This window comes from Helianthus annuus, chromosome 2 (genome assembly GCF_002127325.2).
Source record: "Helianthus annuus cultivar XRQ/B chromosome 2, HanXRQr2.0-SUNRISE, whole genome shotgun sequence".
In the NCBI taxonomy this organism is placed as follows: Eukaryota; Viridiplantae; Streptophyta; class Magnoliopsida; order Asterales; family Asteraceae; genus Helianthus; species Helianthus annuus.
Window position 1 is genome coordinate 2,469,640 of NC_035434.2, and position 64,452 is coordinate 2,534,091.

Here is a 64,452-nt window from a genome sequence, read left to right on the forward strand (position 1 = left end):
GGCAAAGTATATACCTATACGAAAATACTATTCATAACACTACGCATCGAAAAGTTAGGGGGGTCGCCCCTAAGGGCGTTATGGGGCGATTAATAGATTTTAGTTATCGTTAAAGCTCTTTCTTTTAAGACCGCCCGCAATGGGCGCGTTTAAAAAAAAATCAAAAAAACGCCACAAAACGCCGGGGCACCGCCCCTGAGGGCGTTATGGGGCGATTTCAGGCACAAATTGATCACCGGCGTTTTTTAAAAAACGCCTAAATTTGCATTGGGGGTCGAGTTGAACGTTGGGCAACGGTTAGTTTGTTTATTTTTTTTAATCCAATATAAAGCACTATAAAATACCCACTACTTCATCTTTTTATTAAGAGTTAACTGCCATTTTCGTCCCTGTGGTTTGGTCACTTTGGCCATTTCAGTCCATTTTTTAAAAATGCGCCATTTTCCTCCCCGACGTTCTGGAAAGGTGCCATTTCAGTCCAAAAATCATAACCCAGTTAAGTCGGTTTGTTAATAAGGACTGATTGTGTAAATTTGTAACATAAAGGACCATTTAAGTAAAATGTATAAATATTAATACAGTTATAAAATATATAATATATATAATGTATACATATATATATACAGATCAGACGAGAGAGGGAGAGGGTGAACCAGAGCCGGAACCGGAGCTCCGGTGGTCACCACCGCCGCCGCCGGAACCACCACCATCAACGTCATCATCGTCATCATCTGTTATCGTTGTCATCATCTTCTTCACCGTTCAACGCCGTACATCATCTTCATCTCCAGTCATCATCTCTATTTTTCTCCGTCATCATCCTCACCGTTCAACCTCGTCGTTCTTCGTCTCGGTCTGTATCTCCATCATTCATCGTCTCACCACTGAGTCCTCTGATCACGTCCGACCACCGTATCACCGGCGAACCATCATCTGTTATCATTGTCATCATCTTCTTCACCGTTCTCTGCCAATCATAATCATCTCCGACGACCTTCAAAAATTAAACGAACAGTCGGAACAGACCTGATGTTATGTTCTGACTTCTGAAAGTCTGAATTCTGGAACTTCTAAAATCGGAAATTCAATCAGATTAATTTATCAGAATCAAAGTTTCACAATAATGCAATATGATGATGATGAAATTGGAAATTCAATCATGAAATCAAAGTTTCAAAACTCAATAGATTAACAGACCTGTGTTGAGTGACTGAGTGTGTTCGACTGTTCGTTCCCAGCAATCCAGAATGGCAGAATCGCCTTCAATCGAATTGACCTTCAAACGTTCAATCGTCCTTCACTCCTTCAATCGTTATGCACTTCTGCCGTCTGCGCGTGAATACTTCAATCGTCGTTTCAGTTTCCAGGCTCCACGTCTACGCCTGATTTACTCCGGTCACCGGAGTAGAGAGGTAAAGGTGATGGTGGTGGTCTGATGATGAAGGTCTGATGATGAAGATCGCGATGATGATGATGAAGGTCGATGATGATGACGATGATGATGTTGATGGTGGTGGTTCCGGCGGCGGCGGTGGTGACCACCGGAACTCCGGTTCCGACGGCGGTGGTGGTGAACACCGGAGCTCCAGTTCTGGCGGTGGTGGTGAATATGCAGGTATACATTATATATATATGTTATATATTTTATAATTATATTAATATTTATACATTTTACTTAAATGGTCCTTTATGTTACAAATTTACACAATTAGTCCTTATTTACAAACCGACTTAACTGGGTTATGATTTTTGGACTGAAATAGCACCTTTCCAGAACGTCGGGGAGGAAAATGGCGCATTTTTGAAAAATGGACTGAAATGGCTAAAGTGACCAAACCACAGGGACGAAAATGGCAGTTAACTCTTTTATTAAAAAACTCTCACATAACATCAAACTTTGTCTCCACTACTTCTACAATTTATAAAAAATATGAACCCATTCCGACCCCCATTTGGTGTCCCCTCAAGACCCGTGAACCTGAACACAAGCCAACCGCAACAACCCTTTATTTTTAGTAGTGTAATTTTTTTTTTGGAAAATTGGTTTTTAATAAACCAACCTTTGTCCCGTTGGTAAATAATAATCTTACTTACGTAATTGGTATACAATAATTCTACCTATCAACATGTTGGTTCTTAATGAACTTCCGTTAATTATTTTTAACTGAAGTTAGTTTTTAAGTTTTATTTATTACACAAACAGTCCCTGTAGTTGTAATTTACTAGTTTTAAAGTCAAGGGCGATGTAATTAAATTTTATATATACATATGTGTACTAGTTCCAGATTTATCACAAACATCACTCGAAAATCCTCCTTTTCCTCGATTTTGATTTCCGATGTAAACAACTACCATTGCCACCGCCGTGGGAGTTCTCCGACGGATCAAGTAAACGACCACCAAAATTGGAATTTCAGGTATCAAACTACTCGGTTTTGGTCAGTGATTAAAAGCCCCAAACAAATTTCTATCACTCTTGATTCTTTCGACCGATTTGGGGGCGGGTTCCAATCTAGGGTTCATATGGGGAATTAAAGTGTTGACAACTTAAAACTAGTAATTGTTCTTGAGGTTTTTTGTTTATAAAATAGTTAAAACTAGTAAATTACAACTATAGGGACTGTTTGTGTAATAAATAAAACTTAAAAACTAACTTCAGTTAAAAAAATTAACAAAAGTTCATTGAGTACCAACATGTTGATAGGTAGGATTGTTGTATACCAATTAAGTAGGCAAGATTATTATTTACCAACGGGACAAATGTTGGTTTATTAAAAACCAATTTTCCATTTTTTTTAAATTAATGAAGTATTTTTAGTTTTAAATTTAAAAAAATAAATAATTGTGTAATGATTGCATGGGCGTTATTGGCATTATTCCCACTACGACATTTTTGCAATAACGCCCAATAATGCCCCCATGCTGACTGGACTGCCAAATCGCAAAAAACGCCCCATAATGGGGGCATTATTGAGCTAACCACTACACATGGTCTAACATATAATACTAATAATAATCTATATTAAAAGATAAGAACAGGATTAGTGATATTTATGTATTAATTATTAAAAATAAATAAAATAAAATATAAGTAAAATTTTGAGATTGAAGAAGGAAAGACATGTAACATTAATTAAAAACAATTGTAATATTATATACCTAGTAATATAAAAGTTGTGTCTTTAAATATATGTAGATTGAATGGGGTGAATAACATATAATGTAATCTCTTAATACTTTTCTTACTTTCCAAGCACATTACATATTTGAATTTTGAAATCACTCGTAAAGATAATTATCATCATTAATTTTTGTTTTTTAATCTATACTATATAATAAAAGAAACCATTTTAGGGACACTTGTCATCATATTAGCCAATCTCTTATAGATAATTATAATTTTAGTTTAATCTCTCTTCTAATCTTACTAATATAGATAATCCTTTTACTAAATATTATTTATTTTAATAATTTATATTATAGATAATCTTTCTACGAAATAAGTAAATATTATTGTACCGTGTAATTCAGCCGATACCTGTTATCTTTCTTCGATGTACACACAACAACAAATCAACAACCAGAAAAAACTACAACTTTAAACTAATTACGTCATCTTTTTTGCAACTACAAACTACATCTTTGATTTGAAGACCTCATCTTTTCTATCGCAATACAAAATTAATCAAGAACTGAAACTCAAATAAAAAACGAATTCTTAAAAATACACATTTATTAGTTTAATATCTTAAGAATAATTATTATTTAGTTTAATCTCCTTCTTATTTATAATTTATAATATTATTTATTTGAATTAATTATATTTAAACGTTTTGTTTTGTTTGGTATCAAATAGATTTTACAAAACTTAAAATAAAATTAACTAATATTATTTATCATTTATACATTTACGGAGTTTTCAATAAAGGGTTAAATTTATTGAGACTTCGTTAACAAATTTTGCAACAGCAGAATAATCTATTTTTATCACGAAAACCAAACTTTGTATTAATATATTAAATATTTTTATTTTCACTATACAAAATTACATTTACTCGACCCACGTAATACATGAGGTTTTTAAGATATAACTTTTTATTATTTGATATACAAAATTAGATTTATTCAATGCGTACCATACATGAGGTTTTTTAAAGATATATATTTTTTATTATTTAGTACCCTATGGTTTGAATTATTTTGTCAGTTTAGTACATAGGTTTTATAATACACAGGGTTTATACTGATATAATACGATATAACTTTTTATTGATTGGTATATAAAATTAAATGTGTTCAACCTATACAATACATGAGGTTTTTAAAAATGTAACTTTTTTTCATTACTTAATATATAACATTAAATTACTCAACCCATACAATACACGGGGTTCTTAAAGATATATCTTTTTTATTATTTAATATATAAAATTATATTTATTCAACCCATGTAATAAACGAGATTTTTAAAGATATATTATTTAATTATTTGGTATATAAAATTACATTTATTCAACCCGTACAATAAATGAGGTTTTTAAAGATATATTATTTTTATTATTTAGTATATAAAATTTATTTATTTAATCCGTGTAATACACGGGGTTATAACCTAGTATTATAACTAGCATAATTTAGACCTTGATATAAGTTTATTTAGTATGCTAATAATTAATTTCATATTTAAAATTTGTTTTACGTAGGTATTTTAGTTTCTGATTTTTTATGAAGTGATTTCGTTAATGATTATAGAGCCCAAAACAATTTCGTATAGTAACAATATTGTCACCATTATATGTTTTTGAGTAAAATGCAAAAATGGTCTTTGAGTTTAGGCCACTTTTGCCACTTTAGTCCAAAAATAAAACATTTTATATCTAGTTCCCTCGGGTTTCATTTTTATTGCCATTTTCATTCGATTGGCAAACTAAGTTAGAATTTTCTGTTAACTTCTCCCCCTTTTGTCGGTTCCCTCATTTAAATGAAGGGTATAATCATCATTATATGCCATAATATATTCTAATTAAATGAGGAAAACCACAAAAAGGGTAGAAGTTAACAAAAAGTTCTAACCCAGTTTGTCAATTAGATGAAAATGACAACAAAAATTAAACCTCACTCGAATGCAAAAGCTTTCATTTTTGGACTGAAGTGGCAAAAGAGACCTAAACTTAGGGTCCCTTTTGGTATTTTACCCTAAATTTTTGGATTTATATTCATGTTTGTATTTAACTTCAAATAAAATGAATTTATTTAATTAATTTAAAGATAATTTTATATGAAGTTAATAGATTATTTTTAAATACCTTTGAACATTTATAGAAAAAAGATTCTTTGTTATATCCTTATCATTAATTAATATCTAAATATAATAATTATCTTTAATTTAATCATTTGAGAAGAAAATATAATTGAGAAGAAAAAGAACAAAGGGTAATTTTGTAAAAGGATTAAATAGTTTTTCACTTATCTCATTTATTATCATTTTTGACTAATTAATTAGTCATAAAAACTATTATCCTCCATGCTAACTTTTTTTCTTACACACATCAAAATGATCCTACATATTTCGAAATTCATCCTACAAGTTGATATTTATCCTACACAACCCGTAATTTATCCTACACAACTCGTAATTTATCCTACACTTTAAATTATCTTATTTTGTTTTGAAAAAATATATATTTTAATGATAAGTTACAAATTATTTAATATAGTTAGCTATTAAAGAGGAAGACTATAAATTAATGACCTATGTAGATTTACCAATGTACCCTTAAAGTAACATTAATACTTATATTAAATGAAGTAAAATAAAACATTGTTATTGGTTGAAATTTCTTCTTTTTTCTTCTTGCAAAAAATTTCTTCTCGTTTGAACTCTCCACAATTTAATATAATGATTATCTTTAATTATAAAAAAATAAATATTTATAATTAGGTAGGAGAGAGAGGCGGGAAAACAATAAAATAGAAAGTTTAAATGAATATGTCCTTCATAGGGTTCTTTTATATATCTATAGACTAGTAATAAAAAATGAACGTCGCTTACAAATATGTGTTTACACATATAGGGCGATGTTCGGCTAGAAAGTCAATTTTTCCTTTAAAGTGTACAAAGTCGTAAAACACCACAATTTCAGCTATAAAACACACTCAAAAGCCCCGAATAATAAAGTGAAGATCACTAAAACACAATATCTAAACCCTAATAGTCGATAAAGACTTCAAACACACTATCGTCGAACTACGAATATAAAACACAACATGATAATCAACATAAAACACCCTAATGTTAGTCATTCGATAATCGAAGCCTTATCATCCAAAACACAACACTAAACCCACAAATATGCCGTTTTAGTAATCTTCACTTTGTTATTTGTGGGTTTTCAGTATGTTTTAAGGTTTACATTATGCTATATATATATGTATATATAGGGTAGGGATAGTGTACATTAATTCAAAAGTGTGAGAAGGGTGAGAAGTGTTTTAAACCATTAGATCTTTGATCTAATGATTGAGATCAATAGGGACCAAATTATAAATTGTGTTTTAATTATTTGGACTGGTTTGAAAATTGTATGGGTAATAGTGTCTTTGTATATGTTTCAAATTAGGTAACCTTTCCTAAATTCTAGCTATTCACTCCTAAATTCTAGCGATTCAATTTTAAACTTATTCTAAAATTCAGACATTCTAAAAAATCCAGAAATATGTAACTGCTAAAAGAAATATATAACACTATACATCCATCATATAATATAACACTATATAGCACCATATAACACCGTATAACACTATGTAATACCATATAACACCATATAACACTATGTAACACTATATCAGACTATATAACAATATATAAATTATAGATCTATCATAGACATGCTATGAGAAAATTATAAAAATATAACACTATATAACACTATATAACTCTAAATAACATTATGTAAACACCATATAAAACCATATAACACAATATAACACTATATAATACCAAAAAACACTATATAACACCTTATAACACTATGTAACACTATATGAAAATATGTAACACTATACAGTTCTGAACGAGATGACACAAATTCGTAGATTAATTCTTAATTCGTATTCCTATAATTAATGGTGGCGGTTATGGAAGGTTATCAATTAATTAAATCAGTAAGAAAATTACCTTTTTACCCTTTTAATTAATTTAGATTGAGGACGCATGCCATCTCCACAATATTTCTCACACTTCTCACAGTTTTGAATTAATATACAAAATCTTCAACCTATATATATATATATATATATATATATATATAGGATAAGGATCATGTGAGAAGTGATAGGCTAGTTGAGAAACTTGAGAAGCATTCTGGACCACACATTTTTCTAAGGCTTTCGTAATATACACATATGTATAGTTTAAAATTGACTATATACATATATGTATATTGAGTTATACACATATGTATATAGTCAATTTTAAACTATACATATGTGTATATTACGAAAGGCTTAGAAAAATGTGTGGTCCAGAATGCTTCTCAAGTTTCTCATATAGGGTGGACTTCTCTTAGGATACCTACCCTATATATATATATATATATATATGCGCTTTTTTATTTTATTCGTCTCGTTTATTAATTAAATTATGGCAACATGTTTAATAACAATAAAAAAATAAATGCCACCTAGGATAGTTTACCTGCTATTTATAGGATTAGCACATCAAATAAATTTTAATGAGTTAATAAGCATAATTTTTTTTATAAGTAACAAAATTGAAACACTCCTAAAACTTGGTTACCTTTTTATAAGTAACCAAATTGGAACATTTCTAAAACTTGGTTACCATTTTATGAAATGTTCCCTTTTTTCATTTATTAAATTTGTTTTGCATGAGTTTCTTGTCTCTAACCTTAGAGATAGCATACATCAACCAAACACATGTAGAGGGATATGTATTTTCACTTTTGAGGTCAAAATTACTATGCCTTTGAACCCCATTGTTCATTTCGCACATATGTGTTAGGAATTCGGATATTCATCAACATACAAACACCAACAAATTGCAAGAGAAAAATAAAACAAAGATGACATGCGAGATTTATGTGGTTCGGTCGGATGCCTACGTGCACGGGCTGCAACCAGAGTAATTCTTTTATTGCTCTGCCACACTCGTGATGAGGATGTTACAAGCACAATGCATATATATAAAGATTACATTACGGTTTCTAACTTAATGAATGATAAAAAAATAAACGGGCCTAAATAAAAGAGATCTGCATCAAGCCCAAAACACTAGTCTTTCTTGTCTTCATTAAAACCAGGCCGAAATCAAGACTCCAAAACCCAACAATCTCCCACTTGGAGGCTTGATAATCTTCAAACTACCATCCGTTGTGAACTTGTACCTCTTGTAATCTTCAAACTGCCATCCGTTAACCTAAAGGCCCATTGAAGCTCCTCCAAGCTCCAACATATCAGTCATGCCAGAAACTGCCACTGACTCAACCTCAATCCCTAGCGGCTCCCACTCACACGAATTGCCAGATCCTAGAACACCTTGAGAACAAACACTCTCCATATTCATCAAGTAATCCACTGGAGAGATTTTATCAGCTGGAACAGTGGTTCTCCTAACCCATTTCCATCTAGGAACTTTGACTAAAACACAACACGTGATCCTACTGCCATGAACACCTCCAACTAATCTAGTTGAACCTTTTCTCGTTTGTTTATCCTAAATCTGACCTGTGACTCTAGGTTTCTCACTTGCAAAGACAATCTTTTTCTTCCCACGAGATTCTATGAACCTGACTTTGTCTTCTTCTGAATTAGGATGGTCTCTCCCTTAACTAACCATGTAAAGCGAATCTCTCCTTCTTCTTCTATCGATCACAATATTTCCCTTAAAAACTTTATTTCCTGTTCCCGAATTTAATCTCATGCCCCAGATCATCCAACTGCCTAACATAAATCAACCGTTTTTTCAAGCTTGGAATCACTTTGACATCCTTTAAAGTCCATGAACTGGCTGAAGTTACTAAATCTATGTCACCCATGCCCGTAACATCAAGAACATCATTGTTCCCTAGTTTTACCTTACCAAAATCACCTTGCTTCAAATTCTACAATGCTTCACCGTTGTGTGTAGCATGAAATGAAGCACCATGATCCATGACTCAGGGATCCACACTACAAATCAAAGCTTCATCATCTGAGTGGCTTACTGTAGCGCGTTAACTTCTTTCCTTTCTTTTGGACATTGATTCCTGAAATGTCCAATCTTTTTGCAGTTCCAACAGGTTACATCATTCTGAGCCCTAGACTGACTCCTCTATCTGTTTTTGCTCCCCTACTTCTGTTATTCTTTCTTCCTCTACCAACATGCATTAATTCACCCGATGATCCACTTGAATTTCTTCGTCTGACGCCATCACCCAGAAAAAGATCCCGAATCCCAATAAAAGTGAACTCGTTGGTAGAACTAGTAATCGCTGTAAAAGTTCCTGATCAACTATCTAGCAATGATAATAACAATAGTAGAGCCTGAACCTCATCCTCGAGTTTGATGTCAACTGACCTAAGTCTTGACAAAATCGGGTTCAAGTTGTTGATGTGTACTATATGTGTTCTTCTTTCACCGACGTGTTCACTAGTTCACGTTTCTGGAAAACCTAAATAGCTTCCGAAGGCTTCTCATACATATCAGAAAGTGCATCCATAATCCCAAGCACTGTGGTTTTGAACGCAACATCATTTGTTAATGACAATCTATTAACTGCCTTGGCTTTCTTATCCAAAGTCTTCCACTCGTCTAATTTTATCTTATTCGTTTTTTCACCTAACACGATGTCCAAATCTTTCTGAACCAGCAAATCCTCCATTTGCATTTTCTACCAACCAAAGTCTTTTCCATCAAACTTCTCAATCTGAAGTTTACCGCTCTCATCCATTATATCTCAAACTATAATACTGTTTACAAATCAAGTCAAGACTGAAGGTAATGTTCAAACACAGCAATGACCGACAGCCTGAAGTTATCATAGTTAGAAAATATCTCGGACAAACAAAATAACCACAATTATCAAATCACATGGCTAAATTGCCAAACCAAAAAAACAAATCAATAACCAGACCAAGAACAATCAACCAATAATGCTAATCAGAAAATTGAAACAAGGAACAAAACAAGATGGCATTTTATGCTTCTTTCTGATCACAAGCGGCTACTTTTTTTCTTACCCATGGTATGATGGCACACACAAGAAGATAAAAAATAGAACTCCTAATTTGTGGTTGGTCTCTTTTTTCCTTTGTCTTCTCCGGCCGAAAAACAACACAACAAGAATTAATTGTTGTTGACTTTTTGGAATCCTTGCCTTACAATTGGATGAATCAATTAAAGCAAAACAACTTTTATTATTTTTGGTTCTTTTCTTCTGCAGATGGCGGTAAGGGTTTAGGGGTATAGGATCATATACAAACAGGTATTTTAAGAACCAACAGGTTAATTACATGTGTCCTCGATTAAAAAAATTGGTTTCAGGGTATTTTAGACCTTTTATACCCTTTTATTTATATCTAATTAAAAACAATAATTAAATTATCCCTAAATTCATACTAGATTAATTCAAATCCTAATATCCTAATCTATTCTTCATCATCGAATCAGCATCGTAATCAGCATCATCAACACTGTAAGCAACATCATCCGCAGCATCGTAATCAACATCATTGTCAACACCGTAATCAACATCTTAATCAGCACGGTAACACCACCGTCAACACATCCAACGGTAACATCCCACACCACCACCGTTAGCACATCTCGTAATCAGCATAACACTGTAATCAACACATTAATCAACACCATAATTAGCACAATTCCATGTTTTTTTTTTAATTTTGTAAACAACAGATACTATTACATAACTAGCACAATTTCATTTTTTGTTTAATTTTATAAACATCACATAATGTTACATACTAGCATAATTTTTTGTTTTTGTTTTAATTTTGTAAATAGCACATATTATTACATAACTGGTAGAAAACAAGTTTATTCCAAATAGGTTTCCAATAACAACATAAGGAAAAAATCGCAAGACATAAGAATTACACAACAAAATAAGAACTTATGTATAGATTTAAAATCAACACAACAGATTTTTCTTATTTACACATTCCAATTAGATAACTAGCACAATTATAAAACACCTTTTAGTAACTTTTTTAAAAGTCATTGTTATAAATATAAAAATGGTACCAATATGGTGGTACTCATATTAAAGATAAACAATACTTGATTTTGTGTTTATTTTATTTTTTTCAATGAAGTATATAAAAATTATTTTAGTTTAAAAAACTTGACGGAATTAGCATTTAATGAGAAATGACTAAATGACTAAAATACCCCTAACTTGATAGTATTAATTATAGGGGTTTTATTTGTAATCAATACCAACCCCCTAGATTTAAGCTATTAATGGCTCAAATCTGTTCTTATGGTTATTATAGTTAGCAATAGAATCTCAATTCTCACGAATGGCATGACAACCCAAGGGTTTCTGCCTTTATTTCTTTTTGTGATGAATTTCAAAGTCTTGATTGAAATATTTTTTATTATGCCCAACTGCCAAAATAAAAAAATATAATAATCGATCTATCTTTTGCGTTGTGTTTCACGAGCCTAAGCTCTAATAGCACTTGTTAGGGATTCGCGTATTGATCAACACACACAAACACGAACAAACTGCAAGAGAAAAATAAAATGGAAATGACACGCGAGATTTACGTGGTTCAGTCGGCTGACCTATGTCCACGAGCTGCAAGCATGGTATCTTTTATTGCTCTGCCTCACTCGTGATGAGGATGTTACAAGTACAATAAGTATATATAGATATTAGCTTAGGGTTTCTAACTTAATGAACCATAAAAAATATCCGGGCCTAAATAAAAGAGAAAAACACTAGTCTTTCTTGATTTCATTAAAACTAAACAATCTAATCTCCTGCCAATATATGATCACTCTTACAACAAAAAGATAGACTTATGTTGTTATATATGCATGCTTTGATTTTTGAGGTCAAAGTTAGTTTCTTCATTTGAAAGTTAATTAAGCGAAGATAATGATTTTGTAAACACTGTGCTCATTTCCAAGGAAAAGGTTCAAATACATATCCTCTTTTAATTTGTCTTTCTGAAATTTATCAAAGTGTTGAGTGTCATTGAATTCATTCAAAAGAGTGTACAATGTTTAAACATCACTTAAGTGTTGCCTTCATTACCTTGTTTTGTACAGAATTTAAGCCTCGGAAGTATTCGAAAAAGAATAAAGTTGCTTTAATTGTTGGGACGGTCAGCGGAGGAATCGTTTCTGTATTTTTAATCATTGTTATCTTGTGGAGAAAATGCTACATTATGGTAGAAAAGGCAGCGAATATAGGTAAATCTTTCATTATCTTATGCTGGTTGGTTGTGAGGGAGTCGTTTGATTTATGGGTTGGGCTTTGGTGCTCAATTTTAAAGCTGGTCAAAAGGGGTCACATTAAAAGCGTGCAAATTTGCAAGTCATTTCTAACTAATTATGGTAATACCATTGTGTCTGAAATCTTTATTAATGTGTTGACCCTTTATAATTAAAAAATCGGACGAAAAGGGTCACCTAGCCCCTTTTTGACCCGTACTAAGTGACTCATACATTCCAATCCAACCTGTTACTCACCCAACCCACCCAGTAATCGAACCGAACAAACACGAACAAGTCCATGTTGGTGTTCATTCGTTAAGGGAATTAGCATGTTTGCGAACTGTTCATTAACGCATACCGAACATAAGTTTATGTTCGTGTTCGTTCATTAAGGAAATTCAATTGTTCACGGACAGTTCGTGATCTCGAACACAAATGAAAGCAGACGAATAAAAACGAACGTAAACCAACATTTAACTTGAAAAAAAAAACATTGTTAACCTTAAGCATTGGACATAAGTAGTTAAACACAACCATTAAATGATAAATCAAAACACAAGAAGTCTACTACAACCACCAAACGTTGAATCATGCTTAACTAACTTAGACATAACTATTCCAAGTTTAACTAACTTAGATATAATTATCCCCAATAATGTCATGAATGTCTAAATTTTAGCTAACTTAGAAATAAACAGCGTTTCAAGTTTTCAATATGTTTAGATAACAGATTTATTATTTATTATTCTTTTAGTATAATCAAACAAACATGAACGAATGTAACCGAACATATTACCGAACGTTCACGAACGTAGTCGAATGAACGAGACCTTTGTTTGGGTTTGTTCTCTAAGCTTACCGAACGATTTTTTGTTCGTATTCGTTCGCTAAGCTAATCGAACTAACATAAACGAACATCCCGCCGAACGGTTCACGAACTGTTCGCTGAATGTTCGGTTTGTTTACAACCCTACACCCATGCCACCTCTCTTTTTAATTTATGAGGATCTCATATTGCAACAACTAGGCATTTTCATTCTAAGACATACAAACAGGTATTTTCACATTTTCAGATATGCCACATTTTTTTGTTTAACAGAGCTTAGAGGTATAGATCTACAAACAGGCATATTTACTATGAGGCAGATAAAAGCTGCAACAAAGAACTTTGATCCATCAAACAAGCTTGGAGAAGGCGGATTTGGATCCGTTTACAAGGTGGTGTTATTGTGTTGATATGCCAATTGATTAAAACACAATTCCAAAAAACATAACATTGCATTATCTTGTGTAACTAATTGCAGGGTCGATTATCGGATGGAACAATAATTGCAGTAAAACAACTATCATCAAAGTCTAAACAAGGAGCCCGTGAATTTGTCAATGAAGTTGGCTTGATTTCCGCTCTGAGACATCCAAATCTTGTCAGACTTTATGGATGTTGTGTAGAAGGGAACCAGATGATACTGGTTTATGAGTACATGGAAAATAACTGCCTATCTCAAGCACTCCTAGGTGAGCCTTATATATATGTTAGCATAGGTACGGAGATGGCAGGTCAAAACAAAATAAGGTTGAGGCTTGCCTTTAGTACCGTCGCAGGCCAAGTTAACTGCAAACACTTTTTTTGCCCATTCTTTAACATAGATAAATATGATTACAACAACAATTTAGATATTTGAATAAAACGTTTTAAGAAGAAGAGTTTGGGTGACTTTACATGTTCCCGATTTAGCTAGATTTTTTATTTGACCAGTTTGAGATAAACACAACCCTTGGGTTGAAATTATAACTTCTATTAATCATCAAATTTATTTTAAGAAACGGTCAGTTTAACATTAATGTAGGAGGTTCGGGTTGTTAAATTTTCAGGCACAAACAAGGTTATTAAAGCAAAGTTAACATGGCCGATGAGGATAAACGTTTGTAAAGGAATAGCTCAAGGTTTGGTTTATCTTCACGAAGAATCAAATTTGAGAATCATACATAGAGATATTAAGGCGAGCAATGTTTTGCTTGATGAAAATTGGAATGCAAAAATATCTGATTTTGGTTTAGCAAAGCTTAATGATGATGGAAATACCCATATCAGCACTCGGATTGTGGGCACAATGTATGTTCTCTAATTACTCTTATTTCTACAAGTAAAAACTGGTTAGGGTTGAAATGGGTAAATGTTTAGTTTCGGTCGAGTTTGGTTTCCCCACAAGCACTTCTTTGTTTGTTTTGTTAAAATAAATAATTAAATATTGTATACAATAAATATTTAAATCTTCAAAATAAAATCAGCTTAGGAGGAATTAGCATGTTTGACATATTTCTCTTTTAGCTAATTTTATACATTCATTTCTAAGTAACTTTCTGACTACACAGATTTATTACTTTTTTTGGTTCTTAAGGGGTTATCTGGCTCCAGAATATACCATGCGTGGTCACTTGACTACTAAGGCAGATGTTTATAGTTTCGGAATTTTGGCACTAGAAATTGTTAGTGGAATAAGCTGCAACAAAAGCTTCAGCTACGAGACCGAAGAATGTCTTTACCTTTTTGATTGGGTGAGATAAATCTACATATTTTGGTTCATCAGTTTTTTGGAGGTGTTTGGATCTGACTATTGCTTTTATGGATGGTAATGGGATTAATCAAGTCTCACACCAGACTGGCAAAACTGTCGTATACCCATCCCGCGTCACGTACACTTGCTGGTTTGAGAACATTACCCATTGGGTTTCGTGATACATTTCTTACTATTTCAATTTTTTATTACTTTATTACCCAAGAAAAATAGAAATATAAAAAGTAAAAATTTGTAAATTCTAAGATTATTGTATTATCAACAACACAAGAAAATCAGAAGAAAATTAAAAGAAACTAAAAACAAAAAAGAACATGTTTACAGTATGGTTCGAGCAAACACGTATGAAGTATGTATGTTTCCAGTAATCGGATCTGATATCATTTAATACTATGCTCATATCCAAACACCACCTTTGTATAATTTGACTTTGAGGTCAAATGAACTGATTTTTAGTACAATTTAGTACAATTTACATCCCGAATCACCCATCAAAAACATCTTTGAAAATGCCTAACTGTAACATTGTTTGTTGTGCAGGTATGGCTTTTGCATGAGAAAGAAACTATATTAGAACTTGTTGATCCAGACTTAGGATCTGAGTATTCATCAGAAGAAGCATTGACAATTATACAAGTGGCCCTTTTATGCACAAAAGCATCAACTTTCGCTAGACCAACCATGTCTCAAACCTTGAGCGTGCTAGAGGGTCGAACCAACATTCAAGATTTGGAAAAGGAACTGCGTCCTTCAACTACGCACCTTGATATTAGGCGCTTAAGAAAACAACTTTGGCTGGACCATAGTGAAACCAACCTAACGAGTGCTGAACCACCTACCACCGAATCCTTCGTCACCGATTCCTTCATCACGGAGTCCTTCATATCGTGAGAACACACTAATGCATATACTACAATGTATGAGGTGTAAATATTGTTCTACCAGATTTACTCATTTCCTTTTTGTAGCCATGGATGGGACAAATATATTTAAGCATCAACAACTCATCAAATGGTGAATTTTGGGCCTTCTTTTTGTATCCATAAATCGAATGTTGAACTACAGTTTTGATCGAATCAAATGTTACTGGCTTGGTTCAAATATTTGAGGTGAATGCATCATTTTGTAACAACAATTGACAAGTTAACATAACACCACCCTTCTCCAAGCTTGTTTTATGGATCAAAATTGTTGTTTGTTGCAGCTTTTATCTCTCATACATTGAACATGCCTGTTTGTCGATCTATATCTCTAAGCTCGTTTAAACAAAATGTTATGTAGGGTTTTTTGACGACGACTACAATTATTGCAGACAACTATACTCAAACTCTAAACGGATGATCTGAGAGACGTGTAGTCACTTTCAAATCAAATTATTTCATTGGTTCACTTGAAAAAATCCAATCGGATACAACTCAGAATTTGAGAACACGAAGATAGGGTGCGTTCGGTTCGCTGGAATTGAATGAAATTAGAATCTGAATTCCAATTCTTGATGTGTTTGGTTATGAAAGGAATTAGAATTGGAATTCAATCACCTCAAATTCCATTACTTATAGGAATTCAAAATCTTTCCCAAATGTGAAAGAATTCAACCAAATTCATTGGAATCTTCGACCACTTACCGTTGTCGAATATCTTACCTGTAATACCCGCGATTTTTGAAATCATAAATAATAATATTAACAATGAGAATAATATTTAAAAAAAAAACATAAATAATAATATTAATAATGATAATAAAAAGATGATATTATGTCGCTTTCTTCCAAATAATTTTGAAATAATAATAATAATAACTTAATTTGTTTATTAGTTATTAAGTTGTCTTTCAATGCATTAGCTTTAATTATTAATACACTAGTATTAAGCCCTTGCGTTGCAGCGGCTATCATAAAACTATGTCAAGTAGTACCAATGCTATACCAATGTCAGGGACCATCCACACCGGATAATCTAGTAAAAACAAAATAAATAAAACGGAAAAAAGAATGCCGAACAAAAACCAAACGTAAAATATTTGAATCACGCATGCTTGTTGTAGAAAAATTAAATCGAAACGTAATACATAAGTCAATCCAGGACCTGCGTATTGCGACGAACTTGTTAGACGAAGAAAAATAAATGTGTTGCGACGGGCCAGTCAAACGGGAAAAAATATACGAAAAAAATGTTGAACCTCACATGCACGTTGCGATGCGTTAAGTCACAAAATTTAGAACGAAATGAAAAACTTGGTAAAGATGAAAAGTACGGTGGACCAAAATTAAACATAAAAAAGAGTTGGGATTAAATTGGAAAAGATGAAAATCATTGGGTTAAAATTAAAAAACAAAGGGTCTAAATTGGAAAAGAAGAAAAGTTTTAAATTTTTAGTTATATTTTTTAGCTCTTTTTAACTCGCTGATTTCAAGTTTTAAATTGATAAAACACGATATTTTACTATCTCTCTACACACGTTAGGGAAAGTGCACCCATCGCAGACGTAGTATAGTGATGACAAGATACCAAGGTCGTCAAAGAACACAAGAGTTTTTAATACCGGCTTATCATCAATGTCTAATCGAACCAAACTTTGAGAAAAGATTTTTAAACTCATAAAAAGATAAAAACTGAAATGAAATAAAAATAGATAGACAAGAAAGAATCACTTGGATCCGACTTATCTCTCGTGTACCCTTTTGATGATTTCCGCACTTTGGGCATTTTAAGAGATTATCTTAGTTATAGTAGTAGGCCCCTCTTGTGAAGGCGGCGTTACCCTCAACCTAGTGGTTTGAGTCAGTAAGGATACAATCCACTAGGCCAGATTATTGAAAGATAACTAAGTAAGTTATTAATGCAAAATGTGGTAGGCCCCCTTCCAGACAACAGTCACCCTCAACCCGTTGGTCTGGTCAGCAGGGATACAATCCTCACGGGGTTGGTTTAAAGTTTTAATAGTAGTTTATGAATAAGGGGTTCAAGTGGTTTCTTACTCTCAGTCGAGCCAGTCATTCCCGATGAATCCATGAAGTAGTACTAAACTTGAACTAGGTTCTCGCAGGATCTATACAATAAACGAGACATAGAATTACCCAACCACCCTTCTAACCCCCTTCCAAGTAGTTAACATGCTTTATATATACCGTAAAGACATGAATATGTGAATAAACGACATATGAAGAATGGCTAAGTAGATTCGCCTTCAATATAAAAAACTAATTATTAAAGTCATTAATACAAACCCAATTAAAAAGTTGCCAAAGATTGGAAATCATAAAAGAAATACATAAAAGATATGTCTTCACCAAGTAATGTAAGAATTTAGCCAAGCATGGCCTTTTTGACAAAGATTCTTACTATCAATCTTGGATCCCAAGACTACACACACACTCTAAAAGATGGAAAATGGATGATGGATGATGGTGGTGGATGATGGTGTTGTAGTGGTAGTGGAGTGGTGGCAAGTGAGAGAGAAGTGGTTTGACAAGGGATGGTTTGAAGTGGAACCAAGCACTTTTATTTATAGCTCTCTTTAGAAGCTTCAGCACGGCCCGTGACCGGCTAGCACGGCCCGTGACCGGCTAGCACGGCCCGTACCCGGCTAGCACAGCCCCGTGGCCATCTCTCTCCCTCTATTCCTTATTAACTGCATGTCAGGTCTTGTACTAACACAACCCCATGTGTCAATGACACGTCCTGTGGCCAAAGTATTTGCTGTACTATCGCAGATTCTGAAAATTTTTGAGTTGACCACGCCCCGTGTTGGCATGGCACGTTCCCGTGTCGGCTGCCAGTTTTATCCTTTGCTGGACAAGGCCCGTGTCTGATGGACACGGCCTCGTGTCAAGTCTTCTGTTATTGCTATTTTGTGGTTTGGATGTGAATCGGGGTTTGGCGAGTTGTGTCAATTCCTCCTTCCTTGTATTAATGTTGGTTTTTGCTGTCTTTTTGCCCCTTTTACACATTTAAGCTCTTTTGATATTGAAAATTAAAAAGGAACAGAAAACGAAGCTTTTTCCAACATTAGTACTAAAATGGGGTTGATTTTGCGCCGTATTTAATATAATTTATATGTTGTATTTTAAGCACATCAATGATGATCCAATAATGTTGGCATACTATATGGTTGGATCTGATAAATTATTCTCAGATATTGAGGTTCTGATTCAAAATGTGACTACGGAAAAGATTGAAAAAGTTTTTAAATTTGTTAAAATTGAAAAATCAAAGATTGATAAATTTGCCGGTAAAGTAAGCAAGAAATCTTTTTATAACAAATCAGGAAAATACAGGTTACAAAAAGAAAAATACAAAAACTGGTTTGGATATAAAAATAAAAAGAATCAAAAGAAAAGTTTTGAAAAGTCAAATTTTTCAGAAGAAAATGAATTTTGTTCATGGAAAAAGTTCTGAAAAAGAGAAAGAACTCCGGTTTAGTCAACATACTAATGAAGAATTCTACGCTCGAAAGAAACAACAGCAACAGACAAAGGATGTTTGAATGAAAAGGTGTTTTATATGTCAATAAGTTGGACGCATTGGTTACAAATGTGCACAAAATCCGAAGCTTGTTGATGTTGAGAAACACAAGAAAAAAAATAGAAGTTGAGAAACACCAAACACCAAAGTTTGAGCCAAAACAATTTTGGAAACAAAAAGGTTATTTATCAAAAAGAAACATTCAAAATGACTCAAGGTTTTATACAAAGAATATTTCAAATGGACAAACTTGGGTGGTAAAGAGAAAAGATATTTCTGATAATGATGAGAAAAGGAATATCGATTCAACCAAGAAGGTTGAAATCAAGAATGAAAAAGTTTTTGTGAAAAACGAAAAAGATTTTCCGAAATTAAACGAATCTTATTGGGTTAAAATACCTAAGGTCAAACAGGTCTGGGTTGCTTTATTCAAGTAATTAAGTTGATTTCTTATGCAGGTGTTCCAGAAGTCAACTCAAGTTCAACATGGAGAATGGAGCAGCCTGGCACACGCGGAGGATTCCTGTGATTGAACAAAACAGGAAGTGTTTGTAAAAAATGGTTGAAGGAATACGTTGAAACCCTCACAACTGAACACAAAAAACATGATAAAATAAGATTGAAAAATAGTTTCAAAATGTTTAAATATAAATGTTTTAGTGATCATGGGGGTGTGTAAAAATTCTAAATGTGAAGCTGAAACGGGTGGCGAGATGAAGCTATCCACATTGGGTTGTCAAATGTTTTAGAACGAGTTTACACTACCCGCGCATTGCAACGAGTTGTTGTTTATCAAAGTGTTTTATATCATATTTGAAAATACTTTTGTATAAGCAAAACATTTATTTCTAGCTTACCTTATCGGTTTCCTTTTTAGCATCAAAACATTTTTTAGTATCAAACAATTATTTCTTTTGTATAAACTGTTGTTGAGTTCTTTTTTTCTTCTTCTTTCACTTCCTATATAATTAAGATTTTTAAAACTTATTATTTACATTCACATTTATAATTAATTTATTTTTTAGAATAGACATTTTAGTGTATATTATCATAACCTACTCTGATCCATCCGAAGTATTTGCTGATAAAAAAAAAACACAAAATTCATATAAAAAGAACAAAGCGAAATATAGAATCAACAAAAGACAGAGATTATTTCTGATTAAAATGAGCATAAACATCAAAGCCAAATTTATGATAAACATTTGATATGAAATATGGGTTTGGATTTGTTGCAACTCAAAATTACGTCAACCATGAAAAAGATAGGTATACATTAAAAGGGCGTCTTTGAACCCACTAATTTCAAACCGCGTAAAACAAAATATTAAATCAAATGGTGTTACAAATTTCTAGGTTGGTTTTGGCATCTAATGAGCATCATGAATGGAAAAAATAGAATGGATAGAATATCACTATTGTTTAAGTACATCAAATGTTTTAGTGTCTAGTGTCTGACAAATAAATAACATATGTTTTCTACACAGAATGTACTGAAAGATAAACACATATTGATTATACATGAGATGCTCAAACCCAAAGTAACAACATACGGTGCCAATCACTGTTTGAAGATTCATTAAAACTGATAAACAGAAAAAGAACTAAACCATTCAAGCAGAAGTTGGTTTTTACTCATGTAAGATATTGTATGAAAAATATAAAATAAGAGTATAAAAGTTGTACTTTTCAAGTTGGTTATGATAGACTTAAAAACATAAAGTTGGATTAACATGATTGATATGTGTAATCCCTACATATTCAAAACGAAGATAAGAGTATAAAATACATACCAACACTGGCTAATTGTGTAGACATCGATGATTAACTCAAATCAAGGCTTCAATTGTCACACCCTGACCGCATTAAAACAACGAAACTGCAGCGGAAATGTCGGGGAGTAGAGATGTAACACCCCGAAAATATAAAACTTTATGTTAAGATTATAAATTATAAATAAACGGAAATTTACTAACTAGAAACTTCTAACCTAGTTAGTTAATAGTCTAGAAATAGCACATGAAAGGTTAAAACCTACTAAATAGTGTGTAGAATAAAGTAGAGGGGCCTGAATTGTCAAAAAAAAAACTAGGTTACAATTAGTAACCAAACACTCCAAAATTTGGAGTGTTGGTCGACCAGACAAGCAGCAGGGGCGACACCCCCATTCCAAAACCCTAAAACTCACAAAACAATCAAATTGAAGGCTCAAATCTCTTCAAAAACGAAATCTAAACATAGATTAGTGATCCTCATCGCGAGAGGATTCCAAGGTATGTAAAAACTTGTGTTAGTCCTTCGTTTGAAATCCTCATGATTTTAGAAAATCTGAAAAATTTATGTTGCATGTTTGTTATTGGGTTGAACCAGAATTGATAAAGTGTTTAGGGGTGAAACCTAACTGATTCCATGTTAAACCATGACCAAATTCAGGAAAATTTGGTGAACACCTTGAAAGTGGTTATGGGTTTTATATGATGATGATGAACACTAGGGTTTAGATGGTTATCCTAGTGTAAAATTGATCATAGAAGGTAGATTCCAGTATGAGTATGATATATACATGCTCTATGAGAGTTTCGTTGATAATAAGTTAGCCAAAAAGTGAACTAAGAACCTGAATATAATGATATGAAAATTCTGCCCTCAAGGTGTTTGTAGAAATGCCATAAAGAAGGCCAATAAATAGAAATTTGAAGCTTTAATGCCTGAATTAAGATGTTTCGGTATATTATGCGAAATGATGCCTAAAGAGGGTTCTAAACATGTTTTGGAAATGAACTCTATAGGAAAAGATACCGGGACGTCGAGCGGACAAGCCGGTGGTGATTCTCGTTTGAAGGGCGTGCATTAAGGTATGTAACATGTCTCCTTACATTATGTGAATTTAGATCATTGTAGTTGTTTATCAAAGTTTCTAGTTAATTTGGATTGAAGCGAAGGCGTTGTTGTATTGAATACTTGGGTGAATAATAAACTAAACTCGTTGGTAGTTGTCATAAAGGAAGGAATTTCCATAGACAAGCCAAACGGGTCAAATAATCACGTAAAATATGATCTACATTCCGAAACATGATAGATTGTTATATGTAGTTCGTTATATTATGACGTGCTAGAAATATTAGACTTTTATTTCAATTGATAATGTAGAATACTGAAATCCGGGAGTTGAAATTTTGGTTGAAATGCTTGAACCAAACAAAAACATAAATTCCCAGGTGCCACCATAAATTACGGTGCCACCGTAATTTACGGTAGAGGGTTTTGATTTACGGTGGTTTTCTACTGTGTTACGGTGTAACCAAAAATTTCCAGCACTCACCGTAATTTACGGTGGTCACCACCGTAAATTACGGTGGAGCCTGGAAAATTTTTATATTTTTGTTATTTCAATGTGGTGTTAAATCTTGAAATTTTATCATTCATAGACATCAAGAACTAACGATTCAATTGTTGATTCATAGGTATTTAGGTGGTCATGGATGGCGATCAAGCGTTAAGATGATGAACCGAACACTCCACTTCGAAGCTTCCGCTATGTTTGAACTTGTTAATCAGTGTTTCTTTTGTTGTAAACAATTTCTTAAACAACTATACTACGTTCTACCTTTGTCTTAGTAGGCTAAGGGTGTAATAGTTTTTGAAACTTATGTTATTCTAACGTCTTTTGGTATAAAATGGTTATTAAATTCTAGAATAAATATAAGGGTGTAATAAGTTGGTAATCAGAGCCTCAGGTTGTCAATAAGTGTTCGGTTCAAGCTTGATCGACCATCCGGTAAGAACTAATTTCAGTTAATAAATCTTATATTACGTAAAGAATGAGAAATGAACAAATATGCATGAAAAGAGCAAGTAAGCTTAATCAACAGCAAGAACGATCAAATCAAGTTGTGAACTTGATTGAATCAACAGCAAGAACGATCAAATCAAGTTGTGAACTTGATTGAATCAACAGCAAGAACGATCAAATCAAGTTGTGAACTTGATTGAATCAACAGCAGGAACGATCAAATCAAGTTGTGAACTTGATTGAATCAACAGCAAGAACGAACAAATCAAGTTGTGAACTTGATTGAATCAACAGCAAGAACGACTAAATCAAGTTATGAACTTGATAGAATCAAACAAGAACAGCATGTGTTATAAATGGAATGTTTTAACAACTTGTGTAAACATTTCAGAAACGAAGATGGCTGATAAAGGTAATGATGATGCGGTGCCAAGAGTCACCGAACAAGTCAGAGAGGCGATTGCCGAAGAGGTTGGGAAGGCAATCGAAAACAGTCTGACAGGCTTCATTGATAGAATTCAAAACACAGTTCTATCAATGGTAGAAGATAGAATCAAGAAATTAGAAGACGACTCAAAACTAGAAAAGGAAAAACATGGAGGACGGAAACCTTGTTCATACAAGGAATTCATGGCTTGTAAACCACCGATATACAATGGGGAGGTTGACCCAATAGTGTGCCAAAGATGGCTAAGTGATATCGAAGGGGTATTCGAGAGAACCCATTGTGATGTAAACGACTATGTAGCCTATGGTACGGGTCAACTAAGAAATCAAGCAAAAGATTGGTGGGATAATAAGAAGAGAGAGATCGGTATTGAAGCTGTTAAGGTCATGAATTGGGATGAATTCAAGACGCCATTTCTGAAGCATCATAGCCCCAAAGCGGTTATGAATAAAATCAAGCAAGAATTCATGCAGCTCAGGCACAAAAACGAGACCATAGACAAGATCACGGCAACGTTTATGGATAAAATGAAGTTTTGTGATGATCTTGTGACAAACGAAGAACAAAGGATATACTACTATCATAACATGTTGAGTGCCGAGTATAGGGAGTTTATCACCCCTTCCAAATACGAGACCCTTACCGAGATTATAAATGCTGCTCGGGAGAGGGAAATAGAGCTGAAAAAGAGTATCGAAAGGGGCGAACGGAGAGCACCTGACGTAAATCCCAGCCCTACTAAAAAGGCACGAACAAGTGAGAGCTCAAGGAAATCTGACACGAAAGGCGGGTCACCGAGTTGCAAAATTTGCGGGAAGGGCCATAGAGGCGATTGTCATTACAAGGATAAGCCTTGTCCTATATGCAAGAAAACGGGACATATAGCCTTATCATGCCCGGAGAAGGTAACGGTTTGTTACAATTGTTATCGAACGGGTCATAAGAAATCTGAATGCCCGGAATTGGTTGAAAAGAAGGGTGGGCAGGAACAGAAGGGTGAAGCCCCTAAAGCAAAGGCAAGATCTTTTCAACTAACCGCCGCAGAAGCAAAGATTGAACCTGACGTGGTCTCAGGTATATTTACTGTAAACTCGATTCCTGCACATGTGTTGTTTGATACGGGTGCGAATAAATCCTTTGTTTCATATGGATTTATTCGACATCCTTCATTTATTCTAACTAAATTACCTGTGCCCTTAGAAGTAGAGATATGTAATAATAAAAGTTTTATTGTTTGCGATGTATGTGAAAATTGCAAACTGAGCATTGACGATGAAGAATATTTGATAAATCTAATCCCGATGACGATGGGAGAATTTCAAGTCGTCGTTGGGATGGATTGGCTATCTCGACACCATGCAAAGGTCGTGTGTTTCCGTAAAGAGATAAAACTGACATCTCCGAGCGGGAAACCCGTCACCATCTATGGCGAGAAAGGAGGCAATCTCATTGTATGCTCAATGTTGAAAGCACACAAGCTAATGAAGCAAGGATGCAAAGCATATATGATATACGCAAATGAACCCGAAAAAGAATCACGAAAGATTGGAGATGTACCGGTAGTACGAGATTATGAAGATGTTTTTCCGGAAGATTTGCCGGGGATACCGCCCGAACGGGAAGTAGAGTTCGGGATCGAATTGATTCCGGGCGCGAAACCCGTAGCAAAAGCCCCGTACCGACTTGCGCCGTCAGAATTGCAAGAATTGATGTCCCAAATCCAAGACCTGCTTGACAAGGGATTCATAAGGCCGAGTGTGTCTCCTTGGGGCGCACCGGTATTATTCGTGAGAAAGAAAGACGGGAGTATGCGCATGTGTATCGATTACCGGGAGTTGAACAAACTCACGGTAAAAGAATCGATACCCGCTCCCGAGGATAGACGATTTATTCGACCAGCTACAAGGTGCGAACTGGTTTTCCAAAATTGACCTTAGATCGGGGTATCACCAATTAAGGGTCAAAGAAGAAGATGTGCCGAAGACGGCTTTCCGCACGAGATACGGACATTACGAATTCCTTGTGATGTCATTCGGGCTAACAAACGCACCCGCGGCTTTCATGGACCTCATGAACCGGGTTTGCAAACCAATGCTGGACAAGTCGGTCATCGTGTTTATCGATGATATATTGGTATATTCAAAAAGTGAAGCTGAACACGCACATCACCTACAAGAAGTGTTGGAAGCCCTTAGACGAGAGAAGCTATACGCAAAATTCTCTAAATGTGCCTTTTGGTTACGAGAGGTACAATTTCTTGGCCACATTATAAGTGCCGACGGAGTACTGGTGGATCCGTCAAAGATTGAGGCGGTGGCAAAGTGGAATTCCCCAAAGAACCCTTCTGAAATTATAAGCTTTTTGGGACTTGCGGGATATTATAGGAGATTTATTCAAGATTTCTCCAAGATTGCGTCACCACTAACCAAGCTGACCCGAAAGACAGAAAGATTCATCTGGGGCGTTGAACAAGAGAAAGCGTTTCAAACGCTAAAAGAAAAATTAACTCAAGCTCCGGTACTAACACTACCGGACGGAGTTGAAGACATGGAGGTTTATTCGGATGCTTCACTATCGGGACTCGGATGTGTATTGATGCAACGGGGCAAGGTGATAGCCTATGCCTCGAGGCAATTAAAGATACACGAATGGAAATATCCTACGCACGATCTCGAGTTGGCGGCGGTAGTGTTTGCATTAAAAATATGGAGGCACTACTTGTACGGAGTAAAGTGCACCATATTCACCGACCACAAGAGTTTGAAATACTTTTTCGATCAGAAGGAGTTAAATATGCGACAAAGGCGGTGGCTGGAAACGGTGAAGGATTACGATTGTGAAATACGTTATCACCCTGGAAAGGCTAATGTAGTGGCCGATGCGCTGAGCCGCAAATCGGATTATACCCCAATACGGGTACGATCAATGCAACTGGTTGTGACTTCAGGCTTGCTAGAACGAATTCGAGAAGCACAAGATGAAGCTGTAAAGGCAGAAAACTGGAAAAAGGAATGAATTATCGGCCAAGTTAAGGACCTAGAGGTAGGCAATCACGGCCTGAAGACTCGCTTTAATAGAATCTGGGTCCCTAACACATGTGGGGTTAAAAAGCTTCTACTTGATGAAGCTCATAAATCCCGTTATTCCATTCACCCGGGAGCGACCAAGATGTATCATGACTTGAAGCAAAACTATTGGTGGCCCGGAATGAAGCGGGACACGGTGAAATACGTGGAAAAGTGTTTGACGTGCTTGCAAGTCAAGGCGGAACATCAAAAACCATATGGTAAACTTCAACCGTTAGAAATTCCGGTTTGGAAATGGGAGCAAATTACGATGGACCTATTGACCAAACCGCCTAAAACAAGTCGTGGTTTTGATGCTATTTGGGTAGTAGTGGATAGGTTAACCAAAAGCGCTCACTTTATTCCCATTCGTGAGACTTATACTTCGGAGAAAATGTCGGAGGTTTACACCAACGAAATCATAGCAAGACATGGGGTACCGATATCCATTGTGTCGGACAGAGATACCCGGTTTACTTCAAAATTCTGGCGTGTATTCCAAGAACAGATGGGAACTAAGTTGTTCCTTAGCACTGCTTACCATCCACAAACGGATGGGTAGAGCAAAAGAACAATACAGACATTGGGTGATATGCTACGGGCTTGCATTATCGACTTTGGGGGTAGTTGGGATGTTCATTTACCCTTGGTCGAATTTGCATATAACAATAGCTATCACGCGAGCATTAAAATGGCCCCGTATGAGCTATTATATGGTAGAAAGTGTCGGACTCCAGTATGTTGGGGAGAAGTGGGTCCGCGAGGGCTAGCACCAACTGATATAATCCGAGCTACAAATGCGAAAATCGACATAGTTCGGACACACTTGAAAGCGGCTCAAGACCGGCAAAAGGCATACGCAGATAAAAGAAATAGGCCGATTGAATTTCAGGTTGGCGATATGGTTATGTTAAAGGTTTCCCCATGGAAGGGTATTATTAGATTCAGAAAAAGGGGAAAGTTAAGCCCGAGATTTATTGGGCCGTTTAGAATCACTGAACGGGCTGGTAAAGTGGCTTATCGACTTGAATTACCCGAAGAATTGAGTGGAATTCATAGCACATTCCACGTATCACATCTTCGAAAATGTTTGGCCGACGAAACTGCTCAAATCCACTACGATGACATCGAGGTGGATAACAGCCTCAACTATGCGGTAAAACCAATTTCGATTTTAGATCGTAAGGAGAAGAGTTTGAGGAACAAGATAATAAGCCAAGTCAAAGTCAAATGGGAGCACCGAAAAGGGTCAGACACTACATGGGAATCCGAGGAAGAAATGCGGCGACTCCACCCTACATTATTTGGTATGTAATTCGGTTTCGGGGACGAAACCCTTTTTAAGGGGGGTGGACTTGTAACACCCCGAAAATATAAAACTTTATGTTAAGATTATAAATTATAAATAAACGGAAATTTACTAACTAGAAACTTCTAACCTAGTTAGTTAATAGTCTAGAAATAGCACATGAAAGGTTAAAACCTACTAAATAGTGTGTAGAATAAAGTAGAGGGGCCTGAATTGTCAAAAAACAAAACTAGGTTACAATTAGTAACCAAACACTCCAAAATTTGGAGTGTTGGTCGACCAGACAAGCAGTAGGGGCGACACCCCCATTCCAAAACCCTAAAACTCACAAAACAATCAAATTGAAGGCTCAAATCTCTTCAAAAACGAAATCTAAACATAGATTAGTGATCCTCATCGCGAGAGGATTCCAAGGTATGTAAAAACTTGTGTTAGTCCTTCGTTTGAAATCCTCATGATTTTAGAAAATCTGAAAAATTTATGTTGCATGTTTGTTATTGGGTTGAACTAGAATTGATAAAGTGTTTAGGGGTGAAACCTAACTGATTCCATGTTAAACCATGACCAAATTCAGGAAAATTTGGTGAACACCTTGAAAGTGGTTATGGGTTTTATATGATGATGATGAACACTAGGGTTTAGATGGTTATCCTAGTGTAAAATTGATCATAGAAGGTAGATTCCAGTATGAGTATGATATATACATGCTCTATGAGAGTTTCGTTGATAATAAGTTAGCCAAAAAGTGAACTAAGAACCTGAATATAATGATATGAAAATTCTGCCCTCAAGGTGTTTGTAGAAATGCCATAAAGAAGGCCAATAAATAGAAATTTGAAGCTTTAATGCCTGAATTAAGATGTTTCGGTATATTATGCGAAATGATGCCTAAAGAGGGTTCTAAACATGTTTTGGAAATGAACTCTATAGGAAAAGATACCGGGACGTCGAGCGGACAAGCCGGTGGTGATTCTCGTTTGAAGGGCGTGCATTAAGGTATGTAACATGTCTCCTTACATTATGTGAATTTAGATCATTGTAGTTGTTTATCAAAGTTTCTAGTTAATTTGGATTGAAGCGAAGGCATTGTTGTATTGAATACTTGGGTGAATAATAAACTAAACTCGTTGGTAGTTGTCATAAAGGAAGGAATTTCCATAGACAAGCCAAACGGGTCAAATAATCACGTAAAATATGATCTACATTCCGAAACATGATAGATTGTTATATGTAGTTCGTTATATTATGACGTGCTAGAAATATTAGACTTTTATTTCAATTGATAATGTAGAATACTGAAATCCGGGAGTTGAAATTTTGGTTGAAATGCTTGAACCAAACAAAAACATAAATTCCCAGGTGCCACCATAAATTACGGTGCCACCGTAATTTACGGTAGAGGGTTTTGATTTACGGTGGTTTTCTACTGTGTTACGGTGTAACCAAAAATTTCCAGCACTCACCGTAATTTACGGTGGTCACCACCGTAAATTACGGTGGAGCCTGGAAAATTTTTATATTTTTGTTATTTCAATGTGGTGTTAAATCTTGAAATTTTATCATTCATAGACATCAAGAACTAACGATTCAATTGTTGATTCATAGGTATTTAGGTGGTCATGGATGGCGATCAAGCGTTAAGATGATGAACCGAACACTCCACTTCGAAGCTTCCGCTATGTTTGAACTTGTTAATCAGTGTTTCTTTTGTTGTAAACAATTTCTTAAACAACTATACTACGTTCTACCTTTGTCTTAGTAGGCTAAGGGTGTAATAGTTTTTGAAACTTATGTTATTCTAACGTCTTTTGGTATAAAATGGTTATTAAATTCTAGAATAAATATAAGGGTGTAATAAGAGCAACAGAATCATTGTTTCACAACCATGGATTCAAAAGTTTCGTTTTATTAGAATATTAAACATTAACATTGTCTTTAAGTTAAAGAAACAAGTCAAACATAGTCTATCATTGTTATTAAATCATTAAGGCCTCGTCGAGTCCTAAGTGAGCATGCATCCTAGTCACAAACATCATCATTAATCACCACCTGAAAAATATGTAAAAATAAAGTCAGCAAAGAAATGCCGGCGAGCACATAGGTTTTGTGAGAGTGTCGGATTCATGGCTCGTTTACATGTTTCAATACCTCGTTAGACTACAAGAGTCAATAGTTGAAAACCTTGTTTTGAAAGGTGTATAGTATTGCAACATAATTAACCAACTCAAAACAAGTAGGTTTTAGTTTATAAAATCTCGTAGCCATGATTCTTAACCCAAAACATTTGTTTAAGTAAAACAAATTGTAAATCGTCTCGTTAGTAAAACTCGTATGGTTTATATCATTTAGTAAACATCGTTATATGACATCGTTTTAACATCGTTTGCCCAAGTGAAATAAATAATGCCACGAAATGTAATATGATAAAAACACTTATATATAAGAAGTACCAGCGGTGTATCTTCCATGCTTTTATCATGTTACACCCGTCACATTATCTAATCACAACCCAAAACCAATCGTTTGTTCAATTCATTTAACTTGTTAAATCGTTCCAATCGTTTAAACCGTTCTCGTTTTAATTGTGAATACTACTTTTAGTCGTCTTGCTAATAACATTCAAACCTTTATAACTCGTCTATCGTTAAACTCGTATTAACAAACCACCAAAGGGTAAGTTAACAATTTACAAATTCAGTCGTTACCCACATAACCCCCATACATAACCATGGGTGCAGTCTGATAACGGGATTTGTCAGATCCTATGGTACCCATAACCTAATACTGGTCGGTTCGGCCAAAACTAATGAATGTCATTCGTTATGTAAATACGTCCAACAAGTTCGTTCACATTATCGAAATCGTTTTGTTTAATATAAAACATAGTATTTGTTTTTGAAATCGTCATTAAAAGCATCGAAATTGTTTAACACATATGAATCACCCCAAAACAATAGCAAACAGTAAAATAGGGGAACTATGTACTCACATCGAAGTGCAAGTATCCTTGATTAGATGAACTAGCAAAGCTCGAGTAAACCAAGGAATTCAAGTAGCACCTAGTAATCGGATCGCTAGATTAAAGAATAAACACCTAAATCGGAAGATCGGGTAGAATGAGGTCTTGTAAACCAAATGAGCATTGCAACTCATGTGATATGGTTTAACAAAGCCTACATTCTAAATCGGAACCTATCCTAGGTGCTTTTGACCCGTTACGACCCATTAAGGTAGTTTATGCTACTTTAACAGGTAGTTTATGCTACTTTAACGCGTCGTTTGCGCAAAGGCGCGTTTGAGACACCTAACTAGTCCTATGACAAGTATTATATGCCCTAACATGTTTAAATATGTTGCATAATCAGTTTAAGTGACAAAAGTTAGGTTACATATGCTTAAAATTCAATTATGCATGAAAAAGGGATTTTGGTCATTTTCCTAAGGCATATAAACTACCTATCATACAACTAACTAAACGAAGTGACCATAAGGTATAACCTCGGAAGGTTATTCCCTATACAACTATGGTCACAATACATGCTTGGTCGGATCCTAACGATCGACCAAACGGGTCGAGTTCCAAAGTCTAAGCGGTTGTTAAGACCGCTTATCTTACGACCCTATACAAGCACTAGACTAAAAGTGACGAGTTAAAAATGTTAAAACATGTTTAACTAAGTTAGAAAACATGTTTGATATCAAAACAAAGTGTTTTGATACCAAAAAGTAGTTTCGTTGCAAAATACGCATAAACACGTACTTTGACCGAAACTTTGATTCGTCACTTCGACTAATCAACGTGGTAATCAGTAGGTATAGTCACAAGGGACTATAACCATCGTGATTACGCTTGTCACACCCCCGAAATCCATAGGCGGAGTATCACCGCAGGAGGCGTGACTGACCAGGATCCAGCCATCAATCATATTGAACAAGTTAATTAATTAAATAGTAGTCCAACCACACAATATAATTGGAGTCCAAAACAAATCAAGTAAGTTCAAGTTATCAGCGGAAGCATAAAGTTTAAAACCAAAGTATAAGTATAAAAGTTCAATGTTTAACATGGAACTCAACAGTCCATGTCCCACAACGACTCCTGCTCCCATGCAAGCTCCAACTAAGCATCTAACGACCTGCAAGGCATGTAACAACGAGTCAACAACAAAGTTGAGCGAGTTCACAGTTGGTGTTCATTTTAAAGTTGTTCAAAAAAAAAAACCATAAGTTCATTCGTAAGCCATGTGTTAACCAATTTCCTTGTTTCCCAAACCATAACCATAACCAGTGGGGGCTACCCATGTGAACCACTAGACCCGTTACCATATCGACCACTGACTGAAGTAAGTTAGTGCCCTAGCGTCAATGTCTATCATCATTAACGTGCTCAGATCCATTAGTTCACGCCCGTCCTCTACGGCACGGTGTGAGGCTTGTCAAACCTAAATAGCGCTATCTAACTAATGACCCACTCGCCATTGGCCCGACGATTAAGTCGATATAAAATGAGGGACTTCATGATAGAGATTTTGGTCTAGTATCAACGTTATCACCCTTCAATAAAGAGGATATGGTACGTGTCCCCAAACCAGGAGATCACACAGCTTCCGATTAAATCCATAGTACATGTTATCACCCTTCAATAAAGAGGATGTGGTACGTGTTCCAAACCAGGAGGTCATGCAGTTTCCGATTAAATCCTTTACCCATTCCCAACCACCAGGAATCCCATGCCTTGTAGAAAGTGTGAACTCACCTTGGTTTGCTCAGTTTGTTAAGTTACTTGTTCACAGTTAATCAATCAAGCCTATGGTTTTCATGTATACAAAGTTAGTTCATGTTCGCATGGTACACATATAAGTTCATAATCACAGTGTGCAGTTAGAATCACTAACACTAAATAACACATAACATTTATTCAATCCCATGCAAAACCAGTCTTCCCTATCATCAACAACAGATAACAACATAGTTATACATTATCTCAAATGCTCTAAACTACAGTGTGATGTGACTACTCAAAGGGCGGTGAAACTCCAACGACCAAACATATAGGGTTTCGTCGAGATGTAACGTGGTGAAACATATAGGGTTTCGTCAAGGTGTAATGTGGCGAAACATATAGGGTTTCATCAAGGTGTAATGTGGCGAAACATATAGAGTTTCGTCAAGGTGTAATGTGGCGAAACATATAGAGTTTCGTCACACATGATGTTTCGTCGACCCGAGGTTCTTCTTCAATAACAGTAGACAACAAGAACCCTAATGCCGTCTCTCATCTGAACAGCATAACTTCGAACGTATGTCCAAATCAAGAATCATATCACTCAGCAAGATGTCATTACTTCCTTAATCACTCATTACCAAGCTTTGTGACAATCATCAAACATCTCAGTATCAAATCAATTATATACATGCATATTAAGATTTGTTTACCATATTAATCCATCTGTGAATATCACATTACATAAACCTATCGAACCCTAATCACGCTTTTAACACCTTGCACATGCAATTAGGACCAATCGTTCAATCATCATTCCTCATAAGCAAATCGTTGTGATAATCAGGCCTTCGCCAGCCTCTTTTATCATAAAACCCTAGTCTGTTAGTTTATCGTCATGAGTACAATTCTTATCATACAACCCTATTCTACATTGGACTATTAATACACACACCATACGATTATCATACAGGTTCGGATCAAACATTCAGACACATTAACCAACAAACATACAAATCATGCATTCATGGATCATCAAGATGTTGAATATTCATCGATCATCATGTATTTATTACCAATTCATAACAAATAAACATTAGTAATAAACTAACCGATTCGAATGATAGTCCAGGGATTATGTGTGGCGATAGAGCTTCAAGGAATGGAAGCTGCCGTCGGGTTTCAAGGGAGAGAAGAAAGTGTCTAGGGTTTCGTATCTTTAAGGGGTAATTATAAGTGATTAATCATGGGCCTTAACTGGGCCACAAGCCCATGCGACGAAACTACAGTGGGCGACGAAACTACAGGTGTTTCGTCGACCAGGTATATGGCGAAACTCTAAGTTTCGTCGAGTATGGGTGATGGCGAAACACTAATGTTTAATCGGGTTCAAGTTTCGTCAAGGGTGAGAATATAAGTTCAACAGTTCATTATTTAACCAAGTAACACAATACAACAATTTATCAGTCAATTAATAAGGTGCACATATTACAACGCAACGAATTATGATGACACTGATGTGTGCAAAATGCAACATATAAATTACATCAAATAAGGCATAAAACTAACCCTTTTTAAGTACGAATGTTGGAAAAAGAGTGTTTTTGTCTTCCTTTTGTATTTTCAGGATTAAATGAGCTCAAATTGACAAAAGAAGCAAAAAGACAGCTAAATCTAACATAAATACAAGAAAAGGAACAAAGGTGGATTGCCAGACCCCTCAACAGCATCCTCCCAAGTAAAACAGAGAAGGCAGAAGACTGAACACGCCCCGTGCTCAGCCGTGCCTAAGAAGCAGCAGAAAAGACAAACCTGTAGAAGCTTCTATTTCCCACCACGGGGCTGTGCCTAGTGAATACGGGGGCGTGGCGAAAGTACTGCAGGCGCATTAATTGTAATTGAGAATTACAATTAATGAAGAGAGAGATTGTCAGACGGGCACGGGGCCGTGTCCAGCGGACACGGGGCCGTGCCCAGGCTTTTGTTCAGCCTATAAATAGGAGTGTTTGGCTTCATTGCAATTCATCCCTTGGCACACCACCTCTCTCACACTTCATCCACCACCCACCACCATCACAACACCATCATCCACCACCATCATCCATTGTCCATCATAGAGTGTGTGAGTCGTCTCGGGATCCAAGATTGATCGTAAGAGTTCTTGAAAATCAAGGCCATGTTTGCCTAAGTCTCTTACATCACTTGGTGAAGACAAGTGTTTAGTATAATACTTTTTATTTTTAATCTTTTGCACTTTTTATTTGGTTTTGTTTTAATGACTTTAATAACTAGTTGCTTATATTGAAGGTGACTTTTCCTTATCGTTTATCCGTGGTGTCTTGAAATTATTTTACTATCCATATAAAATAAAAGATTTTCACCATTCATATCTCCATGGTCTATATGGAGGTATGTTAGCTACCTGGTCGGGGGTTAAGGGAACAGTTTGGTAAGGTCTTACCCTTGTTCAGCGTTTAGAGGTCCTGCAAGGGACCTGGGTCAAATTTAGTAGGATCTCCTTCAATACCCAAAGGTATTGGATGGCGGGGATCCAAACTCTTTGACCCCCTCATAAGTTAACTACTATTAATACTATAACCCGGCTATTTAGGACTGTATCCCTGCTGACTTAGACTACTTAGTCGAGGGTAACGTCACCTCTAAAAGAGGGGCCTACCATAATTTGCATTAATAATTTAATTCATTATCTTTCAATAATCCGACCCTTTAGGATTGTATCCTTGCTGACTCAAACTACTGGGTTGAGGGTAACGTCGCCTTCAAAAGAGGGGCCTACTACAATAACTAAGATAATCTCTTAAACAAATGAAAAAGTGCGAAAATAATCAAAGGTTATACTAATACACGAGTCGGATCCAAGTGATTCATCTTGTCTATCTGTTTTTATTTTTATTTTATTTTTCAGCATTTAGTTAGTTTTATTTTCTTAGTTTAAAAATCTTTTTCTAACATTTTGATTTGATTAGACGTTGAGGATAAACCGGTACTAAAAGCTCCTGTGTCCTTGGACGACATCGGTATCTTACCAACACTATACTACGTCCACGATGGGTGCACTTGCCCATATGTGTGTTTAGTGTTAGTAAATATCGTGTTTTATAAATTTAAAACTTGGCTAAAGTGTAAAAAGGGCTAAAAATATATATCAAAAATATATACACAATCGCACACATCAAGTTTTTGGCGCCGTTGCCGGGGACACGAGGATTTTAAGAAAGTTAGGAGTCAACGACCTAATGATTTTTTTTTATTTTCTTTTTAATTTGTTTTAGGATTTTTTTAGCTTTTCAGCTTCTGCAGAGCTCAGCACGGGCCGTGCCTGGTCGGGCACGGGCCGTGCCCAGCAGTATTACTGGCAGTTTTTAGTTTTCCAAGTTACAGAAGGCTGACCACGGGGCCGTGTCGGTGCAACACGGGGCCGTGTCCAACTCTCCAGTAACAGGGATCCGGAAAACAATCACTGTAACTCCGACCACGGGCCGTGTTCACTGAGCACGGGGCCGTGGTGAACCTTCTGACCAACATTATTTTCTGTTTTTGTTGCAGGACTTGGAACCCGACGCCACCTCTACGTAGTGTATGAGCTCCAGTTCTAATAAAGACATAAAAGAACCTCTAGAAGAACCCGAACGCTTTCTCAGAAAAAGGCTAAAAGCTAGAACCCAAGAGAAGTTTCGGGGAACCCACTTCTAATGGCGGACCAACGTACCCTCATGGATTATCTACGACCTACCGTAGGTAATCTCGGCGCCGCTATCAATGCACCGAATGTTGAAGCCAATAACTTCGAACTTCGACCGCATTTGATACAAATGCTTCAAAACTCCGCAACCTTTCATGGGCTTGCGGACGAGGATCCCCATCTACATATTACTAATTTCTTAGAAATATGTGATACCTTTCGGATCAATGGAGCATCAAATGACGCCATCCGCCTCCGAATGTTTCCTTTTTCACTAAAAGACCGAGCAAAAGCTTGGCTTAACGCCCTCCCAGCTGGATCGGTAAACACCTGGGATGAACTAGCCCAAAAATTTCTATATAAGTGTTTCCCTCCCGCTAAAACAGCTAAATTAATGACTGAAATTAATACATATTCACAAGAGGACGGGGAATCCTTATATGAAACTTGGGAAAGGTTCAAGGAGCTATTGCGAAAGTGTCCACATCACGGCCTTGCGATATGGCAACAAGTATCCACTTTCTATAATGCGTTGTTGCCACACACAAGGCAAACACTTGACTCTAGCTCCGGGGGACTTTTAAGTAATCGCCGCCCACATGAAATATATAATAAAATTGAGGAAATTGCTCAAACCAATTTTCAGTGGCACACTCCCCGAGGCAATAAATCCATTGCCCCGGGCGCCCATAAGGTTGATGAAAGCACTTCTTTACAAGCCCAAATCGAGGCCCTTTCTTCGAAAATAAAAAAACTGGAAATGACAAAAACGGTCTCGGTTATGGCTTGTGAGGGGTGTGGTGGGCCACATGAAAATTGGAGTTGTATGAAAGAAACAGACGATAAACAAGAGTCGGTAAAGTACATTGATAATAGACCTAGGCCGTCGGGTCCTCCAACGGGCACCTACAACCAAGGATGGCGAAATCACCCTAACCTTGGTTGGAGAGAACCCGGTAATGGTAGTAACCAACAAAGCGTAAACCAACGAACAAACTTTCAACAACCAAGAAATGAGTCACAAAATTTCCCTCAACAACAAGGTGGGCGAGAAAGGCTTGAAGATACTATATCTCGCCTCATCTTCGAAACTGAAAAGAAAAACTTGGATAGGTTTCTACAATTATAATCAAATATTAGAAATCAACAAGCTAGTATTCAAAACATCGAAAAACAAATAAGTCAACTAGCACAAAATTTCTCCGAGAGACCACAAGGCGCGTTACCAAGCAATACCGAAACAAACCCAAAGGCGCAAGTTCATCTCATAACACTACGAAACCGCACCGTGGGTCCTACGGAAGGCCCACCGTCTACCGAGGAGACCGTAATGTCACCCCTATAAGAGAAGGATTCTCCTCCCTCACCAGAGCCTACCAAGGCCCCTCGAGTTCCGTACCCCGGAAGGTTAATCCGTCAAAAGACCAATGAGCAATTCGCAAAATTCGAAAGTCTACTAAACCAATTGCATGTTAACATTCCTTTTATTGACGTCTTAACCCAAATTCCTAAATACTCTAAGTTCATGAGGGATTTTCTCACTCATAAAAGGAAAATTGAAACATTGCAATTAGTTAACTTAGGCGAAGAGTGCTCTGCCCTCGTACTCAACAAACTCCCCCAAAAGAAAATTGATCCCGGAAGCTTCACAATTCCTTGCTCGATCGGGGACTCCCCCGTTCGTAATGCACTAGCCGACCTTCAGGCTAGCATTAACCTCATGCCCTCATCAATGTTCAAAAGACTCGGCCTAGGAAAAACGAGTCCTACAAAAATGAGCATACAACTTGCTGATCGATCCGTTAAATTCCCGCAGGGTGTCATTGAAATTCTCCTAGTCAAGGTCGACAAATTCGTCTACCCGGCCGACTTTGTCATACTTGATATGGAAGAAGACACCGAAGTCCCCCTCATACTAGGGAGACCATCTCTCGCCACCGCACAAGCAGTGGTAGACATGAATGACGGAACACTCACTTTAAAATATGGGGATGAAGAAGTAAAGTTCGGGGTTGGGAAGAGAATAGAGGACGATGATCCGGTCAATTACATGAAGGTTATTGATTCGAGTTTGGATGATGCTCTCCGACGGTGCAACATGGGATGCAAAACATCCCGCTCAGAAAACATATAACCTTGCCTTGGGTCTAGCCAAGGACCCTTATAAACGTGGCGCACCACGGAGGCAATCCGCGAAACTATCCTTAGTTTAGTTTTAATCTTTTTATTTTAATTTGCTGGAATAAAACACACTCATGGTGGTCAGGGATGACAGGGGAAACGAGAAACATGGCCCCATGCACAAAAACAAAGCCATCCGACAACAATTTCTCCATTATAATAAGTTCAGCACAGGCCGTGCCCAGCCAACACGGCCCTATGCTGAACACCCTGCAGATAAATGCCCAGTTCAGGTAACTGGACACGGGCCATGTTCGCTGAACACGCCCCCGTGTCCAGGCTTCTGTTTCTTTTCTTTAATTATCGTTACTGGCACCTGAACACGGGGCCGTGCCCGGTCCCCACGGGGCCGTCTCCAGACTGCGAGTAAGATAAATTTTTGCTTTTAACACCATGATACACATTCAATCGACCTAAAAATTTATTTTTGGGACACATTGAGGACAATGTGTAATTTAAGTGTGGGGGGATGCTAAAACCTTGAATTTTGCAAGTCCTAATAACAAGCCTTACACAAAACTCTATTGGAACCACTAATCACCCCAAAATTTTTCAAAAATTTTCATTTTTTTTACTTGTCTAAAGTTTAAGTTCGGAATTTTAAGATTAATAAGGTCATATTTTTATAAGTTTACAACCGATAGCGTCGTGACAAAAAGAACCAACATAAGAAAATTATGAAATGACATGACAAGCTTAGTTAAAATTCGATTTATATACTTGATCACATAAAAAACCCATTCCCACAAAAGTGAGTTTTGAGCCCTTATTGAGCATACAAATATACATCTATACGCTAAATGCTCATTTTTCGTTTCTTGTGTGAATAGCCGCTTGGTTCTTACGACTCTAGAACTTGCCTTGACAATTCATTCCCGGTCCTTACTAACTTAAACCCAAGTAAGTAAATGATGGAGGCATTAGGACTAACCCTTTTTCTTTCAACACCATTATTTTTGTTTTCTTTTCACGTACCCTAAAAACTCCCCCTAGTTAGCCCCTTTGAGCCTAAACCTTTTGATTTCCTAACCCAAAACCCTTTTCACCCACCAATTTTATTTTTACCTTTTATTTTAGTAAACAAGCTCGGTTTTCTTGTGACTAAAAAAATATTTTTACAATGAAGTTGGAAATAAACAAACAAAGCCCCTCAAACAAAGGCTTGTTTGAATAAATACTTCATTAAAAATAAAAAGTCACAAAAACAAAATGTTTTACGAAAACCGACCCTTTTTACGCTTTTCACCCTTTTCTACTAACCACTAACCCAACTACCCACCTTTAGCCAAAGCCTAACCCTTCACCCAAAAAGTCCTCTTGATATTTACAAAGGTCTAAAGTTAAAAAGGAGGAGGATTGATTGCTTGGCAAGCATATGGTAGGAATAAGTTCCATGCCGCTCACGAGTGATTCACTAAAAATACACCTTCGGCCGAGTGTTGAGTGATTTCCCCGGTGAGGTATGTAAACTTGTATATAAATAAAATTTTAAGAAAAGCATGTTATGCCTTAATAAATAATTTACCTTGTGAAAAGTTTTTAATAAATCATGACGAATAGGATTGTAAATAAATAAAAATAAAAGCCAATAAAGATCTTGGATTCCCGACACTCTATGACAAGCCAAAACCTTCTTTTCTACCCATTCCATTTGGGAGTGTAAGCCACATATTAAAGAGTTTTGCTTGAGGACAAGCAAAAACTCAAGTGTGGGGATATTTGATGTGTGCAAAATGCAAAATATAAATTACATCAAATAAGGCATAAAACTAACCCTTTTTAAGTACTAATGTTGGAAAAAGAGTGTTTTTGTCTTCCTTTTGTATTTTCAGGATTAAATGAGCTCAAATTGACAAAAGAAGCAAAAAGACAGCTAAATCTAACATAAATACAAGAAAAGGAACAAAGGTGGATTGCCCGACCCCTCAACACCATCCTCCCAATCAAAATAGAGAAGGCAGAAGACTGAACACGCCCCGTGCTCAGCGAGCACGGGGCCGTGCCCAAGAAGCAGCAGAAAAGACAAACCTGTAGAAGCTTCTATTGCCCACCACGGGGCCGTGCCCAGTGAACACGAGGGCGTGGCGAAAGTACTGCAGGCGCATTAATTGTAATTTAGAATTACAATTAATGAAGAGAGAGAGATTGTCAGACGGGCACGGGGCCGTGTCCAGCGAACACGGGGCCGTGCCCAGGCTTCTGTTCAGCCTATAAATAGGAGTGCTTGGCTTCATTGCAACTCATCCCTTGGCACACCACCTCTCTCACACTTCATCCACCACCCACCACCATCACAACACCATCATCCACCACCATCATCCATTGTCCATCGTCCATCATAGAGTGTGTGAGTCGTCTCGGGATCCAAGATTGATCGTAAGAGTTCTTGACAATCAAGGCCATGTTTGCCTAAGTCTCTTACATCACTTGGTGAAGACAAGTGTTTAGTATAATACTTTTTATTTTTAATCTTCTGCACTTTTTATTTGGTTTTGTATTAATGACTTTAATAACTAGTTGCTTATGTTGAAGGTGACTTTTCCTTATCGTTTGTCCGTGGTGTCTTGGCATTATTTTACTGTCTATATAAAATAAAAGATTTTCACCATTCATATATCTCCACGGTCTATATGGAGGTATGTTGGCTACCTGGTCGGGGGTTAAGAGAACAGTTTGGTAAGGGTCTTGCCCTTGTTCAGCGTTTAGAGGTCCTGCAAGGGACCTGGGTCAAATTTAGTAGGATCTCCTTCAATACCCAAAGGTATTGGATGGCGGGGATCCAAACTCTTTGACCCCCTCATAAGTTAACTACTATTAGCACTATAACCCGACTATTTAGGACTGTATCCCTGCTGACTCAGACTACTTAGTCGAGGGTAACGTCACCTCCAAAAGAGGGGCCTACCATAATTTGCATTAATAACTTAATTCATTATCTTTCAATAATCCGACCCTTTAGGATTGTATCCTTACTGACTTAAACTACTGGGTTGAGGGTAACGTCGCCTTCAAAAGTGGGGCCTACTACAATAACTAAGATAATCTCTTAAACAAGTGCAAAAGTGTGAAAATAATCAAAGGTTATACTAATACACGAGTCGGATCCAAGTGATTCATCTTGTCTATCTGTTTTTATTTTTATTTTATTTTTCAGCATTTAGTTAGTTTTATTTTCTTAGTTTAAAAATCTTTTTCTAACATTTTGATTTGATTAGACGTTGAGGATAAACCGGTACTAAAAGCTCCTATGTCCTTGGACGACCTCGGTATCTTACGTCCACGATAGGTGCACTTGCCCATATGTGTGTTTAGTGTTAGTAAATATTGTGTTTTATAAATTTAAAACTTGGCTAAAGTGTAAAAAGGGCTTAAAATATATATCAAAAATATATACACACTCGCACACATCAACACAATTATGAGGAAAGACCTTGAAAACTCGAGTTGTCACATCATCCCCAACTTGAAAGAAATTTCGTCCCAAAATTTAGCACATAGTCACTGAGGAAGCTAGTTAGGTTGCGTGTTTTCCTGGTTTCCTGGGGTGTTACAACGCTCACGTTGCAAAGTTCGAACGAACTTTGTGTTGACCAAAACGTGGTCAAAGCAAAAAGTCAAAGTTGGTTTGACTTTCATGCTGAAAAAGCATAAATGAGCATGAAAGAAACTTACAAAAGGTCCAAGTAATGAAGATTTGATCTAAAATACTCAGGTATAAAGCTAAGGCTTCAACTTAGAGCAATATTCAGATTAAATGTGAGGAATGAAGTGAAGAACAAGTGGGTATTTATAGGAAGTTAGGATGAATGAGATCATTCCATGTGTTTAGAAGAATCAATCTTGGCCCTACATTTTTGCACATGGTTTAGAATATCAGGGGAATTCAAATACCAGTCCATAGAGTGCAAATACAAGGATTAAAACTAGTTGCAACAGCTGGAATGGAAGCTTCTGATTTCTGTGGAGCTGGTACAAGCTTAAGGATCGTAAGTTAAGGTCCATACGGTCCGTAAGGACCCTGCAGATCAGCCAGTTTAACAGTTTGGCAATTTTAGTCCCTCAGCTTGTTTCTTCGCGTTTTAGCACTTCTAACACTCGTCAAGCCCATTTTCAATCTCTATAATGAAGCTAAAGCATAGAGAACATGAAATATGCTTGAAAATATCTTGGATGTTGGTTTATTTGGCCGTACGGTTGCGTTATTCGGTTGATTACAACGGAAATCGTAACAAACGCGTGTACGCTCCAAATTGTAAAACGAATGAAGTTTCTGCATTCCAATCACTAAAATAAAAGATTTTAATGATTAAAAAATTTTTTGGGTGTCTGGATATGTTCAGAACGTAAGATATGCGCGAAAATGCAAACTTATGCATTTTTGACGCTTTTAGTCCCTATTTGATCAAAAAGTTTATTTTCGCATACCGAACCCTTCAAAGCCCATTTATAAGCTATGTAAAGGATATTTAGGGTATGTTTAACTTTTGATCAAGTTCAAGAATGTTGGTTATAATACGAATCCGCATAGTTTCGTAGTTTGACGCAAATAGTCTCTACTATCGAATAAACTTGTTTTCGACACACCAAACCATCCAAAACATATTTCTAAGTTATGTAAAGGTTATTTAAGGTATGTTAAGCCTATTTCACTATTCCGGAGTGTTTGTCGCGTTAAACTGATTACGTTTACGCACCAGTTTACGTATAATCTTCCAGAAAGCGATTTAAAGCTTGAAACTGAACTCGAATCCAATCGTAAAATTATCAAACACAAATACACATATATTAACACCAAAACACATTTTTTATTGATAATTGATATTTTTTTTACATTGTACATCATTTACAGAGCACAGTTGTCACATCAATAGCTTTGTCATAGAATTATTTATCATTATGTTGGAATAGAAAATTAAGATGCACCATTACCAGTTTTTCTACGTAATCGTCTACTATCATGAATATTAATTTGAGAAATAACATTTTGTAGGTCTTATAAAAAAGTGAATACCCACAAATCCACAATATCTTTGAACACGAAGGCACAAACTCGTTTCCTTGCCGAATTAATCAAAACTGATAATTGAATTTTTATATTTTAACTTAAAAAAAGAATTAATATTGTGTATTAAAAAATCAATTTTGATTAAAAATCACACTTTCGCGTCCCAACAAAATTAATCCGAATTTCTTAAAACTCACACTTTTGTCTTTTGATCTTTGTATAGTGCGTTCTCCCTTTTCTTGGTTCCACAGGAGATTATTACAACCGCAATAGTCTTGTTGGTGCATACATCTGTCGACTTCGTCTTGTATCAAGTCTTGCATTATACATGGCACGAAGATCGAGAAATCAAGACATGAAGCTAATTCCGCATAAAAGGTCTAATTCCGTATGAAGATGTAATGTGTAATTCCGTACGGAATTAACCTAATTCCGTTTGAAGTGTAATATTGCATGTATTGTAATTTCGTGTGAAGCTTGTTTCATGCGGAATTAGGTCAACTATAAATAGGTTTGTTTTCGTGTCAGTTTGATACGAAATTCGTTGAGTGTTTTCTGATGGCGAAGCTCTGTCGAAGTGTCTACAGACATGTAATCGTATCAGATTCAATAGAAAGATAGTTTAAAGTGAAGAACAAGCTGAATCTACCTCATTATGTCTGTTTCCGCCTTTCATTTTAAGTAGAACACCTCTGATTGACTCATCTCGGGTCTGACAACGATCCTACATGTGGTATCAGAGCACAGGAGGAGGAGTTCTAGCAATTTCAGCTTGATTTCATCTCATTCTTTTACTTCTACACCTTCTTTTATCATTTGAACAAGTTTGAACGGTTAAAATGATCTGAATTCCACATATAACATGCAAAACAGTGTTTTAACAAAGCCTTGAGAGAGTTGGATCATAATTCAATATAAATTTACAAAATCTGTAATTTCGCATGAAATTCTGTTCGAAAATGATGACATCATCCTAATCTCGTTTGGAAGGGTACTTTAATTCCACACGGAATTAATCAATTTAGATAATTTCGTTTGAAAAGAGTACTAATTCTGCACGGAATTAGTAATTTCGCTCCAAAGGTCTTAATTCCGTTTGAACTGACATCTAATTTCGCACGAAATTAGGTATTTTCGTTTGAAGAGTATAATTTCGCTTGAACCTTTAATTCCGTTTGAAAGTTGTGTGCAGGTAATTTCGCTTGAACGCAGTAATTTCGTTTAAAAGTGCTGATTTTGGAAAAAGTGTTACCAAATCATGGAAGAAGAATTTTATAATGCATTTGCTTCATCCCCAACTACTCCGGCTGCTATTGCTCAAAGCATGAACATGGAAAACGAAACCGGAACTTTGCAAAAGCCCCCAAAGCTTATGGGAATCGAAGAGTATTATGGATGGAAAGATCGATTTGAAAACTGGGTGCAAGCTAATCATTTGAGATCTTGGGAATGCATTGAGAAGAAGTATGTTCGACCTCGTACAGATTTGGGTGTTACAAAAGCAATTTCTGAACTGAATGACAAAGTGAGAGATATGTATAAAGCAGAAAAGATGATGATCAGTCTTCTACAACAAGCTGTGAAGGAAGACATTTTTATCTTGCTTCAACATGATAACACTGCACGTTCAATCTGGGATGCATTGAAGGTTAAATTCGAGGGTAGTGAAAAAATGATCAAGAGCAAGAAAGCACTGCTAAAGAAAGAATTCGATTTGTTTTCAAGCTTGACAGAAGAAACATCAAAGAAGTTGATTGAAAGATATTGCCACTTAGTGCGATCTATGTCTTTGTTGGGAATTGAGAAAAGCCAAGATGAGTGGGTACACAAATTGGCTGATGCTTTACCTCAGAAAGAGTGGGGTACATTTTTGATGATCTTGAAAAATACCGGGGAATATGATGGATTGACTATTTCACAGTTCATTGAAAAGATTGAGAGTCAAGATCTTGAACAGCAAAATATTGCAAGGATGAACAATCCTAGTAATCAACAAGATGTGAAAATGTATTACAAAGGCGGTGTTCAAGAGATTGAAATGAGTCCGAAAATTCAAACTGCTTTTAGTGCTGGGAACTCATCTGGAAATGTTGATCAAAGTTCAAATAGCAGCAGTGGAATCTCTTCATATGTCACACCCCGAAATATCAGAGCATTGGCGTGACTGGACTGGTATCTTCATTACACAGCGGAAGCAAAATAATCTAAGACTTGTAGAAATTGAACGCCACTAAGTACTCGACTCCTCATGGTCTTCCTATTCCAACCGAGCCTTGTCTTAGAAAAGTACCTGAGAAAGAAACATGTGAAAAATCAACATAAAGTTGAGCGAGTTCATAGTTTGTTTATAAAAGATTTAAAATAAATCTTTTGAGTTATTTGTAATAAATCTTTGGAATAACCGGTTTTGAAATAGAATTGAGAAAACGAATCAAAAATCAATTTCTTGCCCAGTTATATGAAGACTGTGCATTTGTAACGATCTATGATCATAAAACCATGTATTTGTAAAGTATGTATAACCGTCAATGCCCACCCTGACTTTGACTCTATGCCCGTATAATCCAATACTTTGAATTTGTATAAAACATGGTTTTTATTTTGTATAAATCAAGCATTTTGTAAGTGTGTACGATAAAAATCCCTGGTATGTAGCAAATAAGGAAAAAGAGATCACCAATGGTTTGCAAGGCCATTGATATGTGTGAAGTGCAAGTAGGAAGACTCAAACCTAGCGGCTTTATATTGGGTACAAAGTCACCCCGAGGTCCGTTACGCTGGGCCTGGGGCTGGGCTCGCTACACCCAGATAGATCTACCGCTCCTGCCCCTCGGTCCTACCCTGAGGATTAATGGCCTCAAGTTTCCGCCTACCCACTCACATGATCTAAGTAGTAACCCTCCTTACGCTAACCATACCATGTAAAAAGTATTCCACCCCAGCCACCCTCCCCAGCCACCCTGGCTGAACCTCCCCAGCCACCCTGGCTGAACTTCCCCAGCCACCCTGACTGAACCTCCCCAGCCACTAAGGCTGACTCCCTAGTTATGAAAAATCATTCACATTTCGAAAATACGCATTTGTTTTGTAAAAACCGGTATGTTTAGTATAAACCTTTCGTAAATCATTTGAGTTCCTCGAAATCCATTCGTGATATGATTTAGAAATACGAGTTTTGCGTTTGTTCAAAACTTTGTATGTCCTTGCAAAACGTGCTTATCTAAAAATATAAGTCTTTGTTTGTCAAAAACTTTGTATGTCTTGAAAAACGTGCATGTCTTTCCACCCCGAAAACATTTACAAAAATGTAAAACAGTAAAAAGTGGGGGTTATGAACTCGCCTGAATATTCCTGTGCAAAGCTAGCTAATTACGACTTCGTGATGTCGCTTCCAAGACGAGACTCGCTAGAGTGCATTCTACAATATTCCTAACATGGAATATCTTATAAGTTTCTAAGTAAACACGGTAATTAACTACGTGTCATCGAGCTTTACCGAATCGTTAACCGAACAATCCGTTGATATGTTGTTAACTTAATAAAAACAATTAAGTTATACTCATAAGTTTCGTTTACTAAGTCTAGAAAGTACTTAGTTTTCGAGAAATTCGAATATATAAATATTTATACAAAATATGAATATATCGATAGGATGGTGTGTCGTCACGTGAAATCGTACGTTGATATCTATTGTACGTCATTTAGGCGTTTAAAATAAACATACAACTATATTTATTTTATAGATGAACACGAGTCGTTTGATGTTAGGAATAAATATATATAATCTATATTTATTTTCGTAAAAAGGATTTGTGTGGTTTGATAGTTAAAATAAATATATGTACTATATTTATTTTAATGGAAGAATCGTCGTGTTTGTTTGACTTTTGAAGTAAACTTCATTTACTTTCATAAAAGAATTCGTCGAATTTTTGAAGTCTAAAAATAAATATAATAACTATATTTACTTGTTGTAAGTAATTTTCGACTCGTCGTTTCCGTGAGTAGTAAGTTGTTGTCGTACATAATTTCATTGTGGTATTCGTTTCTATAAAATAGTTACTCAAATCCGATAGTTTGTTTATAACAAAACGTAGTTATTTTACAGATTTTCTAGAAAAACGGGCAGAGTTTCCTCTGTTTTTGGACGCCCCGACAACACAAGTTGTCGTCATTTTATAAAAATTCAACAAATGATCAATGGGCATGTTTGGCTTAACTTATTTCCAACTTCTCCAGAAGTCCTTTTGGAAAGAAAAAGTCACAAAAACATGACTTTTGCCTGAGAAAAAGGACTTTTGTCTTGTAAATGGAAAGCCAAACACTCAAAATAAAGACTTTTGAGGCAAAAATAAGGACTTTTGAGATAAAATAAGGAAAGCCAAACATGCACAATATCAATATGTATATAACCCTCTAAACTAAAGTTAAATCGGTTCGAGCTCGTTTGTCAAGCACGATAAAAGTTATAAAAAAAATAACAAATTAATTTCGTCGTTAAACCTTTACCATCTCGCGCGTCGTCTCACGGATAGTGTTGACTGAGTTGACCGAACTGTACCAGTTGACCGAGTCGACCGAACCGCTTCATAACTTGACTCGAACCAAGCTGGCCCATTGACCCGAATTGCTGACCGAACCCACCAGTTTTGACTCGCATCCAAATCCGACCCGAACAGCACCCGAAGCAAATCTGAGTTGACCCGGTTTGACCTGTCTACTCATTGTTGTTGACTCGGTGACCCGAAACCTGAACCAAAACGTCACCCGAACTCGAAATCCAAAACCAACCTGCTAAAACGTGACCCAGATCTGACCAAGACCACCCGAACCGGAACTCCACCTCAACAACCGCTGTTGCCTCCACCACCGCCGCCGCTACTGCCGCCGCCGTGAGCGGCGGCGCTGCTCTATCACCGCCTCTCTCTCTATCACGTCTCTCTCTCTCCGTCTCGTCTCTCTCTCTCCCTTCCACTTCTGTCTTCAACTGTCGCTCACCACCACCTGACTGTGGTGGTGGTGGTGGTCGTCGTTTCTGCTCAATCGAGGGGTGGGGTGGGGGTGTACGTCCGGTAAAACAGAGAGAAGGGAAGGTGGGTGGTTCACTGGAGAAGAAAGGGATGCCGGAGCACCGCCATACCCGGCTCTGGTTACTGCTCAGTCGGGTGAGAGAGGGTTATGGGGTGGAGTTTTCTGGCTTTGTGTTGAGTGAGATCAAGAGAAGTATGAGGGGAAAATGGTGATCTGGTGTTGTCTTCATATTGTTGTATGAAGAAGAAGGAGTCTAGGTTTTTATTTATGTGCAATAGACAGAAAGGATGAGACAGACTCAAAGTCTGTGGTATGTGTGTAAAATGAAATGAGGGGGGTGTGGTTTCTTATACTCAGGGCATGTTTGGCTAAGCTTATTAGAGGTAAAAAGGACTTTTGGAAAAAGGACTTTTGGGAAAAGGATTTTTTGAAAAGGAGTTTAAAAAAAAGTGTTTGGATTAGCTTATTGATGTAAAATGACTAAAATGGGCATTCTTTTAGATATAAGGGGGGTAAAGAAGGGTTATATTGGTAATTTCATTTTTGAAAAGTCACTTCTGGATCCAAAAGTCAGGAATTCTTGGCTTTTCAAAACCTTCAATTTCCTTCTTTGCTTTAAGCTATTTCAAAAAGGACTTATCCATTATCCAAACATAAAAATAGCTTACTGACTTATCAATAAGCTAATAAGCTAATAAGTCTGTTTGAGAAGCCCATCCAAACATGCCCTCACTCAAGTGGGTAATGACTAGTGTGATTTACTTATGCCCCGTGTATATAGATCCATAAGAATCTCATGTGGATTTTATTAAGATTTAATGGAGATTTTATAGGATATGTAAAGATCTACTGATATCCCATGAATATTTAGGCAAGGATTTATAAAAATCTTATGTTTTTAATTTATGATACACAAATCTCTTGTATGGATTTTATGTGTACCATCAAGATCTACAAAATCTTTTGTAGAGATTTTGATAAGGTTCTCAAATCTTTTATAAGATCTTGAAGATATCTAATATATTATGTGCAGGCTTAGGCTTTTGGGTTTTGGGCTTGGGCCCAGGGCCTACAAGCCCATCTCAAGCGTAATTGGTCCATAATTCATACGAGACCCATTGTCAAAATCCGAACTCCGTTTAACGTCAAAAATTGAAAATACAAAAGTGTGGTCGGTAGTCGTTTGCACGCCCGTTCGTCGATTACGGTAATAATTGCGTAAAATTGTTTCGTTGTCGTCTTCACTTCGTTTTTCGATCCGGTTTCAGCTACGATTTTTTTAGAATTTAATTGTGAATCGAAAATATATCATACAAATTTAATATTAGTCGGCGTAGTCAGTATTTCGTACGGTTTCGTTTCGTTACCGTTTAACGTTTCACAAGCTGTTCTGTAAACCACCGTTCGCTCACTGTAAAGTCGGACAAACGTTCCTGGGCACTCCAAACGCCTAATTACATTAATTTTCTTTGTAAACACTAATTATTATCGCGTTAATCTCATGTTTATCACGTAATTAGGAGTCGTAACCCACCGGTTGTCGCATTCTCCCCCTGTTACAGAAATTTCGTCCTCGAAATTTAGACTATGTTATCTCTGCAGAATTGTGTTTCAAAAGTAGATGTCAAGGGAAAACAAGATGTATAGATACAGCCACTAGTGTGACTAAGTTAACAGGATCCAACAATGACAGGAACTTCGACCAATCGAATTCCATATGAACGTTTATAACATGTAAACGAGTTCTAGAAGCAATAACATCCACTGGATGAACTTAAAATCAACAATCTCAAATACAATAGTTTGCATGAAACGCTCGATCGTGATCAGCACAAGCTGCAAGTTATACCGACGCCTCAAGGTGTCGTAATGATTTAAGCAATCCAACGATAGCGGTGATCAAACAAATTCACTGTGTTTGAAGTCAAATGAATGCGCAGTAAAGGGAATCTGAAAGTTTGTTTCAAATGACATCATAGAATTTTCGATTGAAAATGAAACATCAAAGAAATAATGTTCTCGATCGAAGATAAAGAAGCAATGAATATCGCAAAACATTCGATCGATGTTGAAAGGACCGTTAGGAGGTACACAGGAATAAAAAAATGAATTGGTGTACCATTGTCTTAACACACTATTGTATCAAGACAGCTTTGATATAATAAATCGAAGTGGATTTAAAGCAATCAATAAATAAATATTTAAATCCGTGCATGAGATGCCGAAATGAGTTTAGCGCAAGCTTCAATTAAGTGAAAACACCACCACAAGGTGTCGAAGTCAACAAACAATTTAATGGAGTCGAATGTCAAACGAGTTTACTTCGACTCGGAACAAACGAAACACTTGTTAAAACGAATTTGAATATGATGTCTTATATACATCATATGGTATCTTGAATGAAATGTGTGTAATGAAGAAGTTCAAACAATCAAAATTGGTTTCGGTGTAAGCTGACAATAAGTACATGTATCAACAATAAAACTTTTGGCATGGTCGCAATGAAAACCATGTATGTAACTTAAAAAGTCAAGAAATTTCAAGGAAATGTGTTGACTCGATAACAAAGGAGCCAACGTTTACAATAACGCGGGTCATTCGAATCACAAATCGATAATTAGTTTTAGCGAAGACAATATTTGAACTTTAATGAAACGCTTATTTGAAACGAAACCACATGCCTAACAAACGATGCATGTGTAGCATATAAATTTTCCAAGAAATGAAGCAATTAGTGTTCGCTTTACTGAAAGAAATGATTGTGACACAATGACCATTAAGAGGAGTAGAGATACGAAAATCTACTCAGTAAATGTGAAAGTCGAAATTTCAACAAAAGAAAATTGAGGACTTTACCTGGGGTTTCGTGTCACGGCCCTCGGCCCGGTTTGACCCGGTTCAAGAGCCGCGGGGCAGGAAACCTGCGGTATCTACTTTATGTGACAGCGGAAGTCTTTTTAAAACAGGGTCTTTTAATACTGAAAATGCTCATTTAACATATAAGGTTTAGGGATAAAATCCCATAATTTACAATAAAGTGATTTCAACGGGAAATCCTTATTTTCAAAACATATTTCTTTATTTATTTACATTGAGCCACTTCTCAAGCTGATAGTGCTTCACGGCACTTTTCTTAGCTCACAACAGATCACCTGAAACATGTGTGAAAAAGATTTTTGTCAGCGGGGAAATACTGAGTGAATCATTCGGTTTACTAAAACGACTCGTTTGTTATAATTTACAGTATTAAGAGAGATTACTATGTTTCTTATATCAAACCAACTACCCACAGTATTTGTCACTCGAATCTTTACGATGACTGTGGTCATATCACCATTGGCTGCCCCAATGAATGATGAATATCACTTAATTTAGGTTCGCCCACCTAAAGTGATAACAACAGTAGTAATGTGCACAATACCCCACATACCGGCTGTAATTTGGTGATTACATAAACTTAATCACTGTAATTATGACTTTTGGAAAATAATTTGGAGTATTGTAAAACAGTTAATAAAAAGAGAATGACTCACATTGCATATTTAACGAGCAAGATATAAGCCTACTGATTAGCCTTGATTAAACCTAATTTAACAACAATGCACATACAAACGGGTTAGTAACTAATACAGCAGTTACGTCAATTCACGAGATTAAACCCTCACAACGATTAACAAGTGCAATACTTAATAATTCAATCGGATTCACAACGAATAACAGAGCATAGTCCGAATTCGAATAGCACTCAAATATTCAAGTTGAAATCACGATGAATAATCAAAGTACAAGCTCAATTTGAGCAGCACTTGGACAATCGTTGGATAGTTATAATCGATCGAACGTTGAATCGTAATAGTGATCGAGTTATTACCCTGATTGCGGCAGCACTTCGTGATTCGTGTGTGTTTTAGAACTGATTTAGCTATAACTCGACGTACACAGTGACAAATTACGTCGTTTCAACTTCCAGTTTCAAGTCCCAAGGTCGGCTATTTATAGTAATTTTTGGGACCTGCTTACGGACCGTATGCCACTTCTCTTACGGTCCGTAAGGGAAGCAGTCTATATATAGGTGCCTAGGTTCGGGACTAGCTATGCTGAGTTGACAGTTTGTTTATATTTAATTTAGACAACACGCAATTTAGATAATCGTTTAGCTAGGGTTTACCCCCCTGAGTTTTAGGGGCCCTGATCCTGATTCCGATTGTTCCGGAAATTTTAGGGTTTATGCAAAATCACTTGGATGTCTTAATTAGGGTTTCCTTAATAGATAATTATTATCCTAAGTATAGATTTTAGTGAGAGTTGTTATATCCTCCCCACCTTAAGAAAATCTCGTCCTCGAGATTTACTTGAATAGATGAGGATATTTTTGCTTCATTTCTGATTCCAGCTCCCAAGTGTATTCCGGTCCTCTCTTTGAATTCCATTTGACCTTGACCAGTACTAGTCGTTTGTGCTTGAGAAATTTGATTTTTCTATCTTCGATCTGTAATGGTTTCTCTACGAACTTCAACTTTTCGTTTACCTCTACATCTTGAAGAGGTACTACCAGGGATTCATCAGATAAACATTTCTTGAGATTGGAAACATGAAATACATCATATACTCCAGCTAGTTCTTCTGGTAGTTGTAAACGATAAGCAACTAGTCCTATTCGTTGAATCACTAGAAATGGTCCTACGTATCTTGGACTCAGCTTTCCTTTCTTACCGAATCGTACTACTCCTTTCCAAGGAGAAAGTTTTAATAATACTTTGTCTCCGACTTGAAATTCTAACGGCTTACGGCGATTGTCTGCATAGCTCTTTTGACGATCTCGAGCCGTTTTTAGTCTTTCCTTAATCTGCGTTATCTTGTCAGTAGTTTCTTGTACAATTTCAGGACCTGATAATTGACTTTCTCCTATCTCTGCCCAACACACTAGAGTTCTGCACTTGCGTCCGTACAGTGCCTCGAATGGAGCAGTTTCAATGCTTGAATACTATTGTTATAGGAGAATTCAATTAAAGGTAGGTGACTATCCCAATTTCCACCAAAATCTATTACGCATGCTCGGAGCATGTCTTCCAAAGTTTGTATCGTCCTTTCACTTTGTCCGTCTGTTTGTGGATGATATGCAGTACTCAGATTTAGTCGTGTTCCCATTGCTTTCTGAAAACTCGTCCAGAAATGGGAAGTGAAACGACTATCTCTATCGGATACAATGGAGAGTGGAACTCCATGTAAGGATACCACTTCATCTACGTACAACTGGGCTAACCTTTCCATGCTAAAGGTTTCTTTCATTGGTAGGAAATGAGCTGATTTGGTTAATCGATCCACAATTACCCAAATCGCATCATTGCCTTTTCTGGTTTTGGGTAACTTAGTAACAAAATCCATTGTTATGAGTTCCCATTTCCATACAGGCATTTCCAACTGTTGTAATAGTCCTGAAGGTTTCTGATGTTCGGCTTTAACTTGTGAACAGGTTAGACACTTAGACACGTATTCAGCTATATCCTTTTTCATTCCTATCCACCAAAAATTGTTTCTTAAATCTTGGTACATCTTATTATTTCCTGGGTGCAGAGTATACCTAGATTTGTGGGCTTCTTCTAAAATCTTATTTCTAAATTCTCCCTGCTTAGGTACCCAAATTCGTTTCTTGTGGAATCTCCAAATTCCATCATTTCCTTGTTCTAGTTCTTTCATATAACCTTTCATTCCTTCAGCATCATCCTTGATTGCTGTTTCCTGAATTTCCTTAATTTGTTCCATTAAATCTACTTGTAGATTTAATCTAAGAGCAGGGACTCGTTTATGCTTCTCATGATACTTACGACTTAAGGCATATGCGACTACATTTGCCTTTCCTTCGTGATATTGAATATCACAGTCGTAATCGCTCAGGATTTCCATCCATCTCCTTTGCCTCATAAATAGTAATGTATCCAAATCTTAAGGGCAAAAATTATGGCTCCTAATTCCAAATCATGTGTTGTATAATTTTCTTCGTGCTTTCTCAATTGTCTAGATGCATACGCAATCACCTTCTTGCGTTGCATTAATACACATCCGAATCCTAATTTTGAAGCATCACAATATACTTCAAAATCTTCTGTTCATTCGGGTAAAGCTAAAATTGGAGCATTTGTCAATCGGTGCTTTAAAATCTTAACAGCTTCTTCTTGTCTAGGTCCCCACTCAAACTTAGCGGCTTTACATGTTAACTTAGTTAAAGGTACAGCTAACTTAGAGAAATCTTTGATAAATCATCTATAGTATCCAGCTAAGCTTAGAAAACTTCTAATTTCCATTGCTGTCTGCGGGACTTTCCATTTCGTGATTGCTTCTATCTTAGCAGGATCTACATGAATTCCTTTGTGATTTACCACATGTCCTAAGAATTGCACTTCTTGCAGCCAAAATTCACATTTTGAGAATTTAGAGCTTTTCTTTTCTTAACAAAGTTAAAAGTACATGTAAGTGCTCACAATGTTCCTTTTGACTTTTGGAATAAATAAGTATATCGTCGATGAAAACGATCACAAATGTATCCAAGTATGGTTTACAGATTCGATTCATCATGTCCATGAATGCTGCAGGTGCATTCGTTAATCCAAAGGGCATGACTATAAACTCATAATGACCATACCTAGTTCTGAAGGCAGTTTTAGGTATGTCTTCTTCTTGAACTTTTAGCTGATGATATCCGGATCTTAAGTCTATCTTAGAAAATACCTAGCGCCTTGGAGTTGATCAAAAAGATCATCAATCCTAGGTAATGGGTATCGGTTCTTAATGGTAACCTTATTCAATTCTCTATAATCGATACACATTCTCATTGATCCATCTTTCTTCTTCACAAACAACACTGGTGCTCCCCAAGGGGATGAACTAGGTTGTATGAATCCTTTGCTTAGTAATTCATCTAATTGCTTTTTCAATTCTAGCATTTCGGTGGGTGCTAATCGATAAGGTGCTTTAGCTATGGGTGCAGTACCTGGAATTAAATGAATTCTAAATTCTACTTCCCTATCAGGTGGTAACCCAGGTAGTTCTTCTGGAAAAACATCTGGGTATTCTGAGACTACCGGGATGTCCTGAAGTTCCTTACCTTTAGCGTTAATGATTACGGAAATCATATACACCATTTCTTGTTTTCTCGAATAACTAGCCAATTTCATTACTGAAATGAATTTCAGTGGCTTTCGAGGTCTATCTCCTATAATCAAAATTACTTCTCCTGTGGGGGTTCGAATTTCTACGGAATTCTTATCACATAGGATTCGAGCATGGTTGGCTACTAACCAATCCATTCCTAATACCACATCGAATCCGGCTAATTTCATAGGTAATAGATTTGCAGAGAACTTATGGCCTAATAGTTCTATTTTCCCTTCTTGCAAAACTTTATCTATGTTAACAGAATTTCCTTCTGCTGTTTCGACCGTAAAAATCTGTTTAAGAGTGGTTAAGGGTAGCTTAAGAGCTTGGCAGAATGAAGTATTAATAAAACTTTGGTTTGCACCAGAGTCAAATAATACTTTTGCAAATACGTTGTGAACTAGGAACGTACCAACTATCACGTCTGGAATGAGTTCGGCTTCTTGAGTGGTCAGCTGAAATGCTCGTGCATTCCTCTTAGCAGCTCCGTCAGCTTGTTTGGCTTTGTTGTCACTTGGTTTAACTATCTTAGGACATTCTGTCTTGTAATGTCCTGCTTCTCCACAATTATAGCAGACTATGGTTTTCTTTTTGCAATTTTCTTCACGATGTCCTGTCATTTTGCAGAAGTTTCAAATTATATTACATCTTCCAAAATGATTCTTTCTGCAATTTTTGCAAATAGGCGAATTTGCAGATTGTCTCATTCCTCTCTTCTTAAATTTGTTATTATTATTACCCATACGAAATCCTTGGGTAATCTTTTGAACCAAGTTCTTCTTTCGATCTTCTTCTCTTGTGTGCACTAGTTCATCTGTTAGGGTATTAGCTAATTCCACAGCATCGTGAATTGTACGAGGTCTCGCAGCTTTAACGATGTTACGGATTTCACTAATTAATCCCCAAATGTAACGGGAAATGAGTACCGGTTCTGGCGAAGCCAGCGTTGGTACCACTCTCGCGTATTTAAAGAATGTCGAAGTATAACCACGACAATCTACTCCCGTCATACGATGATTTAGTAATTTATTTGCCATTTGATCTTTTTCATATTCGGGACAAAATTTTCTTTCTACAAGACTCTTAAATTCTTCCCAGCTCATGGCATAAGCTATTCTCCTTCCTTTTGCCTGTAATACTGTGTTCCACCATTCTAGTGCCCCTTCTTTGAACAGATTTGAAGCATACATGACCAGATCATCTTCAGCGCATTTGCTTATTGCAATTACTGCTTCGGTTTTCTCTAACCAACGCAGTGTTGCAGTTGCCCCTTCGTTACCTGCAAATTCAGTGGGTTTGCAAGCAAGAAATTCTTTGTAAGTGCAATCAGGCGTTACAGCTTTCATTTTCTTAGGAAGTGGGACTGGTCGTGGATCATTATCATGATTGTCATGATTGCTTCCTCCGTTTACACTATGGCTAAAATTGTCTTCCTGAGTACGCTTACTGTTTTGGTCAAAAATCACACAAGGATAATGCAACCAAACTCTTTGTAAACGGGGAATGATGCTTGGTATGATGAACAAAGATAAGGATCACTTAAATGAAAACTGCACAAGTGACACAAAGATTTATACGAGGAAAAAGCCCTTGATCAATGAATGACCTCTGGCATAAAAAACCTCGGGTGATGGAAACTACCGATCACCAAACCTCAATATAACAAACAATGTTTACAATTTCGGATGGTAACGAGCTAGGTACAAGGATCACTATAGTATCGTATGCTAAAGCGTGTGAGAAATGTGTCGTGTCTTCCGAATGCTCAAGAGTGCAATTTATATAAGTGTGTGTGGTCGAATTTTAGGCAAGTCACCTAACTACTAGCTCGTTACCCCTTTAGAAATAGAAGTAAATTTAGCCTAACTAATTGCCCGTAATTTGTGCTAAGTTTCCATATTCTCCACAACGTCTATTTCCGGTGATGTATGTGCGAGATTTACATGAAAGATTCCTTAATAACGTTGCCAAGACCAGGTCCAACTCGTAATCCCTGCAAAACAACATTAAATTCAAAGTGAACAATCGTTAGTATGAGGATCCTTAGGATGATCCATTATCCTGATCCTGAAGTTCTTTTGAGGATCACTATCTGTCACAGAAACAAGGATCACTGTTAGGATATCATGTAAGGATCATAGGTCATTAAAAATCCTGCCCTAACAATTGCCCCCAAAATATAAGGAGTAATTATAATATTAACGAGTTATATTTTGCCGGTCTTATCTATAACTAACTCAACGGATATATAGCCGTTAGGAATGAACTATCCGTTGCGATCTGACGTCATGGAGGTGACAGCCCTGCACAAATCATGATTATAAATAGAGATAGGGATAGGATCGTTTGCATTTAAATTCAAGGACTCTTCCCTTTATAACCGCGACCAGAGGATTGAACATGTATTCCCCTTCATCTTCTCTCTTGCTTGCTCTGTTTTTCTTATTTCGTTCAATATGTTGCTCCAGAACTCTCCCAGCAAGGATCCTAAGAAGAACAGCCCCTTGAAGGGTCAAGGGATCATCAAGGATTCCCCCACCGAGAGGTGTTGTTTTACTGATCCTCAAATTGACAAAATCCGTCATTGTTTTCCGGCGAACACACTCTTTAAATCTTTTAGCCCTACCGCTCTGAGCGATTACATCTCTGAGACTTGGGTAGCTTTCCCGGTCACTCCTTTCATGATAGGATACTCGTATCCTATCCCTCAGTTCACCGAGTCCTTTTTCTCTCTTACCGGCATCTTCTATATCCAGGCTATGCCGATGATCTGGAGGGTTTTTTACACCCTTGAAAGGATCATCGAACAAGAAGGAATTGATCTGGGTATGGCGGAGCTGGCCGAGATGTATGATCTCACAACTTTTGGATCCCACCGATACTTGTTCAAACGAAAGGCTGGAGAAGAGCACCCTGTTCTCAAAGTTACCAAAAATGACATGAACTGGAAGCGGCGGTTCTTTTTTGTGAGGAGAGATACCATCCCTGATGGGAAGGATTTGCCCAAGAAGTGGGCTACCCATGGTAGGATAGAGGATCCTGGAAGGATCACCATAGAACTTATTCCTTAGCATAAGGATCACTGACTTTTTTCTGTTTCCTTATTGTGCAGCTATATCCGTTTCTCATCTTAGGTTGACTCCTGCTGCAAAAGAGAGACTCCTGGCCTTTAAGAAGCTTGATCCTGAAATAAGAACTTTCCAGGTTACCACCCAGGATTCTCAGGAAGTATCCTCTGCCTCTGCCACAATGTCAAGTAAGTATCCTTATTAAGAAGTAATTCTATGTGGGAATTCGAATTAAGTTAAAATACTTATCTTATTTTGGTTGTGTAGGTGCTGGGAAATCCACCAAGTCAGCCTCGAAGTTCAGCATCACCGATCTTACTAATGTCAAATCCTCAAGGAAGAAGACTCCTGCTAGCCCAAGTGCTTCCGTCCCCAAGGCGTCTGTCAGAGGGAAAGGAAGCAAGAAGAGAAAGGCCTCTGAAGCCGAGGATCTTCAAGGTCTGCCCCTGCTCCGCCAACAGTTTATGGACTACTTCAACGAGGTAAGGATCACTGTCCTTGCTTGTGTATCCTGATAGTTTTGAGGATTGATTGTTTATGATATTATGCCTTGTCTTCCTTGCAGAAATTTGCTGAGATAGAGACGTATGTTGGCCATGTCGAGGATCAGGACCGCCAGATTGCTGACCTCCAACAGGTTGCTGTGTTGAAGGATCTCAAGATAGTTGATCTTGAGAAGGAGCTCCAGGCCACCAAGGATGATGCTGCCAAGATGCTGATCAACTTTGACTATGAGAAGCATGAGATCACCCAGGATGCCAAGGTCTCTGCTGCAATAGCTATGTACAAGATCCAGCTGCAAATGGCTATGGAGGCTCAGGATCCTGCTTTCGACAGGAGCATATGGGACGTAGAGGGCTGGAAGGCGAGGCTGGCAGAGCTGGAGGATGATGAAGAGGCTGAGGAGATCCCGATGCTTGAGGGTGGAGGCGCTGGCAAGGATCATGGTGGTGAGGCAAGCGGAGCTGGTGGTGATGGTGCAGCGAAGGATTGAGCTTCAGGATTGGGCGATGATGGAAATTTCGAGACTTGGCCGGAGCCCAATTTTTTTGTGGTTGTTTGTTTGAACAGTTTAATGGTTGGTCTGTACTTTGAACAATAGTTTTTAGGGTAAGGATCTAGGATCCTTTAGACAGTAGGTAGGATTGCAAATGGTGGAGGGATCCTCTGTTTGGGGGATGAGGCCATTGTGATCCTGCCGCCCTTTAATTACCTGCATGCTATGACCGCACAAACAATGGACACCCGTTGCCAACCCATGTGGACGGGCCACGTTTTGCTGGTAGAAACGTGGGTTGGTAATTTTGACAACTTTTGATGGTTTAAATTTTTGTTAATAAAATAACTCTAATCTTTTTGGCTTATCTTGTGTTGTTATCCTTGTTTATCCTTTTAATTTCCAATTGTTTTGATAGACATTTGTCTAAATAAGAAATCTTGAACAAATTAGATTAAAAATATTTAGGATATGATCCAGGATCAAATATCCTATGGTTGAAAAATCCCAAAAAGTAATATATTTTAAGGATCACAGGTTTAGTTGTCAAAATACAAGGGTCATTTGAATAAACAACGGACAAGATTTAAAATAGTTAAGGATCATACCTGAGGATCCAAGTTAGGATCCTAACCCTTAATACCATAACCAGGATAACTATAAGACAAACCTTAGTAAGAAGTAAAGATCAAGGATCTTTGGTTGTTTAACTTCAAAGGCCTGAAATAGAACATAACTTGGGACTAAGCCAATATAAGATAAAAGTTAGTAACTGGGGACAAACCCAAGGATAACTGGGGACAAGCCCAAGGATAACTGGAGACAAGCCCAAGGATAACTGGGGACAAGCCCAAGGATAACTGGGGACAAGCCCAAGGATCATGTGTAAACTGGAGTATGGCCCTTACTGGCGACTATCCAAACTTAGTGACATGATAATGCCAAAACCTTAGCTAACGTGAAAATGTTAGAAACCTTAGGAACGGATGTATGGTACGTCTACCATTATACGTAGGATCCTAGGTATAGCCAGTACGATGGAATTATCAGCCCCTAAAGCGAGTACTGGTCCTAAAGACGTGAACTATACCAGGATCATCGTGCGCTACAGGCGAAAACTGGGGACAAGCCCGAGGATGACTGGGGACAAGCCCAAACAACTGGGGTTGAACTCAAGGATCTGCGTTGCTTATGAAGATTGTCGATAATATGCTAAGGATACCTGGACTATCAGAACTCAAAATCTCGTGAGAGAAGGATGAAGGATACATGATCCTTATCCTTAAATAAGAGAATATGTAAACAAGAGTTCGAGCTTAGGACATTACCAGAGTAAGGATCATCGATACTTCAGGGATCCTTGAAGGATACTTCATTTCTAAGGATCATATGTGCCAGGAGGATCCTGCTCACATGAAGTATTTCTTCAAGTGGACCGCATTCCAGGCTCTTGGTAACAAATTACCCTCCATGGTTAGCAGTCTATATGCCCCCTTTCCTGCTTCGGCTTCAATCAAATAAGGGCCTTCCCATTTTGGTGCCAATTTCCCATCAGCAGGATTGGTGGTATTCTGGAATGCTTTTCTCAATACCATATCCCCAACTTGGAATTTCCTTATCCTGACATTTTTGTTGTAAGCACCAGCCATTCTTTGTTGGTAGCTAGCCATCCTTATCCTAGCCAGATCCCTGATTTCCTCAATAGTATCCAAGTCTTGAGCTAGGTTTGCATCATTCTCCTCAGGATCACGGGTACTTGTTCTAGCAGTTGGAACCACCATTTCTGTTGGGATCACTGATTCTGCCCCAAATACCAAAGAGAATGGTGTTTGACCAGTAGCATTCTTGGGGGTTGTCCTATCAGCCCAAAGCACATAAGGTAATTCTTCTGCCCATTTCCCTTTCTTGTATCCGAGTTTTTTCTTCAGATTGTTGATGATGATCTTGTTGAATGATTCTGCTTGTCCATTGGCTTGTGGGTGGACTGGTGTTGATGTTATCATCTTAATCCCCTAGCTGTCACAAAAGTTAGTAGTTCTGCTCCCAATAAATTGGGAACCATTTTCACATACAATTTTAGAAGGAATGCCAAATCTAGTTATAATATTTCTCTTAATAAAGGATATAACTTCCTTTTCTCTGACTTGGGCAAAAGCTTCAGCCTCTATCCACTTGGAGAAGTAGTCAGTCATAGCAAGCATGAACACTTTTCCACCAGGTGCCTTAGGGAGCTTGCCAACTATATCCATCCCCCATCTCATAAATTGCCAAGAGGATGGTATAGGATGTAGAAATTCAGCCGGCTGATGAAGGATATTGCTGTGTCTTTGACAAGGATCACACTTCTTAGCATACTCCACAGCATCCCTTTTCATAGTTGGCCAGTAGTATCCTGTCCTTAAGATCCTTAAGAACAATGCCCTGCCCCTAGTGTGGTTTCCACAATCTCCTTCATGGAAGTCTTTTAAAACTTCTTGAACTTCAGGATCCTCGATACATCTCAAATATGGTCCTGCAAGAGATCGCATATACAACATATTACTTAAGATTGTGAATTGAGATACCTTAATTCTGAAAGCCCTAGGGTTTTCTCCCATAGGAATCTCTCCGTGTTGTAAGTATCTCATGATTGGTGAGATCCATGATCCTGAACAGGATTGAGTATCCTCACTAGGGATCATTGCAGAATCCTCTTCTATTTCCATGGCCACTTGATTTTCAATAGCAGGGGTCAGGATATGGATGATGGGGATACTTATATCCTCTGGGATCTTCAAGGATGATCCTAGATTAGCCAACGCATCAGCTTCTGTATTTTCTTCCCTTGGTACCCGTGTCAAACTAAAGAAAACAAAGGAGAGTGCCAATTCTTTGACTATCTCTAAATATTTGGTTAGTTTTTCACCTTTAACAGCATAGGATCCATTAAAGTGATTAGTGATTAACAATGAATCCACGTATACCTCAAGATACCTGATCCCCATATGCTTAGCAATTTGCAAACCAGCAATCAAGGCTTCATATTTAGCCTCATTGTTAGTGGCTTGGAACTCACAAGCTATGGAGTGGGGTATTATGTCCCCCTGTGGTGATTTTAGTAGTATACTGTTAGGGCTGGATTTTTACAATACATGATCCTCACATGTGATCCTAACCAGTGATCCTTGTTTCTTTGACAGACAGTGATCCTCAGCAGAGTCCCAGGATCAGGATCACGGACCATCATAGGATCCTCATACTAACAGTTGCTTTCGTTGAATTTAATGTTGTTTTGCAGGTCATCTAGCAGGATCCGCTCTTAAGCATCTCAATTAAAGGACACGTCTTTACAACTATGGCATGTGCTTAATCGGAGATGGACGTTGTGAAGGATATGGAAACATGGCATGATTTAAGGGCTATAGTTTAGGCTAGATTTACTTTTATTTCTAAAGGGGTAATGAGCTGATTATTAGTCTATTACCTAAAATAGGTCACCTACACTTGTATATATAACACTCTTCCTCATTCGGAAGAACACACAACACAATTCTCACACGCTTAGACACTCGAAACTATAGTGATCCTTGTACTCAGCTCATTATCATCCAAAGTTGTAACTATTTTTCTTATATTGAAGTTTGGTGATCGGTAGTTGCCATCACCCGAGGTTTTTTATGCCGGAGATCATACATTGATCAAGGGCTTTTTCCTCGTATAAATCATTGTGTCTTTGCATATTTCACGTTGAAGTGATCCTATACTTTTTCTACAAACCAAGCATCATACCCCATTTACATAAAGTTTGGTTGCATTATCCTTGTGTGATTTTTGACCAAAACAGTTTGGCGCCCACCGTGGGGCAATTGGTGCTTCATTCATAAGAAAACCTTTTGTTCGAAATCATTTCAAAGAATTACATGGCTTCATCATTGAAAAACATGTCCACGGCTATGTCTGCAGTCACCTCATCTCAGAACACTCTACCTCCTCCACCGGCAGGATCCCAGAAGAATGCTGAGAAGAGACAAACTCCTACTAATTCTAAAACTCCATCTCCTTCTTCTATGAATTCTTATATCCCCAGTACTAGTGACGTATTTACTTTGATTTTGCAGATGAAGGATCGTTTGCAGATGCAGGATGAAACTAATGAAAGGATCCTCAGGGAAATTGGAGATCTCAAAAGACAAAAGAAAACGGCAGAGGATCATTCCCCAATGATGCCCAAATCCTTGAGCTTTGATACTCCAAAGATTACTTCTCAGCCATCGGGAATTCCAGACGTGCAAATTATGGGAGAATCAAGAGGATTGCTCCTCGGATCGACAGCAATGACTCAGGCATCAGGCTCACACTTTCAGCCGGCAGGATCCTATCCCCAGCATATGGGATCCTTCATGAATTCGGGAGCCTATCCGGGAGCACAGCAGTTTCAAGAATCCTACTTTATTCCAGGATCATCCCAGGGTCAAGGATCCTCCTTCGTTCC

General features: G+C 37.0%; 1 protein-coding gene and 1 non-coding gene across 2 annotated transcripts; one reads left to right on the plus strand and one right to left on the minus strand.

The window, feature by feature from the left end:
* The first annotated feature begins 12,417 nt into the window (after positions 1 to 12,417).
* LOC110894780 (probable LRR receptor-like serine/threonine-protein kinase At1g07650) lies at positions 12,418 to 15,933 on the plus strand. Its single transcript, XM_035987286.1, has 6 exons — positions 12,418 to 12,442; positions 13,566 to 13,684; positions 13,771 to 13,998; positions 14,365 to 14,579; positions 14,866 to 15,022; positions 15,583 to 15,933. The coding sequence occupies exons 1-6, from the start codon at positions 12,418 to 12,420 to the stop codon at positions 15,931 to 15,933; spliced, it is 1,095 nt and encodes a 364-aa protein (XP_035843179.1).
* Positions 15,934 to 36,935: 21,002 nt separating this feature from the next.
* On the minus strand, positions 36,936 to 37,042 carry LOC118489952. Its single transcript, XR_004887963.1, has one exon. It is a non-coding gene; the product is annotated as a small nucleolar RNA R71 (small nucleolar RNA).
* Positions 37,043 to 64,452: the final 27,410 nt, after the last annotated feature.

What these genes read in the sequence shown, in the direction of transcription:
- LOC110894780 (XM_035987286.1), top strand. Translation starts at nt 12,418, where the DNA reads ATGGTAGAAAAGGCAGCGAATATAG. An exon ending in AGAAAAGGCAGCGAATATAG is followed by an intron (nt 12,443 to 13,565) that starts GTAAATCTTTCA and finishes TTTGTTTAACAG; the next exon opens with AGCTTAGAGGTATAGATCTA. An exon ending in GTCTTTACCTTTTTGATTGG is followed by an intron (nt 15,023 to 15,582) that starts GTGAGATAAATC and finishes TTTGTTGTGCAG; the next exon opens with GTATGGCTTTTGCATGAGAA.